The sequence below is a fragment of the Oreochromis niloticus genome, unplaced genomic scaffold (assembly GCF_001858045.2).
Source record: "Oreochromis niloticus isolate F11D_XX unplaced genomic scaffold, O_niloticus_UMD_NMBU tig00007510_pilon, whole genome shotgun sequence".
NCBI lineage: Eukaryota > Metazoa > Chordata > Actinopteri > Cichliformes > Cichlidae > Oreochromis > Oreochromis niloticus.
The window spans coordinates 156666-225854 of NW_020328614.1; the positions used below are offsets into that span (position 1 = coordinate 156666).

The window sequence follows — 69189 nt, forward strand, 5'->3', positions numbered from 1 at the left end:
AGCAGCTGTTCTCACACAAACTGCAGATAATGCAGCTGTTTCCTGTCAGTAACATCCTCTTAGATTAGAGTTCAGCTTTTTATAGGAAAACAAATGTCCCTGAATGCAACAGTGAGAAACAGTCTGCCTCTGTGGCTGTGATAGCTGCCGTTAGTAGCGTTCATGTGTTTATAGTTAGACAAGGAGATGTTACCATCATGGACATGTTAACACATTCTGCAGCATCACGTGGCACAAACACTTTGTGTTCCTGTCATGTGCAATCAACAGGAAGTTCATTAATAAAGGCGGGATCATTCTCCTTCATCCAGCTGTTACACACATCTGGGCTCACACGATGAGCCTTTGTCTAATACAGCCGCTGCTCTCTGAACACTTTTCTGAAGAGGAGCTGCACAAACCTTTGTTTGCTTTCTAGAGCAGCGTATCATCCTCACAGAGCACAGCTGGCATGCTTGTTTCTGTTAGCTTAGCCACCAGGCTAAAGTCAAACTACCCACTGCTAGCAGCTGTTTCTATCATAGTTTAGGATTCAGATGTGTGATGTATAAATTTACACCTGTGATTAAAATAAATAGTTAAAAACAGCCAATTGTGTCCAAATGTGTCTTAAAACCAGATAAAATGACAGTTACAGCTGAGCCTGTGTGTCCTTTGAGACACTGCTCTCCTTTTAGAAACCAGGAAACATAAAAATAATTTAAATCAGAGAGTTCATGTTACTAACAGCTCACCTCTGTGCAGCAGACAGAGGCTGGACTTTAAAATTTATGGGAACACCTTTAGAGTAGTCACTCTTTAAGGACACAGAGCTGGGTGGAGGTCCAGGTGGGTTCCTGTGAATAATGATGGAGCAGTGATGTGAGTGCTGAGCTGTGACATGGAGAAGAGTCATGGACAGTTAGAGATGGTCATCTCACCTCTGAGCTTTGGTCTGGCTCTCATGTTCCCCACACAGAGTGGTTTTAGAGGGAGGGACTCCCCCCTCTCTGTCCTCACACTGATCCATGCTGCTCAATTCACATCGGCTCACACACACTTTCTACCTTCACCTGCAGAGGAAACACAAATCATTCATGTGCACATCAACTGAAATCCTCCTTTCCATCATGTGTGCTGTCCAAATATCAGCTGCTTCTTTCCTGCTTCATCTCAGTGTCAGCTGAATGCAGTCAGACAGCAGTGTGAGGCAGAGGAAGCTGCCATCAGCTGCTCTACTATCAGTCCACTAGATGGAGCCATGAAGCACATGAGCTTGACAGAGGAGTGGAGAAAAGGCAGATGAGGGGGAGCGAGGGAACATGAGGGAGAGAGGAGACAAGAGACATGACGGGCTGAGAAAATATAGAATGGAACAAAAGGAGGTAAACAAGACAGAAACAGAAACCAACACAAACACACATAAACACAGACACACAGGAATCGACACTGAGGGCAAAACCACAGGCGGGAATCTAATCAAGGAACTAAACAGGAAATATAAGAAACTCAAAGCAGCATAACTGAGACTGTAAATGAATTAGAACATAAATCATAATAGAAAATTTCACCAAAACACAAACTTAAAGTGCTGGGTCAAAAAGACCCAGAACCATCACAGTTCTTTTCTTTGCTCTTCACTGTTTGGGTGCAGACAGACTCCACATTAAACTATGGCAGCATCGTCCCTGCTGCTGTCAGACATTTTATTCACTCACTGCTCCCAGATGTTTCTACTGAAGATTTTACTCATCAATGAGAGTTAAAAGCACTTACATGGTGACTACCAATACAAATGAGTGTGCTATACTGTCAGAACTACAGTGATTCATCCAGTAAGTTGAATGACTTGATAAAATAAAATATTTGTTTGATGGTTTGTATTGAGGCCCATTGTTGAATTTACAGGGAAACAATAACCTCAGATCAAAGGTGCAAACCACTAAAGAATAGAGCCATGTTATGAATGATAAAAAATAATAACAACAACAACAAATAATAATAATAATAATAATAATAATAATAATAATAATAATAATAATGTTCAATTAAGTGATTATATGTGATGTTCAGTCAAAAATAATGTAACAAGCATTCAATTCAGGTTAAGTGCATAATCAGCATTTGGAGGAGCTCCTTATCCTTGTCTTTACTGCTCATCTCTTATAAAGTGTTCACACAGTTTGCTAGCCTCTTTCAGCCTGCTAGCTACACTAACAAGTCTACTGCCTGCACTCAACTCGGTCACATGACAGACAGCAGAGATGGTGGTTGCTCTGCTAGCTGCTCTGCTAGCTAAGCTGTCTCATGTTAAAGGTCAGAGTAAAGAAATGAGGTGATGCTGCTGGGAGTTACGTCATAGACTAGCAGTATTTAGTTACTCAGCATATATTTAATCCTTATTATCTGCTCCTGTCACCTCTGTTTACCTCTGACAACAAGAACATTTAGCCAACAGTTTATTAACTTTGGTAAATTATGAACAGGCATCATCGCGGTCACCTATACTATTCTTTAGTGCTGCAGCAGCAGGAACATCAGTTAATCTGAAATCTCTTTTTCTCTCTGAAACACAATGACAGCAGACTGAGTCAAAGACAGAAACCTTATTTAAACACCAAATATTCACCAGCGTCACTTCCTGATCCAGGATCCAAAGAGGACGTTGCACTTACTCAGCTTCTTCCCATGAACGTCTTCACTCTGCAGCGCTCTGCTGTCTGGACCAGGTCTGTGTAGAAACAGAGAAAATCCTCTGCTTCTTCTCCATTATCAGTCCTCTGTGTCTGCAGGCTGCGTCACATTAAACACTTCACACCATCAAACAGTCTGAAGCTCACAGGTCACACTGTATATAACAATTCAGTTTTCAACAGTAGACAGCCTGACTGTGGGCGTCTCTGCAGTCATAAACAGTTTACACATTAAACACTAAACAATAAAAGAGTCTTAAGCTGCAGCTCACAGGTCAAAGCTCAGCTGCTGCTGCACCCAGTTATGAGTTTAAATAAATCATTAATCATCATCTTTTCCCTCTTGGCACATTTACTTGGCCTTGGGGTGTTTTGACTGAGCTACACTGTATGTGTCAAATGTTGTAAATAACCAAAGTCTTGATCTTGGAGTGATTTGGTTGTATTATTGGTTTGGTTTTTGGTTTTATATTTCCATGTAGATGAATGAAGACAGATTCATTCTTACCTTTTCAAAATGACTGTGAGGTCCACCACGTCTATGCTTTTATGCCTCTTCCTGAGATAACCCCAGTGATTTTCCTGTGGTCTGAAATCTCACCTGATCTTGTGATATTGTGAGTCATCTGCCTGGCGTCCACATATGTGGACATCACATTTTGGGTTATTTAGACCAAAATACTCAATTTTGCTCTGCAAGGGCCTGATATCCACTTACGAGGACATTATACTGCTACTGTTCTATCAAAATTTTAAACGAATACCCTCATCTGTGGCTCTCATTGTTTTTAGAAACAAAAATCAGGTAAAAAAAAAAAAAAAAATCTGGTAATTCTTGGTTTTTACATTCATCGGGACCCAATATGCCCAAATATCAAAGAGAAATTAAAAATGCACGCTGTGGAAGAGTTCTGGTCTTAGGAGGTTAAAGGAGCTAACCACTCTTACTAGATTGTATCACATCATGTCAACATGAACTGAGAAGTGTTAAGTAGTTAAATTTCATGCAGATTGTATATGATTTAATTATGTTCATGTCAGAAATATCCATCCATCCATTTGCTTCCGCTTGTCATTTTCAGGGTTGCAGGTTTTCAGGTTGTTGTTCAGGGTTACAGGGGGGCGCTGGAGCCTATCCCAGCTGTCATAGGGCGAGAGGGTGCACCCTGGACAGGTCGCCAGTCTGTCACAGGGCTAACACACAGAGACAGACAAACATTCGCACTCACATTCACTTATTAACCTATCCCCACAAAGTGCATGTCTTTGGACTGTGGGAGGAAGCCGGAGTATGCCAGAAACATGTTTTGTTCTAACTCCTGTAAATGTAATAAGCATCCAGTTTCTCTTCTTTGAGTGAATGATTAAGAAGGACAAACACAGTGTTTCTATATGGAAACAGTTTCTGATTCATCTTCAGTCCATCGTCTGATTAACCTGATGTTCATATTTCTGAGTGGAACTAAATGAAGCATTTCTGTTCTCTCTGTATTCAACTGCAACATTTGGGCTTCTGCTGTGTTTCTATTTGATAACCATGTTATAATTATTAACAAACAAACCCAGTTTACACTTGATCCCATATTTCAGTCATTTCTGATAAAGTCCAATGGTGTTCATTTATCTGTGCTTAGAGGATTAAAGGCAAACAGCTTCATCAGCAGCTGGTTCTCTAAACTCCATTTATAACTCAAATATATTTCAGATTTCTGAGCTCGGCTTTGAATCTGTGCCTGTAGCTCCTTAATTTAATCAACCTGCGGCAGGTTTCTGCTCAGACACACATATGTCCTGACCCTGCTGATTTATGCAGCTCATTTAAAGGAGAACAGCCTGTGAAACATCAGGTTTGAGTTTAAAGAAAAAGGAACTTTTAGGGTCAGATTTGCTGATGTCTGCAGCAGCACAAAGACTAAAAAGCTGCTGGATTTACTGACGAGGCTCAGAGTCAGTTTGTGACTGAAAGCTGTGGACACGAGGATTTTGTGGCCTGATGTGTTTGTAAGAGTTTCACTTTCAGGAGAAGGTTTAAATGAGGAACACAAATGTGAACTACAACGTCTGTGACACACAATTTACTGCAAACTGCATGAAATCTAACCTGAAGAAATCCAGTCTTCTGCCTGTTGTGGTTGTGACAGCTGCTAGTAGGAGAGTTTGTTTGTAGGAGGTGTAGATGTTCTCAGAACGAGTGCGTAATCGTCTCTTTGTGTCGACGCTAAAAGCTGTGAGCCAAAACTCTGAAACTCTTCACTCAGTCCTCACGCTGAGAGTTTAGAGACTGAACTTCTTGTTCCTCCATAACACTGTTTTCATGAAATAGAGCAGAAATTAGCTTCTTTTTCTCAGCAGTGCACACACAGAGAGCCACTTCTCTCTGCTCAATCTGAACAAATCCAAGTGAAATGTTTGTAAAAAACACAGCTGCTGATGAAACTGTGTCAGATTAATACCTCAATGTTTCACTGTGAGGTTAAAAAAGAAATAAAACTGATTTGAAGAAAGCAGGAGGCAGATTTTCACAATAAGAGCACTTTGTTTTTAATTCAGTTAATGTCAAAATGTCATCAACAGCTCTGTGTCATCTGTCTCTGAGCAGATTGAGGCTTTACTCAAATAATAAAGTATTTTTATTACTATTATACTTTTCTTTGAGGTCTTTTCATTGAAATCATTCAGGCTGATGATTATAAACAGAATTCTTAAAGTTTTTATCATTTCAGGCTGAAAATCAACATGAATTTGATTCTAATAGAAGCTCCTTTAATGTGTGTCATTAAAATCTTCACACAGACTTAAAAAGGCGACATTAACATTAAAATAAATGAATGAAACTTCAGCTGAGAGCTTCATGCAGTCATCATAAGCAGTTCATAGCAGTCACAGCTCTTTATTACGCAGCTTTGCAGGAATTAAAGTGAGTGAAGTGTCAGAGTTTGTGTGAGAAGCTGCTTTATGGACAGCTGTAGACACTTCTTTATTATTTCTTCATAAATCAAACACACAGGTTGGTCTGTAGATGATTTAAAGTGTGTCGTTGTGCAGTTAAAGCTGTTTGTGTGACGCCCTGACCTCCTGTGAATGAAACAGCCAATCAGATCCATCAAAGAGAGAGCAGGAAGTGTTTTGTGTTTGTGATGGACAGAACAAGGAAACAGTGATAATGATGAACATAAAGATCCTCTGATGACGTGTTTGTGTTTCCTGTTAGAGTAACGTTCATCTGTTGCTCTCCTACACTTTCTTATAAATTCAATTCAATTCAATTCAATTTTATTTATATAGCGCCAGATCACAACAAAAGTCGCCTCAAGGCGCTTTATATTGTACAGTAGATCGCACAATAATAAATACAGAGAAAAACCCAACAATCATATGACCCCCTATGAGCAAGCAGTTTGGCAACAGTGGGAAGGAAAAACTCCCTTTTAACAGGAAGAAACCTCCGGCAGAACCAGGCTCAGGGAGGGGCGGGGCCATCTGCTGCGACCGGTTGGGGTGAGAGAAGGAAAACAGGATAAAGACATGCTGTGGAAGAGAGACAGAGATTAATAACAGATATGATTCAATGCAGAGAGGTCTATTAACACATAGTGTGTGAGAAAGGTGACTGGAAAGGAAAAACTCAGTGCATCATGGGAATCCCCGGCAGCCTACGTCTATTGCAGCATAACTAAGAGAGGAATCAGGGTCACCTGGTCCAGCCCTAACTATATGCTTTAGCAAAAAGGAAAGTTTTAAGCCTAATCTTGAAAGTAGAGATAGTGTCTGTCTCCCGAATCCAAACTGAAATCTGCTCTCTCGTTCTAGTCCCTGTCAGTACTCTTGCTGCAGCATTTTGGATTAGCTGAAGACTTTTCAGTGAGTTTTTAGGACATCCTGATAATAGTGAATTACAGTAGTCCAGCCTGGAAGTAATAAATGCATTAACTAGTTTTTCAGCATCACTCTGAGACAGGATATTTCTAATTTTAGAGATGTTGCGCAAATGGAAGAAAGCAGTCTTACATATTTGTTTAATATGTGCGTTGAAGGACATGTCCTGGTCAAAAATGACTCCAAGGTTTCTCACAGCATTACTGGAGGCCAAGGTAATGCCATCCAGAGTAAGAATCTGCTTAGATACCATATTTCTAAGATTTTCAGGGCCGAGTACAATAACCTCAGTTTTATCTGAATTAAGAAGCAGAAAGTTAGCGGCCATCCAGGTCTTTATGTCTTTAAGACATTCCTGCAGTTTAACTAATTGGTGTGTGTTACCTGACTTCATGGATAGATAGAGCTGGGTGGCATCTGCATAGCAGTGAAAATTTATGCTATGTCTTCTAATGATGCTGCCTAGGGGAAGCATGTATAATGTAAATAGAATTGGTCCTAGCACTGAACCCTGTGGAACACCATAACCGACCTTAGTGAGTGAAGAGGACTCTCCATTTACATGTACAAATTGGAGTCTATTAGATAGATATGATACAAACCACTGCAGCACAGTACCTGTAATACCTACAGCATGTTCTAATCGCTCTAACAGGATATTATGGTCAACAGTATCGAACGCAGCACTGAGGTCTAGCAGGACAAGCACAGAGATGAGTCCACTGTCAGAGGCAATAAGAAGATCATTTGTAACCTTCACTAAAGCTGTTTCTGTGCTGTGATGAGCTCTGAAACCTGACTGAAACTCTTCAAATAAGCCATTCCTCTGCAGATGATCTGTTAGCTGTTTGACAATTACTCTTTCAAGGATGTTTGATATAAAAGGAAGGTTGGAGATTGGCCTATAATTAGCTAAGACAGCTGGGTCTAGAGATGGCTTTTTAAGTAAAGGTTTAACTACAGCCGCCTTGAAGGCCTGTGGTACATAGCCGATTATTAGAGATAGGTTGATCATATTTAAGATTGAAGAATTAATTAATGGCAGGACTTCTTTGAGCAGTTTTGTAGGAATGGGGTCTAAAAGACACGTTGATGGTTTGGAGGAATTAATTATTGAAGTTAACTCAGAAAGATCAATTGGAGAAAAAGAGTCTAACTTAACATCAATGGTACTAAAAGTAGCTGTAGATAATATTACATCTGTGGGATGATTATTGGTCATTTTTTCTCTAATGATAAAAATTTTATTTGTGAAGAAGTTCATGAAGTCATTACTAGTTAACGTTAAAGGGATTGTTGGCTCAGTAGAGCTCTGACTTTTTGTCAGCCTGGCTACAGTGCTGAAGAGAAACCTGGGGTTGTTCTTATTTTCTTCAATCAGTGACGAATAGTAAGATGTTCTGGCTTTGCGGAGGGCTTTCTTATAAAGCAGCAAACTATTTCTCTAGGCTAAATGATGATCCTCTAAATTTGTGACACGCCATTTCCTCTCCAGCTTACGAGTTATCTGCTTTAGGCTACGTGTTTGAGAATTATACCACGGAGTCAGGTACTTCGGATTTGAGACCTTAGTTTTCACAGGAGCTACAGTATCCAGAGTCGTACGTAGTGAGGAGGTAAAATTTTTAACAAGATAATCGACCTCTGTTGGAGTAGCGTTCAGATAGCTGCTCTGCTCTATGTTGGTACAGGGCATTGAAGATGATAACAGTGGGTGGATTATATTCTTAAACTTAGTTACAGCACTTTCAGAAAGACATCTACTTTGATAAAGTCTACTCTCCACTGCTGTGTAATCAATTATTGTAAATGTAAATGTTATCAGGAAATGATCAGACAGCAGAGGGCTTTCAGGAAACACTGTTAAATGTTCAGTTTCTATGCCATATGTTAAAACAAGATCTAGGGTGTGATTTAAGTGGTGGGCGGGTTCTTTTACATTTTGAGAGAAGCCAATTGAGTCTAATAACAGATTAAATGCGATGTTGAGGCTGTCATTTTTAGCATCTACATGGATGTTAAAATCACCCACAATAATTATTTTATCTGAGCTGAGCACTAAATCAGATAAAAAGTCTGAGAAATCAGAGAGAAACTCTGTGTAAGGCCCAGGTGGACGATAGATGATAACAAGTAAGACTGGTTTCTGAGTTTTACAGCTGGGGTGGACAAGGCTAAGCATCAGGCTTTCAAATGAATTAAAAGTCTGTCTTGGTCTTTCGTTAATTAATAGGCTGGTGTGAAAAATTGCTGCCACACCGCCCCCTCGGCCTGTGCTTCGAGGTTTCTGGTAGTTAGAATGACTCGGGGGTGTTGATTCATTTAAACTAACATAATCATCCGGCTGCAACCAGGTATCTGTAAGGCAGAGTAAATCGATTTGTTGATCAATTATTAAGTCATGTACTAACAGAGACCTAATATTTAATAATCCACATTTCATTGTTTTACTCTTTGGTTCAGATGTGGATACTGTATTGTTCTTTCTTTGTGATTGTTTATGTTTAAGTTGTTTATTGCTGGTTTTTAGTTTGTTTTTTGTCTGTTTGGGAGCTGACACAGTCTCTATGGAGATGGGTTTTTGGGGGGGTAGCAGGAGGAGAGAAGCTGCAGAGAGGCGTGTAAGACTGCAACTCTGCTTCCTGGTCCCAACTCTGGATAGTCATATTTTGGGGGGTTTAATAAATTTGTCCATATTTCTAGAAATGAGAGCTGCTCCATCCAAAGTGTGATGGATGCCATCTCTCCTAACAAGACCAGGTTTCCTCCAGAAGGTTTGCCAATTATCTATGAAGCCCACATCATTTTTTGTGGAACTAAGTGCTAAGTAATACATAAAATAAAAACAGTTTTTCATCTTTGTTCCCTGAAGCAGGTGCATTATAACCAATCTGGTTCTTTTTGGCCTTTTAAAATTGTTATATTTATTGTTATTATTGTTATATTTGTTGCAGTTTCTACTCCTCTCGGACAGACGACTCTTGAAAAGACATTTTTAAATTTCAATGTGACTTTTAACTGGATAAATATCAGATATATAAACGTCCCTCTGCAAAAAAAAAACGTCTACATGGTGATAGGAATGTTTTTGTGGCTCAAGATGACCTGATATCTTTCATGATGGATACATTTGACATATGTTTCACATATTATAGGCCAACAAGTTATTCATTGCAGTTTAAATACAGGGAGTCACTTTTGGGCACAGCAGATAAAACAGAGCCAATATTTCCTTCTTTATTTAAGTGACGTGTCTCACAGATGTGACCTAGTAAAGTGTAACTGAACATTAGTAACGTTATTAACACTCTCATGGCGTGCTTTGGAGTTAGCCTCAGCTAAAGTAATATACTAGCAAAAAACTATTTCCAGGCTCAACTTCCATCATACAGATGATGCTCGTGGCAAAAGAGTAAAGTTCAGAAGCCTTTTCATTATTAAATCTGTTTCTGTTCATGAGGAAATTACATTCAAACTGATTAAATAGACATGTATCAGTAGTGAGCTGCTCTGCGCCCGTCTCAGTGTGAAGTGAACTAGAGTCTGTCTGTACTGGATCTGGATTCATCGTCGTACCTCCAACAGCGACACAGCGATCACCAATTGGTGATAACGACCTACCGAGCCTGCTAGCAGGTGCAGAAGGGCCAATCTGAGCCACAGTTATGGGGCTGATAACTGCTAATAACGCCCATTGATGGACTGATAACTCAGACTGAGGACTTATTTTGAAAGCCAGAGTTTGTTGAAGCCGTTTCCTGGAGCAGGACCCTGAACAATTAGAAAAGCTGGTTTTAAAACACTTCATGTCATCTGTGCTCATTAAACTGAAATCATGTAGTTCATCTTCTCACCAGCAGAGGGCCACAAATCACCATCAATGAAGAGTTCAAGGAGATGTCAGTGACATCAGAGCTGTCCGTATTGATCTGATCAATATGGAAGTTCATGTTTCTGTGATTGGATCCGTTTTTAAAAGCAGCTGTTTTTATACAATGAGAGAAACATGAGAGATGCTGAATGTACTATTACTATTGGATGACCACTTATTCAGCCATGATGGAAACATCCCATTAAGAAAGAGAAATCAAACATTTGGATTCATTTTAATGAGCTCAGACTTGTTGAAAATGCAGAGGAGCTGGTTGTGAACGGAGCTTCAGAGAAACAAAACATACTGATATTCACTGTGAAGCTTTAAGTGGAAAAAGACTGAAAAACAACATGTGGATCCTGGAATAATGGGAGCTTCCATTTTTAAAGGACTGAAGAGGAAGAAGTTTACAAGGAATCATTTAGAACAGTTTAAAAAATCAACTGATTGAATCCATGAATCTGAAAACAAGTTTCTGGGTGAAAGAGACAAACATGTACAGACTGAACTCTCTGTTCAACAGTCAGAGTCTTTCTCTAACAGGAGGACACTCTTTACATTCAACTCAACACAGGAACACTGAGGCACCAGGAGAGACATAAAATCCGGGATAAAGAGTTTCAGCAAATGTGGTGTTGAATGTGTGGAGGTGGATCAGAGTGTCAGAGGAGAGTCTGTAGAAGGACAGAGTGCCAGCAGCACAGTCCACATACACTGCTACTCTGTTAGAGACAGAGGAGGAGGAGGAGATGGATGTTTCTCTGTTATTCTGCCAGACAGAATGAGGGCCATTATCAGTGCAGTACAGACTCCAGGACTGATCATTCCATCCAAACACACATTCAGCATTGTCTCCTTTCCTTCCGATTCGTCTGTAACTCACTGATATATAAACGTATCCTCTCCACTCGACCTCCCAGTAACAGCGACCAGTCAGACTATTTCTACACAGCAGCTGAGGATGAACATCAAATCTGTCTGGATGATCAGGATATGACTGAACCTCCTCCACATGTGTCACCTTCCTGTTGTTGTCAGACACTTGGAGGTTTCTGTGTACTGTGGTTGTGTTGATTGTGAGTTGACAGGAATCTGATGGAGAGAACAAACACAATCCAGCTGCAGTTATTGATCCATCATCTGTTCATTGATTGACACTTTGATGATGACTCCTGACATGATGAAGATGGCTGAATGTGTGCTGCTTTGTTTTCATGAATCACATTAAAAACACACTTACACTTCCTCAGACCTGGTCTCAACCATCGGACTCCAGCAGGCTCCACCCTGAAAGGAGGGGAGGGTCAGACCAGCACAGTCTCTTTCAGCATCGACAGCATGGACATTGCATGGCTCTCATACACATACTACTAGACACTGATAAAGGAATGGTACAACAGTTTCCCAAATACACTTCAGTCCATACGTGGATTTGAAAATGGTGAAACTGCTGATGATTTGGACTGGTCCTGGATCTGCCAGTACGCCACTATATTGAATTAAATAGGACCAATTTAAACTGTGACCTTCATTATCTTTATCTTCCTCTCCTGTTTAGCTGGAAAGGATGTTTCCTTGTCTTTGTTCTCATTCATGACCTTTAATATTTGTTTACTAATGTCATGACATGCATACCACACATTAAAGTGTCTAACAAACCTTGTACAGTTCAGCAACACTTAATGCTGATTCTCTTTCTTTTTTAGCTGAGTGAGTAGTAAATGCTAGGAAAGCCGCTTTGCTTCTGTCTAAATTTTGGTAACCATGACATAGTGTCATGGTCTGACCAGCCCTGCTGGGCAACCTGATCGTTTATGTTTGTGTTTATTTTGATGGAGCCGCGCTTCCCCGGAGGCACGTCCGCCAACACGGAAGTAGCTCCATTCTGAGTTTCTGCACACCGCCAATTAATTAACACTCACCAGCTGCCATGAATTATCCGCCATCAAACCCCAATGTATTTAACGCTGTGACCAGGCTTCAGTCAGCGCTGGATCATTAGACTAAGCTCGTTAGTAGTGTTTTGATCATGTGCTCTTTCATACTCCCCTTCGGATTGCTTCTCACTCTTTTTGTCTTTCACACCAGGAGGTGGAGAGGAGAACACAGGAGCTGAATCATGAGCGGGGAATTAACGCATGGAGTGTCGCCTGTTTTGCCATCGCCATACTCCACTTTCGGGAGCTGGGTGAATTGACCACGGGGAGCCACGGCCGAAGGATTTCACACTGGACTGTTATTATTTCACACTGTAAATAAATTCACTGTCTCATTGCAAAAGGAGATCTGCGTTCGAGTCCGCTCCTTTCACACACCACGACCCATAGTCTGACAAAATCTACATTTAATGCCAAATCCACGATAAATTATCTCTCGTACATATTTTCTCTCTTATTGATATCAAACAAGAGAATAATAACTAAACATTTATTTTAACATGGCCCAGTAAAAACTTATTTTTGTTATTGTTACATTTGCATGAAAGACTGAGGATGTGAGTTAAGGACACAGGAAATATTTCTAGCTCTTCCTCCTCTATCAGACATTCTCTCCATACCTGAGAGTGTCCAGTCTCCAGCCTGGATCCTTCAGTCCAGCCGACAGCAGCTTCATTCCGGAGTGTCCTGGATGATTGTAGCTCAGGTCCAGCTCTCTCAGATGGGAAGGGTTGGAGCTCAGAGCTGAAGCCAGATAGGTACACCCTTCCCCTGTGATCAGACAGCCTGACAGACTGCAGACACACAAAACAACCATCCATCTGTCAACAATCATTTTCTGTTTGTCAGACATAACAACAGCTAACTACTTCAGTCCAATCAAATTCATTTAACTTTATTCATAGGTAACACCTTAAAATGTTAGAGACTAACCCACAATCAGACAATCCAATGTGAGCAGGTTTTGGTGATGGTGGGAAGAAAGAAATTAATTTTACAGAAAAATACTGCCAATGAAAATAGGCTCCAGGAAGCTCAGCAAAGCCCTGACTCTTTGTTTTTTTTTCCCCCCAGACATAAATAGCCACAATAGTTGGCCATTTCTTTTATGAATAAAGCTGCTATAAAAGTTAAAATTTTCTTTTAAAAAAGCAATATAAATTAAAAAAAAAAGTCTTAGATCTCTAAACTGACCACTACATGAAATAATTCTTTTAACAGATAAACAAAAATGTGAATATGAAAAATCTTTTGTTTATATTTCCACCCAATTCAACCCAAAATTAAATAAAAGATTATTTGACAAATCTATAGAGGTGATCACAGAAAAGTCTGAATCCTGACCTTAGAGTTTCCAGTTTACAATGTGGACCTTTCACTGAAACTGAGAGAAGATTCACTTTTGAATCATGCAGATCATTGTTACTTAGGTCCAGCCCTCTCAAATTAGAGTATTGGGAGTTGAGGACTGAGAATGGAGCTTCACAGATTCTCTCTAAGGAGTTACAGTGGTCCAGTCTGAAAAATAAAAGATAAACAATTAAACTAACTCAACTTTTATTAAGGTGCGGTGAGGAGTTACAAAATTCAGTAACATTCAGTCCTGATTTTTTTTTCTTCAGAAATTTCCTAGTAAGATGTGAACACAACAGACGAATTACTGCAAAGCAAAATATTACTTTATCTGACCTCAGATTATTCAGTTTACAGTTGAGACTCTTCAGTCCAATAGACAAAAGCTTCCCTGCTGAATCATGCAGTTTATTGTTACCCAGGTCCAATTCTTTTAAACTAGAAGACTGGGAACTGAGAATTGAAGACAGAGTTTCATAGCTTCTCTCTGAGAGGTTGCAAATATTCAATCTGAAAAAACAAAACAAAACACAAACATCAAAATAAATATTGGTATCAAACTATAATCAAGTTATAGTGAAGATCTACTACTAATAGCAATATTCAATTTTGATTTGTTTTTTATGTTTGTTTTTAAGAATCCCTATCATTTTGTGTTAAAGTTAGAAAAAAAGGCTGTTTACTTTATTATGGACATGCATATTATGAAACAACAACAATTAGATACAAATGAACTTTATTAGCCAAATCCTTTAATTGGTTGATTTTCTAAATGAATGAAAAGAAATTAAGACAAGATCTGACCTGAGCGTTTCCAGTCTACAATGTGGACTCTCCAATGCAGCAGAAAAAATCTTAAATCCTGAATCCTCCAGGCTGTTAATACTCAGGTTCAGCTCTCTCAGACTGGAGTACTGGGATCTCAGAACTGAGGACACGCCTTCACACCCTGTCTCTGAGAGGTTAGGAACACTAATCCTGAAACAACAAATGCAGTTTGTAATGAAAAGAAATCTCTTTATACCTTTATGCACTGAATATATACAAGAAAAATACATATTTATGTACGCAATAGAATTCATAGTTAACACAATAATCAAATCAAATCTTGTATATTTGCTTCCCCAGATGACAACTTTAGCGCATTTGGTATTTGTTCAGTAAAACCACAATTGCATTTTATATATTTAAATGGAAACCAGTTTGGGGCTGAGAGATTTGGTCAGAGATACTTTATCTGAGACAATGTTTGAACATATAGCACTCAAAAACTAATGACATAAAAGCATTTAGTGAAATTAATTTTTGCTATGATCTAAAGAATCTGATTCTTTTCATGTAGGCATAAGGTTTTCAGTGAGAGGAACATTTTGTGTTCTCTTCTTAGATCCATTAGCACTGAGCATGGCTGTTATAGATTGCAGCTTTCTCTCATATAATCTTTCAGTACTGCTCTGTCTCCGGTCATGGTGCGGCTGTTCTCATATTGTTCCCCTGCCACTGAGAATGCACCTTGGATGGTTCTTGGATGGCCTTTCTTGCATACTGCTTCAAGTGGTACAGGCTGTGAGTGTTCGTCTGGCAGTTTCCCAAGGCCTCAGGTATGAACAGCTTGCTGTACTTCTTAGACACCTTATTAGTTGCACCTTTCTGCAACTCCAATAGTTTGCTAACTTGCCTCTGTTCGACACAAATTCATATACTGAGCAGCAGATATACCACTGACTAGATGTTCTTTGTTGTGGCAAATGTATCATATACAAATACCGCCATGGGACCTTAAGCCACATTGCTATAAATACCCTACACTCATTAGGTGGTACTCAATTGCAATGGATTACAACCAAAAATGTGTCGAGTCAAATTGCTTCAAGTCAAACCTCGTAGATACTAGTGGGAAAGGGATATTATTATAGCAAAAATGTCTTGATGCACGTTCAGTTATCCAGGTAAGTAAATCCCCAAGCGCTGATTCTGTTCATGTGGATGTAGCATTGGCAGTGGGAGAAACGTTTAATCACTCATCCAAGTGACTTCTTCAGTCTCAGCTGACTGCAGGTTTCCCCACTCTTATAAACAGTACATTTGCATAATGACTGAAATTAGCCCCATTAATGAACAATGGGTTTGTGAGGTCTGTTCCTTGATCCTTAATACGCAATTTGTCATGACCATTGATCAACAACCACTGATCAAAGACCACTGATCACTGATTATGACCATTGATCAATGGCCATGAGTACCATTCACAGAGAGTTAGAGAATGGCTGCAATCACAGCACTGTAGAATGGTGACAGATAGGCCCGCTCCTCGATACAGAGATGGTCTTTTCCTTTTCATGTAAATTGCCTCCCTGACTCCCCACTCAAACCAGCATTCCTCTCTGTCCAGGATGTGTGGATGGTGAGAGTCAGACCTTAAATTCCGATCCATATACATCGGTTTATGGTAGACATCAACTTTTAAGTGTCTGCTATTATCCCATGAACATTGATTATGTCATGTGGATACACTGGATCCACTGGTCCGTGACTAATTCTGGACATCTACATGACGTCCAAACTAGGTCCATGAATTGGCCAGCCAAATGTGACCTAACTTGGAGGTCAATGTGATGTTCAACATTTGAACTTTGTACTGAGTAATGTCTTGATGCATTCTCAATCATCCAGGAAAGTAAATCTCCAAAGTTGAATCTGTTCATCTGGACATAGCGTTTTGTGGGAGAAACGTTTCATCACTCATCCAAGTGACTTCTTCAGTCTCAGCTGACTGCAGGTTTCCCCAAACCTTATAAACAGTACATTTGCATAATGACTGAAACCAGCCCACTGAAGGAACAATGGGCTGTGAGGTCAGTTCCTTAATCATAATTATGCAAATTCCCATGACCATTGATCAACAATCACTGACCAAAACCCACTGATCAAAGAACACTGATCAATGGCCATGAGTACCATTCACAGAGAGTTGGGGAATGGCTGCAATCACAGCATTGTAAGATGGCGAAAGATGTACCCTTAGGCCCCCTCCTCGATTCAGAGATGGTCTTTCCCTTTTCACGTAAATGGCCTCCTTGACTCCGCGCTCAATCCAGCGTTCTTCCCTGTCCAGGATGTGTACATCCTCATCGTTGAAAGAGTGTCCACTGGCCTGTCCACTGACTTCACTGAGAAGGCTCGTCTAGCACAGCACAAGAAGTCTAAGACCAGGCAACAAAGGAAGTTTGACTTACTTTTTGTACGTCGGAAACCACCACAAAATACGGAGAGTGTCCTCAGTGGCCAGAAGAGACAAGGATGCGACATGGAGGATGTGGACAAGTGGGTGAAGAATTTGTCTGACAGACAGCTTAACCAAACAGAGAAAAACATCCTTGCTAAAGGGTTGAATTTTGCCGTCACACCGAGACAAATCCCTCTAGTGGAGCTGATCACAGCCACAGAAACAGCAATTCGTAACAACAATATTGCAGAAGTGGAAGCAGAGCAACTACGGACGAAAGTTTAGGCCTGTCTCAGCAATTTTTTTTGGTTACTTTTACATTTTCCTGTTTTTCTTTAGCTGGTTTATATATTTTAGTTAATCAATTTATCTGTTTGCAACCAGGTTTAAACTGTCTTTTATTAAAAGGTGGTAAAATATCAAAGTTGAAATCCATGTAAAAATGTAAAATTCTAATGGTTAAAATATTTTGAAATTCTTTTTGCTGTTTTAAACTTATGAAACAATTTGTTTCATAAGTTTAAAAGACCATCTATTGATCATTTTTACAAATATGCTGTTTTATTGTTTAAAGACTTAAAGTCTTTAAACAATAACGACTTAAAGTCTTCAAACAATAAAACAATACCTTTGTGTGCACCTTTCAGCAGCACATTTTAGCAGCATGGTGGTGCTGTGATTAAGACTGTTGCTTCACAACAACAAAGTCCTTAGTTCATTTCCACCACCATCTGACAAATGGTGGAATCCCTGGGGGCAAAGACCCTGGTTGGTTTCCATGTTCTCCCCGTGTTTGCATGGGTTCTCTCCCGGTACTTCAGCTTCCTCCCAGAGTCCAAAGATATGCAGTTAGTGGGAATAGGTTCATTAATATTTCTAAATTGCCCATAGGTGAGAATGTAAGTGTGAGTGTAACAGACTGTCGACTTGTCCAGAGTGTACCTTTTTTCTTCTGCCTTTTGGTAGCTGCGATAGGCTCCAGCTAGGAATTTAAGAACCAAGCACAATAACCTCTATCTACATTTAGAAGCAACGAGTTAAAGGTCAGAATAAAAATTTTAAATGTGCAGATATACTTACAGAGCTTTGTTGGAGGCTTTGACCACTGGCAGCAGCCTCAGAAGAGCCTCTTCTGAAGCAGAGTATTTCTTCAGGTCAAACACATCCAGATCTTTTTCTGATGACAGTAAGATGAAGACCAGAGCTGACCACTGAGCAGGAGACAGTTTATATCTAGAGAGACGTCCTGATCTCAGGTACTCTTGGATCTCCTCCACTAGAGAACGATCATTCAGTTCATTCAGACAGTGGAACAGGTTGATGGTTTTCTCTGAAGACAGAGTCTCATTGAGCTTCTCCTTGATGAACTGAACTGTTTCCTGATTGGTCTGTGAGCTACTTCCTGTCTGTGTCAGCAGGCCTCGTAGGAGAATCTGATTGGTCTGCAGTGAAAGACCCAGGAGGAAGCGGAGGAACAAGTCCAGGTGTCCATTTGGACTCTGTAAGGCCTTGTTCACAGCACTCTGGTAGAAGAGTTTCTCTGCAGATTCTCTTGTGTCAGAGTTCTTGGAGGTTGTTTGTTGTTCTTCCAGCAGATTGAGTCCAGAGTTGATGAAGGTCAGATGGACATGAAGAGCAGCCAGAAACTCCTGAACACTCAGATGGATGAAGCAGAACACCTTGTCCTGGTACAGTCCTCTCTCCTCTTTAAAGATCTGTGTGAACACTCCTGAGTACACTGAGGCTGCTCTGATACCGATGCCACACTCTGTCAGGTCTGATTCATAGAAGATCAGGTTTCCTTTCTGCAGCTGAACAAAAGCCAGTTTTCCCAGAGACTCAATCATCTTCCTGCTCTCTGGACTCCAGTGTGGATCTGTCTCAGCTCCTCCATCATACTTGACCTTCTTCACTTTGGCCTGAACCACCAGGAAGTGGATGTACATCTCAGTCAGGGTCTTGGGCAGCTGTCCTCCCTCTCTGGTTTTCAGCTCATCCTCCAGAACCGTAGCAGTGATCCAGCAGAAGACTGGGATGTGGCACATGATGTGGAGGCTTCGTGAGGTCTTGATGTGGGAGATGATCCTGCTGGCCTGCTCCTCATCTCTGAATTTTTTCTTGATGTACTCCTCCTTCTGTGGGTCAGTGAACCCTCTGATCTCTGTCACCATGTCAACACATTTAGGGGGGATTTGATTGGCTGCTGCAGGTCGTGTGGTTATCCAGAAGCGAGCAGAGGGAAGCAGTTTCCCTCTGATGAGGTTTATCAGCAGCACATCCACTGAGGTGGACTTTCTAGGGTCAGTTAGGATTGTAGTTTTGTGGAAGTCCAGAGGAAGTCGACACTCATCCAGACCATCAAAGATGAACACAACCTGGAAGTCTTCAAAGCTGCAGATTCCTGCTTCTTTGGTTTCAGTAAAGAAGTGATGAACAAGTCCCACCAAGCTGAACTTTTCCTCTTTCAGCACATTCAGCTCTCTGAAAGTGAATGGAAATATGAACTGGATAACCTGGTTGGCTTTGTCTTCAGCCCAGTCCAGGGTGTATTTCTGTGTTAAGACTGTTTTCCCAATGCCAGCCACTCCCTTTGTCAGCACTGTTCTGATTGGTTCATCCCTTCCAGGTAAGTCTTTAAAGATGTCTCCTTGTCGGATTTTTGTTTCTGGTCTGTCTGGTTTCCTGGATGCTGTTTCAATCTGTCTGACCTCATGTTCATCATTGACCTCTGCAGTCCCTCCCTCTGTGATGTAGAGCTCTGTGTAGATCTGATTGAGAAGGGTTGGGTTTCCTGCTTTAGCGATCCCCTCAAACACACACTGGAACTTCTTCCTTAGAGCAGATTTCAGTCTAGGCTGACAATTTTGAAGAGCCTCTGAATAAATAAAAATATATACAATAATAGTAAACACACTTATTTCTTCTCGCTTTTTTCTCTGAGTTTTCCTCAGACTGATGTAGATCTAAAATCATTACAACAAAGACAAAATGTCATGGATTATAACAGCACCATCCTGCTATTAAGGTAAAGAGAAAATGCTTTCAGTCACATTATGACTAAACTGAAAAGCTTCAATTTTAGGGTATCTGCCCGGAGGAAAAGGACAAAAGGTACTTTTGTTATCATTCACTGTGAACTCTTGGTTTCTTACTCTTTACATTTTGGTCGGTGGTTCTTTGCACATTTTCTATCTTGGATTTGATTTTTTTTTTTCATTCTGACTCTACTACTTTAATCTCTGCCAAGATATGCTATGAGATTAGCTGGTTATGGTACCAGATTAATGTATTTTAAATATTCTTTTATATTTTCATGTTATCATCTCTGTGTGTTTTAGTGATTGTACACAGGGCAGGAGGCATGATGATGACTGATATCTAGTAACATCATCTCCCTCACAATGTTTGTGTTTGGTTTCAAATAGGCTTCTGACATTGATGAAAGATGGGCACAAATATCACTATGTGTGCTAAAGATCACTAATGAGGTTCCTGTTTTTCAAATCCTTTGGAATTGGAACAAAAAACTGGGCTGCAGGGCAGGAGAACACCCAACCCCACTGCAGAGGCCAGGACAGGAAGCCACAGGTACAAGCCTGAGGGAGGGCAACCCCAAGGTAAGCAATAGAGAGAGTAGTGGAAGACTACTTAGGGGGGTGCCAAAGGGCAGCCTCCCTTACTCTATAAACGTGTGTGTGAGGTATGCTCCTCAGATCAGCCTTTAGCATAGGAATGCATAGGATGCAGGGTACTGATCTCCAGATGCATCTGTAAGGAAAATGGGTAATAAAACGATTGTGTAAAACTTGGAAACATCTTTGCATGATCTCTACCAAGACAAAAGAATCGGAGAGACCGGCGTTGTCTCTCAACAGCCTCTTCTCCAAATTTTGGCACTAACTATTATTAAATTGAATTGTCAAGATGTCCCTACTGCTACAACCACGTTTTCAAAAGAGCATGTGAGGAGAATTCAATAATTCACATTAAATTCCAACTCTAAATTAGAAAAGGGGAATATACACCTTGTGACTCTCAGAAGAATGGAACAATTTTTCTTCGAGGGATTCTAAAGCACTCAAGAAGTCACACAAATGATGCTTACATTTTTAAGGCAATCAATTTTAACAACTAAATAAGACTTCTCAAGTCAATACAGCTAAGAAGTTCCAGTTTGATGAACAGCTGTTTAAAACTAATCTGTGTAGTCTGTTTTAAGTCAAACACATATGTGAAATAATTTCTTCATAGTCCTGCATGACTTTTGGATTTTTTTTTATTTGTGAGCAGCACTGTATAACAAATCCAAATGCATGTTGTAGAATGAAGTTCTTGCCTTCTGTTTTTTGTTATATTGATCTCTGAGGTTTTACACTGTCACATCTCAACAAGCCCTGAAAAGAGACCATTCTTACAGAAAAAAGTGACCTTACCTTGCTGAGCAGATGGATCAGAGTATAAATGCAGTTGAGAGAAAAGAGATTGATCTTTGATCTGAAGATGTCGGATCATTATCCTGGAGGCTTTGTCCCCTTTCTTCCTTACTGTATCGATGAAGCAGCGGGCCTTATCTGCTCTGACAGGGTTCCCTTCCAGTATTGAATCTTTCTCTAATTCATTTAAGACACCATCAGTTACCAGGGCCTCAAGGAGCTGTTTAAGGATTTCTGTTGACACCCTCCAAACAAAGGCTGTTCGCACCCTGACAAGCTCCTCCTCTATAAGAAGAAGAAAGAGACATGAACATGTATCCCACTCAAACTTTGCTGTTTTAAAAGTAGAAACTCTGAATCTTAAAAATCTTCCATCATCTCATATTTAAATACTGAATTTTGAGGTCTGTTGGTTCAAAATTTTTAAAAATGCCAGTTGCTTTCTTTTCCAGGTTTCTTAGACTGGCAGTTCTCATGCAATGGAAATGTGCCAAAGAAGGATTAAGACATTTTGCAACACATTTCAACATGACCATAAAAACTGTTTGCTTTTGTTTGTTTTTTAAAGACAAGTACAGTGGTCCCTCGCTTATCACGGAAGTTGCGTTCTAAAAAATAACCTGCCATAGGTGAAATCCATGAAGTAGCCAGCTTTATTTTTTACAATTATTATAGATGCTTTAAGGCTGTAAAACCCCTCACTACACATTTTATCCACTTTTCTCAGACAGGCATGAACATTTTCACACTTTCCTCTCTTGTTTAAACATAAAGTTCAAACCTTGGTAGAAAAACAAGTCCAGTATTATAGAATTTTCAGGTCCAGAACATGAGAATAGAGCAGCCAGAGAATTCAACATTAATGAATCAGTGGTACAGAAGTGGAGGAAGCAAGAAGAATGAGTTGAGTAAAGTTTGACTGTTTTGTTTCGCTTATGGTTAGCATCTTTCTCTGCCTTTTTGGTGCTACCGCAAGTGCCTTTAACGGTGCAAAACATTTTATTGACATTGTTGTGTTTGTTAGGGAGAAAACTTACAAACAAAGATACAGAACAGTACTTCACAGTCACGCTGCTAGGGATCAAAGATTTATGTAAATTTGACAAGCTGAACGCATTCTGTACTGTACAGGAGACACGGCACCAGATTGATTGACAATGGTCTACAGCGAATCAGGACGCAGAACACAATGCACTGTAAACAAAACAAAACAAAACAAAGCATGCAAAATTGCACAAAGAAAAATATCTGCAAAACAGTGAGGCCGTGAAAGGTATTTATTATTGTGCAATCTACTGTACAATACAGGGAGTGCAGAATTATTAGGCAAATGAGTATTTTGTCCACATCATCCTCTTCATGCATGTTGTCTTACTCCAAGCTGTATAGGCTCGAAAGCCTACTACCAATTAAGCATATTAGGTGATGTGCTTCTCTGTAATGAGAAGGGGTGTGGTCTAATGACATCAACACCCTATATCAGGTGTGCATAATTATTAGGCAACTTCCTTTCCTTTGGCAAAATGGGTCAAAAGAAGGACTTGACAGGCTAAGAAAAGTCAAAAATAGTGAGATATCTTGCAGAGGGATGCAGCAGTCTTAAAATTGCAAAGCTTCTGAAGCGTGATCATCGAACAATCAAGCGTTTCATTCAAAATAGTCAACAGGGTCGCAAGAAGCGTGTGGAAAAACCAAGGCGCAAAATAACTGCCCATGAACTGAGAAAAGTCAAGCGTGCAGCTGCCAAGATGCCACTTGCCACCAGTTTGGCCATATTTCAGAGCTGCAACATCACTGGAGTGCCCAAAAGCACAAGGTGTGCAATACTCAGAGACATGGCCAAGGTAAGAAAGGCTGAAAGACGACCACCACTGAACAAGACACACAAGCTGAAACGTCAAGACTGGGCCAAGAAATATCTCAAGACTGATTTTTCTAAGGTTTTATGGACTGATGAAATGAGAGTGAGTCTTGATGGGCCAGATGGATGGGCCCGTGGCTGGATTGGTAAAGGGCAGAGAGCTCCAGTCCAACTCAGACGCCAGCAAGGTGGAGGTGGAGTACTGGTTTGGGCTGGTATCATCAAAGATGAGCTTGTGGGGCATTTTCGGGTTGAGGATGGAGTCAAGCTCAACTCCCAGTCCTACTGCCAGTTTCTGGAAGACACCTTCTTCAAGCAGTGGTACAGGAAGAAGTCTGCATCCTTCAAGAAAAACATGATTTTCATGCAGGACAATGCTCCATCACACGCGTCCAAGTACTCCACAGCGTGGCTGGCAAGAAAGGGTATAAAAGAAGAAAAACTAATGACATGGCCTCCTTGTTCACCTGATCTGAACCCCATTGAGAACCTGTGGTCCATCATCAAATGTGAGATTTACAAGGAGGGAAAACAGTACACCTCTCTGAACAGTGTCTGGGAGGCTGTGGTTGCTGCTGCATGTAATGTTGATGGTGAACAGATGAAAACACTGACAGAATCCATGGATGGCAGGCTTTTGAGTGTCCTTGCAAAGAAAGGTGGCTATATTGGTCGCTGATTTGTTTTTGTTTGTTTTTGAATGTCAGAAATGTATATTTGTGAATGTGGAGATGTTATATTGGTTTCACTGGTAAAAATAAATAATTGAAATGGGTATATATTTGTTCTTTTGTTAAGTTGCCTAATAATTATGCACAGTAATAGTCACCTGCACACACAGATATCCCCCTAAAATAGCTAAAACTAAAAACAAACTAAAAACTACTTCCAAAAACATTCAGCTTTGATATTAATGAGTTTTTTGGGTTCATTGAGAACATGGTTGTTGTTCAATAATAAAATTATTCCTCAAAAATACAACTTGCCTAATAATTCTGCACTCCCTGTATAAAGTGCTTTGAGGCAACGTTTGTTGTGATTTGGCGCTATATAAATAAAATTGAATTGAAATTGAATTGAATTTAGCAAAGGACCACTATATATACATAACGATGTGTAAATGCTTTGGCAATTTTTTCAAAAAACATTACAAAAAGGGAAAGGAATCTACCTAATATCTAGAGATCTCATCGCACAAACCACTGGTCTCCTACCTGCTGATGAAGCTGCTTTGATTAGTGGTTCTTCTACAGGTTCTTTCATCATCTTTCTATAAAAACATGAGAAGATGATTTCACCAGAAGAAACAGTGAACACAGCCTATGTGACACCGTGACACATTGCCGTGAAAAAAGTTTGAAAGACTAGTCTAAAGATAGTTAAAAGTTAAGAAACAAGGATGGTGTTTTAGAGCTACTTGGAAAGGCTGCCGTCACTCCAGTGCCATCTTGCATCTTTTAGACAGTTGTGTGGATAAACTTTATGAATATACCTGCACTCACACACACAGGCGTATAAACAGGTACTGACAGACGCACACTATCTTGGTCAGCTGCTACCTCTAAAAATGTCAAGTATCATTAATACTGTGTGTGGCTCAGTAACATTTAATAATTATTATTTAATGTCACTCATGCTTATTCTGGTTGTTGCTGTGGTTTCCCTGTTTTGATGTTATTGGGGGGGGGGGGGGGTTCTGTTGTTTGTTTTTTTCAGCGAGTGATGAAGAACATTTTCTTTTCTTCCTCTAGCCCGCTTCTTTGATATTTTTCTGTGCTCTTCTGTTAAATATCTCCCCAACTTGTCTCTCTTTTTTTTCTTTTCCGTCCCACTTTGTTGTCCATTGTGACTTTAATAACTCAAAATAAAACAATCCAAGCAAAAGCCATAATGGTTTTGGGAAAATAAATCACACTTATTTTTTTTAACCTTCAGACAAGATTTCTGATTACTACACTGCCAGACAGTAAAGGAAAAAAAAATAAAACAATAAGCATCTGAAGAATTACATGCTTTAACCAAACACATCAACAAACTGGATCGAACCATCAAGCTCACCAGATGGACATAAAAGAAAATAAGTTATTATTCCTGGACTGCACTATGCTCATTAAAGCCTGAATGCCAAAGAAAACAACACACACAGACTAGTAACTACTCTTACTAATATGTACTTATATAAACTGCACCTTCATTAAGTCAATACAGACACGGAAAAGAGACATCCCTTGTATTAGTTAGGTGATGTTAATGCTAGTTTATCCAGGGACATTTAGTTAAAACTGATTTTCTAAACCCTCTTATGATAACGATGAAAATCTGCACTTGAATCATATATTGATTATTTGATTTTAATCTACAGTGGTGATGTACAGATGCAAAACTACAAAAACTGTTTATTTGTCCAGCAAATACATGTTACCACAGACACCTGTAACAGAGTCCACAGACCCATGGCCACACATTTCAACCCCCACCCATGCCTTCACTCATGTGACCCTAATAATAAGGTCATGGGACTCAAGGTCAACGACTCTAAGTACCACCTCAAAACCAACAACCCCACTGCAGGTTAAACACCAGGGTTTTCTCGTCAGTTAGCTTTACAGATTGCTCTTTAAAAATGTAATTTAATTTCATGTTTCTAAACAACAAAGTGTATTTTAAGTTCTTTAAACAGACAGTTTAGATAGGATCAAGGGAATGACGTGTCTGCAGCTTATATAGAACAACAAATAGTTAAAACAGTCATCAAGAATTCATGTTACTAACAGCTCACCTTTCTGAAGCAGAAAACTGTTTTCCTTTAAAATTATTTAAACATTCTTCTGACCAGTCACTCTTTAAGGACACAGTCCTGGGTTCAGGTCCAGGTCTCTGATGGATCCTAAAAAAGTTCAGCTCTTCAGTAAAAACCACATCACACATAAAGTGAAAATTTTAGATACTTTAACAATGACATGAACTTACTTTTTATCCAATGTATTTTTTCGTCCTAAATCACGAAAGAAATTCTTCATCCGTTTGCTCTTAGATGAAACAGTGGGTGGAGGTCCAGGCTGGTTCCTGTGAATAATGATGGAGCAGTGATGTGAGTGCTGAGCTGTGACATGGAGAAGAGTCATGGACAGTTAGAGATGGTCATCTCACCTCTGAGCTTTGGTCTGGCTCTCATGCTCCCCACACAGAGTGCTTTTAGAGGGAGGGACTTCCTCCTCTCTGTCCTCACACTGATCCATGCTGCTCAATTCAGCTCACACACACTTTCTACCTTCACCTGCAGAGGAAACACAAATCATTCATGTGCACATCAACTGAAATCCTCCTTTCCATCATGTGTGCTGTCCAAATATCAGCTGCTTCTTTCCTGCTTCGTCTCAGTGTCAGCTGAGAGAATGACAAACCCACTATGTATCAACATTTGATGGATGATGACACAGAAATGTGAAATGATATTGACTTAAATCTGTCCTAATGATAATGAGCTTTGATGAGATTTGATGAGTTGTGACTGTGTGAGGTGTTACTATGATGTTGAAACACTGGGGCTCAGCCCAGCCCTGAAATCTTTGCTATTTTCACTTGCTAACAGCTCTTTAAAGTTTTTGAGTGAATTTAACAGGAAAGTGAATGTAAATGTGAGACACTGTGTGCTCACAGCTAAAGGCTGCAGTCGGCTGTGTTAGAGCCTCTTTCACACAATGATTCTTTAATAAACACTCAGAGCTCCATGTTGATGAAGCAGTTGCACATGATGCTAAACAATGTTCTGTGTAAAGCTCATGATCTGGATGATTGATCGATAATGGATTACTTGTACATGTGTAATGTGTAAAGTCTAATGTCTCACGAGAACACCTTTACTGTTTCTACCCATAGTAAATGCCACTGTTTTATTCAGAAAAAAACATTGCGTGTTTTTTTTAATCATAATTCTGGCCTATTAACACAATTTAAAAACTGGTATATAGTTTGAAGTCCTCACTTTCGAATGGAGACTCTGGGTTGCTGTATCTTCTTGCTTTGTCTTAAACTGGTCATGGGACTTTGACTCTGCCACTTCATTAACCCACTGGGGTCGAGGGATGCGACCCCAGTGGGTTAATGAAGTGGCAGAAGATGGTGAAGGTACTACAGCAGAAGTTAACCATGGTGATAGACTGGATGAACTGACAGACCTGGTGAAATAATTGATTCAGTCTCAAGCAACAAGAGATGGACAAAGAATCAGGAACACAGATGAAGACATAAGGACAGTTTATGAGGAGTTGCGTCAAGTGCAAACCCCTGAACTAGACCTGAGGTGCAGGGTTGATACATGCATGTTATTCTCAGGATTCATTTTTCAAAGAGCAGAGAGACAGCTTAAAGGTCAAAAAGCAGATAAAGAGAAGACGAAGAACCTTGGCCTAATTTTAGATCTGTGCTAGGCTCAACAGGTTCTTTTTCCAGACCACTGTCTCATCAATCAGGATATAGGTCTACTATCTCTAGCAGCCACTCAGTCAAAAGAATAGAGGCTGTAGCTGAAGCTGCTGCAACTCAGAAGGTCTTGGCAGCGTTGGAGGAACAAGAAAGGGAAGAAACAGAACTTCAAATGTTCGAGGCTGAGAACCTAGCCAGACAGCAAGAAATCGAACACACACATAGAAAACTTGCACGTCAGAAGAAGTAAAGAAGCTCAATGCTGCTAGAGCTCGAGTGAGGGTCTATGATGAAGCTAAAGAAAACATAGAAGCAACTGATTTGTTGTATGGTATTGAAATACCACCAGAGCTTCAAGTCACAACCCATTCTCTCAATGCATCAAATCCCCTATTCATTCCTTAATCCCTAGTGGTTACAAGTCAAGCTCCTTGTTCACAACAGTTACCTCAGTTTTAGAAGAATAGCTCAGATCTGGTTAATATGCTAGTAGAAGCTATGAGTGCAACATGGCTCCCAACATCAGGGCCTGCAGTGTTTACAGGAGAACTCTTGAAATTTAAAGACTGGCAATTATACTTTGAAACATTAACAGAAAGAAAAAACATTCCAGAGACTGAAAAACGATATTACCTAAGAAAGTACTTAGATAGCACAGCAAAGAAAGCCATGGAAGTATTTCTTCTACTGGGCAGAGAAGCAACATATGACTTAGCCTGGAAGCTTTTATAGAACGTTTCGGAGACCCATTGTTAATTGGGACAAGCTGCATGCATGGCCAAAGATATATTCTAAAGATGCTCACGAGCTATGAGAATGTGCAGACTTTCTCAAGAGCTGTGAGGCTGCGATCCCCCACGTTAAGATTCTGGAGGTCTTGAATGACTGCACTGAAAGTCAAAGGATTCTGTTTAACTTTCCATTTTGGTTGGTTTCCAGCTAGAATTGTAAAGTGATGGAAGTCAAACAAGTGAAGGCTGAGTACCCACCATTCAAGGTGTTTTGTTGACTTCCTATGAAAGGAAGCAAATCTTGTTTGTAATCCCATTTCCTCAATACAAGCACTCAAGAGTGTTGAAAGTGAGAAACCAAGGCATCCATGAATCCAAATAGTTCAAGCAAAGACTCTGACCACAAGCACAACGCAAAGCAGTATTCCATCATGTGTTTCTGCAAAAGGATAGGATACATCCTAGACAAATGCCGAACTGTTCAGGATCGTGTTACTTTTGAACACACACAGAAGCTTTGCTTTGGATGTTTGAAGACTGGTCATCACTCAAGAAAATGTGATAACAAAAGAACATGTGAGAAATGCCAAAGGAGACATCTGACATGTTTGCATGATAACAAGTTCAAAGACTGTCAAAAGCCAAAATGGAGGTAACATCTCAAAGGACAAGGCAGACACCACAGAAAGGGCTGCAACAGCAACTTCCAACAGAGTCATCCAAGAGGGTGTAAGCACACAAACATCCTCTTTCTTGCCAGTCTGAGTATCATCTACTAAGCAGTCAGATCAAGAACCGCTAGTTTATGCACTCTCAGACATGCAGAGCGATACAACCTTCATACTAGACGAAGTAGCCCAAGACTTCAAAAAAAAACCCAAAAAGAATATCAGTCTGCGGATATCCACAATGTCTGCCTAGTCAAAGGTTGTACCATGTCAGAAACTGTCAGGTCTACAATTGAGGGGATCAAACTCAAAGAAAAGGATTCCACTACCACCTGATTTTGTCACGATCTGCGGGTGCAGACCGCATGGAGGGTGTTTGGATGACCTAGGTGCGGACACAGACGAAGGAGGCAAAACTTTTACTGAACTCAAAGCAAGCCTTTATTAGGGCCGGTAAAAAGTAAAGCAAAAATAACCAAACATAAACTATGGCAATGACCTAAACAAAGATCCTAAACTGGGAAACAACTAAAGACTAAGAATTACTAAGACTGTGACTTTGAACTATAACTATGAGCTATGGACATGACATGAAAAGGCAAAGAACGGAATTCTGGACTGGTACATGAAAGACTATGTGACATGATCATGGGTCATGTTGACCCAGCATTCTTAGTTTTCGTGTGTTTTTGTATTTTGTTCTTTATCTATGCCATGGTTCCTAGATTGTTCTGTTAAGATGTTGCTTCTTTGATTTCCCCTTGTGACTTTACCCCCTGTGTGCCCCTCTGTGTATCTATGAGTCCTCGTTTCCCCTCCTTGTGTTTTATTGCATGTTTTCCCCAGCCTGCTATGTCTGTGCTCTCCCCGTGCTTTCTCTCTCCCTGTGGTCTGCCTCTGTGTGCTTCCTGTTTTACTTTGATAGTCTCCCGTCAGTGTGTGTCAGTGTTGTGTTTGCTCCTGCCGTGTCTCATTATGGTTATCAGTGTCACCTGTGTTCCCCGTGTGCTCCCACTTCCCTCATTAACCCTCTGTGTATTTATGTCCACTTCTCCCTCAGTTCAGTGTCGTGTCATCAATGTCTCTTCCCTGAACCTGTGTGCCTTTCTCTGTGTTCCCTCGGTCCTCAGTTTAGCATTCCCAGTTTAGTTCTGTTTCTTTGTAAAGCCTGCAATAAAGCAGAGATTTTGAGTTCAGCTTTTGTCTCTGTGAGTTTTGCATTTGGGTCCTCATCTGCCTGCACACAGCTAGTTCATGACACTATGAAAACATGACAGGAGCAGATAATTCTCCAGAGTCTGGAGAACTACGAATCATAACGTGTAGCTTAAGTGACAGGGATGGTAACAGATGACGCGACAGTGAACAACTGGAAACAGACTAAATACACAGGGGGAAACACATGAGGAAACAGCTTACACAAATGCATATAATGACACAACGGGAAATGTATACTAAGCACACAACATGAAACAAAACTTTCAAAATAAACAGGAAACAGGAGAGGACGCAGACTTGATATGAGCTAGGCAAACATTAACCACACAGACATGAAACATGACAGCTTAAGACATGAACTAACAAGATAAACTAAACACAGAAGGTGTTTAGTTTAGTTGGTCACAAAGTGACCAAATAAACAGAACTAAAGACTAAGCAATTTAGGAGCTTAAGATAACTAGATGAATCTAACAAAATAATGTCATGCTACAAAGAACCTCAATCCTATCCAAATAATAGAAGCCACAAGAACTAAACATATCTTCAGTAAAAACATAAGTCAACAATACAGAAAATAAACGCAAAATGCTGGTTCACAGACCCAGCCTGTGGCAGTTTTCACACAACAGTTTATCCCAGTAAACAGGCTCCACCAGACCTTCCCAAAGTGTGGGGCCCGCCCCCTAGGGGGGGCGCAGAGCCATTGCAGGGGGGACGCGGTATGAAAAAAAGAGGGGGACAAAACGCTTGGACACTGCTAGCACGGGGCGTCCACAGAAACGCAAAGCAGGAGATGAAGCATAGCCTAATATGTTTCCAAACCAACTTAATTCTAAGCCAGAGACTAGAAAATATGGTGAAGCATATGTTCCCTTTGGGTTCACCTGCAGAAGTGCTGAGGTAGGTCTCCCCTGCAGAATTGGTTTTTACCTGTGTCGGGAGCAGCGCTGGGCTGTTCAAATCACGGACAAACAGTATCCCACAGGTGTTTATGTTTTTAAACCAATTTTGCACATTTTTTGAAAAATGCATTGATAGCAATGTTGAATATTATTACACATGAAAAAAATAACTACAGTAAAATAATCACACCCCAACGCCTCTGCCTTTCTAAATGTAGGGACAGTAACTGCGTGTGTGTATGTAAGCGTGTAAAACCTGAAGATAGTCAGATTAACAGTAACAGTATTTTGTCTCTATCTGCCATTCTGCAAATTCATCTCACGTAAACAATAACGTGGCGCACAGCGTGTCGTGAAAAAAGGCACATACCTTTGACGTTGCGTGACGAACTCTGTAATCCTTGTCCACACGTAAGCGGGGAAAAAAGGACTTTTAAAAAAATCTCCTTTTTCGGTGATTCGAAACGCCGTTTAGGTGTGGACAAAACAGCTGCGTTTTCAAAAATACCCGTGTACACTGAAAAAAAGGCCATGTTGGATTTAATTGATTCAATAGTGGACATTGGTTGCACACAAATGTTTTGCTTTGGCAGAAACTTAAACAACTGAGTTAAATCAACACAACTTATTCATAGTCAATAAACCTGTGCATTTTGTGTTCATAAAACGCGATTGAAACATGTTTAGATTAAGTAAATTGAGCTCTTGGAATATTTTAATCCTTCACAATTTCGTCATTTTATTTCAACACTATTCAATAGCTTTTACCCCAGCACTACTTGATCACTTAAATACTACATGTTGTCTTCATATTACATAATTTTCAACAAAGTCTAGAGTCTGGTTAACATAAAAGTTGAATGGATCTACAACAACTAACATCCTCCTATCTTTATCCTGGTTGCAGGGGCGCTGGGTTACTAGGCAGGGTACACACTGGACAGCTCACCAGTCAATCACATAGAGACAAACAACCATTTGCATTCACAGTGAATTCCGAATCACCAATCAACCTAAGCTAAATCTAATAACTGTATGGCTTTTAACTGTGGGAGGACACCAGAATACCCAGGGAGAAACCAGTGCAAACTAGCCATATTGTGGATTTGAACTCAGGACCTTCTTACTGTGAGACAACAGTGCTAACCACCATGTCACATATCCAGGGTTGACAAAAGTAGGAAAGCTATGATTTCAAGGCTTGATGCAGAACTTTCTGTACGTTTTTGTCCTTGACAGGTTAAACCACAATAAAAAGCAATAGCATACACGTTGTGTGTGTGTAGTGATCTGCCTCTTATAACTCTAGTGATTTTCCTGCAGTTTGAAATCTCAGGTGATCTTGTAAATTTCACGAGTCCAGCAATTAACCACTCCTACAAGATTGTATCATGTCATCTCAACAAGAACAAATTAAGTTGTTGAATTCCGTACAGATCCTACATGATTTAATTACGTTCAAGATAGAAAGAAGAAAATTTAGTGTTCAATTTACAAGTTAGACTTTTTTAATGTAAAAACCACCCAATTTACTTCTTTCGGTATACCAAAAAAAGTAGAGGCGGCTGTACGACTTGACTCAAACCACGATCCAAAGCGTGCGAGACTGAAATCCCGTGTAGTGTCGCGAGATTTAACATTGCTATATCATTGACTTACTTCACTCGAACATATGTCCACTTGAATCTACCCGCTCTGCATATTATGTATTTTCTACACTATATAGTTACACTTAACTTTAAACCATGAGGCAATTGTGTTAAATACACGCAAGATGCTTACATAAATCCAAGAGCTGGCCAATCCCTTTTTTTCAGTGTAGGTGCGGATGTAGCGTGAAAGAGTTAGTAGTTTATTTTTACTACTACCTGTAATTTATTGCAGATTACTTGTATTTGCTTAATTGTTTGCTTAATTGTGTGGTTGGAGGATGTGTTTGTGCGTGTGCGTGTGCGTGCGAACATTTGTGCGAACATTTTTCTTGTAAAACAAAGGAGGGCCTAGCAAAAAAAGTTTGGGAACCACTGGATTACACATTCCAACCTCTGAAATGGCAACATCTAGAGCAACTGTCAGAAAAGATTCCACCACAATTGGATTGCGAAGTAGGCCTTTCAAGTAGGCTTGTCAACGAGCCCTTCACCCAACAGAGAACCTTTCTGGTGATGAGAATCATCCATATGCATAGCGAACTAATCTTGGCTGGACCATTGTTGGTTTCTCACATTCAGCAAGTGATGACAACGAACCAATGGTATTAAAAGGTGCCACAGTTTGAACCAGATAACCGACTGGCATGCTACATGCTATGCTACACGGTGTCTACCATCCATACAAACCCGGCAAGAGCCGTGTGGTTTTTGACTGTTCTGCACGCTACCAAGAAACCTCTCTAAATGACCATCTTTTGACAGGTCCAGACCTGACTAACACAGTAGCTTACGTGTTTTGTCAATTTAGAAACAGTTCAATGGCCTTAATGTGTGACATAAAAAAATGTTTCACCAGTTCCATGTTGCAAGGGAACATCAAGACTATCTCAGGTTCCTCTGGTGGGATGGAGGTGATTTGGAGTATTTTATACACACACACACACATAGATATATATATATATATATATATATATATATATATATATATATATATATATATATATTTGTACATAAGGTCAAAGTAAGGAAATGACGTGATGCTGCTGTGAGTGGCGTCACAGTCTAGCAGCATTTAGGCTACGTTCACACTGCAGGTCTTAATGCTCAATTCCGATTTTTTTATCAAATCCTATTTTTTTGTCTGCTTGTTCACAGTACAAATAAAATGTGACAGCAAATGCGCTCTAGTGTGAACCCTCAAAGCGGCCCGCATGCGCAAAAGAAGACGTCACACATAACGCGCGCTGTTTAGACCCAGAGCAAACAGTACTGTTTGACTGATTAATATTAATTAATATAAAGACTTGTTTCGGACTTTGTTTCCCAATTTTGCTTTAAGTTATAAAGTTATGTTGTTTTTTACATATGGCCTAATAATGATCCTTATTGCTATTTTAGAGAGGAGCAGTGCTTCATATACAGCATAAACAGAATGTTCACGTTTCTCCAATGTTGTCTTCCCAAAAGTTTCACTAACATCTACACCGGATGGCAAGGAAGCCTTTGCGATGTCTAATTGGGCGCTTCTCCGGCGCTGATAATTGGCGTCTGACTTGTGTCAGTGACGTAAAAGATGGATTTGATGTGACTTGACCATTCAAACAGCAGTTGCTTTCTGAAACATCAGATTTGAAAATATCGGATTTGTGCCGTTCACACTGTCATACCATGATCGGATATGAGTTGCATAGGGTCAAAAAAGTTGGATTTGATCCACTTTCGTCTGCAGTGTGAACGTAGCCTTAGTTACTCAGCATTACATTTAATCCTTATTATCTGCTCCTCTCACTTCACTTTACCTCTGACAACAAGAAAATTTAGCCAACAGTTTATAAACTTTGGTGAAATAAGGAAGAGGCATCAACGCGGTCACCTATACTGTCCTCCAGCAGGACAGTATAGGTGAATAGTAGACTTAAAGTACACTAAGTCAAAGACAGAAACCTTACTTAAACACCACATATTCACCAGCTGTACCTCCTGATCCAGGATTCAAAGACGATCAGCAGAGTTAACATGTTGGAGAATTGGGCTTTCCAGTTCTTTCAAACACAGCTGTACTCAGAGAAACAGATGCAGAGACAGAGAAACATCATTTGACTGAAGAAGAGTTCAGCTCTCTTCTTCAAACTCTGTAGAGACACAAGAGACAGGAGCATCAAGGGATGCTTTGAATGACCATGTTCCTGTTAAATACAGTTACAGTTTTAACAGGATGTTTTACTGAAACTGTTTGAAAACATATCTTTGTTATTGTTACTGCTACCTTATATGTACTTGTTGAATTTAAGGAATATTTTGGAAGAATCAGTTACATAGAAGCTTTTTCCGTATTGTGTGTTGTAGAATGTAACAGCTGAACTTTTTATTTGGGTCCTAACAAGTTGCACAGGAAGTCAGAATCAGGCCAATCAGATCTAAACCTACAAACCCACAGAGCCAAGAGCAAACCTTTCTCTGCATTTCTGCCTGTGTTAGAAGAGGATGTGGTTTCACCGAATATGTACACTTCCTGTGATCATAGTCCTGCAAATGTTTGTCCAACTTACGGGCCCATACAGGTGTTAAACAACAGAAAATGTGGTTGCTAAGCTGTTGCTAGTTGTGCTGATGTCACACAGACCAGGATGAGGTGGAGAATAAAACAGAGAAACCTCAGACTGTTCTCTTCTTCCTGTTCAGGTCAAAGTTTATCTTCTTGTTCATGTAACACCTGAGAGATTTGATGTTTTCACTTCTGATCTTTCAAAGATTAGCTTTTTTTGCTCGAGTGGAAGAAAACTGAAGTGGTTCCTTCTGAGCTCCTGAAATTACATCTTGTCTTCTGTTTGTGTTCTGGTACTTTCTCAGCTCCAGGGGCTCACCTAGGGGGAGGGGTGAAGGTGCCCCCATGTCTCTAACATCCTCTCGGTGTTGGGATGGTGAATGAAGGAGTTTTGTGCAGTTCCAGCAGAGACACTAAAACACAGCAGTGATTGTGTCTAAAAAGACACACATGAACTAAATACAGTGAAGCTGCTGTTTGCTGAGTGTAATCAAATGTCTGAGGGAGCTCACTGCATAGGAACATTTAAATCTTTCCTCTTTTATTTCACTGTGAAGGCTGAACCCTCTCTGAAATCAGCAGCATCATTTCAGCAAGAGGTTTACAGTCAAACATTTCTAACAGGAAGTGATCAGAAGTCTTCAAAAGTCTTTGAACCCTGAAATGCTGAGAGCAAATCTGCTGTTCCAGCTCAGCTGCTGATCATAGTTTCCAGCTGCACATTCATCACATCAGAGAAACAATCATTGTATAACTGGATTTCATTCTACATGTAGTTTAGCTGCAAAATCAACTTTTAGACAACAGAAAACCATTGGAAAGAATTTTTACATTGCATCGTTTTTAAAACTGGCATTGGGGTTGGCTGGGTCTGTTGTCTGCTTCCTTCTGGATCACTCCTAATTACGGGAGGGCACCTGTCCATCCACACTTCAGAGGGTGGGCTAGAGGTGGATGAGTATCTGTGAAGTTTCTGTAAGTGTAGCCAGGCTCAGGGGTTTGTGATGACTTTCCCCCCCATCCCAGTCTTTTTCTCAGCTTTCTGCTTATTTTTTGTTCTTTACCCCCTGTATGCTCCGGCATAGTCTCCACTACATAATGACATAAACATTTTTAAAAAGTAAATAAATCAAACAGAAACATTAGCAAGAGGATCCTATAGAGTGTCCATGGTGCTTCTCTTGGGAGAGTAAATATATCTGGCACTACAAAGCATCCTGACCATAATTCTTATTTCTAATACTGCTGAATAGCACAGGTTAAAAAAAATTGTTACCTTCAAACATTCAAACATCTGGAAAATGTCCCACATTCTGAACCACAAACTCCATAATGTACGGAAAACACCAGTGTGTGAATGTGAGAGTGAATGAATAGTGGAATTGTACGGCGCTTTGGGTGCCTAGAAAAGCACTATATAAATGCAATTCATAATTATTATTAACTAAACAGTTATTTTTCTACAGATCATCAGGAAATTATTTACATTTTTTTGCTTCAAACTACAAACACCAGGACAATAAACATTTCTATAAACAGCAGCTGAAACTTCCAGAAACTAAAGACAAAACACTCAGCTCGATGCTTCAACAATGAGATTAACTATGAACCTGCTGTTTGTAGCCATCTTTTATACACAGGCTGAAGATAGTCTAGAGTGGAAATGATCATTTACACCTGCTTAGAGAGATTTAATGTTAAAACACACATTCTCACAATCACTTAAAGGAGGAAGAGTGTTTAATGGTTTTTCCAATGCTCTGGTCATTGGTCCAGCTGTGAGTCCATTACCATGAACTATGGAGCAGCAGATTTGTGCTGTTTGTGCTGGAGCTAAGCTGCACACAGCTGATGTTAGCCAAGAAAACATTACCCACTGAAAAACATTACCTTCATATGGAGCTTCACTCAGAAATGATCATCATCAGTCACGAACACAAAGTCAAGGAAGGTGAAAGCAAACTTTGAGCAGGATGGAAAGAACACGAGAGGCATCCACAGACGAACATCACAGCAGTGGTGTGTGGTGACTTCTAGACAAAGGCAAGCAGTGAAGATACCAACCCCACCCCCAACACACACCAAACAAAAATCTACCACTACTGAGCAATTTAACAAGATAAACTGGATCCAGTTAATGCTTATGCCCTCATTTTTGTACACTTATTTCAATTTTTCTTTTTTTATTTGGTGATCATTTTGGCTGTGTTATAGCTTGTGGCATGGAATTTTGCAGAAAATCCTCTTTTCAGTCTTTTTTTAAAAAATGTAATGTTTTTTATTCTTACATGTCATCCATACTCAGTTGATGCATTTTGCATGCTTTCGACACCTTTATGGGCAAAAATGTACATACAGAAAATCTTACTCTTGAAAGAGACTCACTGAAATGTCATATTAGCTCAAGCAGCCTTTAGCTACTCTGATATGTGCTGTGTGCTTGCAAGTTTATTTCTGTTCAGTATAACTCATCAAGTGCTTCTCAAAAGGGACTCATAACTGGGCGAGCAAGGGGACGAGCCTGCCCAAATGGTGGCCGAGCTGGCAGCCACACAGCAGGAGCAGGTGGCGGTGTCACACCGCCAACAGGGAGACCCCCAGGACAAGGAGAATTTGACCTCTCTGATCCAGTCCTGACTGACACTGCTGCCACCCTCGCCAGCGTTCCTCAGTGGCGTGAGAGTGGCTGAGGTCTAGACCGCTCCAGGACCCATGTCGGGCCCTAGGTTGCGACCAGCCACGATGCAGCCTGCGACCCAACTCCTTGGGTGGTAGCAGCTGGTGCCCGGCAGGGCCTTCACCTGTTCCGGTTCCCTGGAGAAGGGCCGCGGAGCAGCCACTGTGTCCTCGACCAGAACTGGAGGTCAAGGCACCTCCCCAGCCAGAGGTGGAGATCAACAGGGTGCGCGAGGGACTTGCCAGCCTGAGCCGGATGAAGTTGAGGGATATACCCAGTCCGAAGTCGGTGTGCTGTATGGACAGGCTGTGGTTCCACCAGAGGCCAGCGTGCTGTGTGGTCCTGCGCGCCAGCTGCCTGTGAGCTCTGGCTCATGACCAGGCCTGCAGCGCTCTATGCCTAACCAGCCGCATTACACCTCGCCTGCTCAAAGTCTGTGCTCTCTCGCTGTTGTTGTGATAGCAACCATGAGTGCTAATAAACGATGCTGAAAAGCATGAGCATGAAAATACCATCAGGTCTGCTGCCGTATGTTTACAAATGTCTTTTAGAGCTTTGTTATAAAGTGCCATCAATTAAATATGGCATGTACGTTTTAAATGAGCAGTCCTCATGTTTAAATTTAAGCTCTCTTCTTCCTCTCCTATCTTTTGTGAAGTTAACCCTCTGTCCTTTCTCTCCTTGTGAAATACAGCAGATGGAACTTTAGTTGCAACTCACTTTGAGACAAACTGCAAACAAATAGTTTGTATGTTTGCTGATGTTTGTCGATAGAATAGTTGATAGAAACATTGCATTTAAAATGACCTGCCACTTAAAAACATTATTCTCTTCATGCTCGCTCCTCTTCAGCATCTCCAGTTAGAAACTGAAGCATTGCTTCACAGCATGAACCTCCTGTGACCTCCTCATACGGAGACCTTACACTGGGTTTATTCATTCTGCTTGTCAAAGGAGTTTGCAAAGAAAAGCGTCTGGACTTCTTTAAGTTGCTTGAAGACGTTTCACCTCTCATCCGAGAAGCTTCTTCAGTTCTAAGGTCAAATGGCCGAGAGTCCCAGATTTAAACCCAGTGGGAGTATCCCCCCAAAGAGGGACAAAGGACCCCCTGGTGATCCTCTAATCACATGCGCCAAGGTGTGAAAGCGGGTGTGGGACCTAATCAGCCAGGGTTTCGGGTGAGCTCATTGTGAAACCTGGCCCCACCTTGTCATGTGAATTCCTGAGGTCAGATGGCCCAGGATGTGAGTGGGCGTTAAGGCGTCTGGGGAGGGAACTCAAAACTGGATTATAGATGGCAGACAGTTGGTGTTGTAAACCACCGCCTCTGTTCAAAGATGGTCGCTCACAGTGGACATAGATGGCCTCTTTCACTCCTCTTTCAAACCATCTGTCCTCTCTGTCCAATATGTGAACATTGGCATCCTCGAAAGAGTGACCTTTGACCTTAAGGTGCAGGTGGACTGCTGAGTCTTGTCCTGTGGAGGTGGCTCTTCTATGTTGTGCCATGCGCTTGTGAAGTGGCTGTTTGGTCTCGCCAATGTAGAGGTCTGGGCATTCCTCACTGCACTGTACAGCATACACCACGTTGTTCAGTCTGTGTTTTGGAGTTTTGTCTTTCGGGTGAACCAGTTTCTGTCTGAGTGTGTTGCTGGGTCTGAAGTACACTGGGATGTCATGCTTGGAGAAAACTCTCCTGAGATTCTCTGATACACCGGCTACATAGGGGATGACAACGTTGTTGCGTCTGTCTTTCTTATCCTCCCTCGCTGGTGTCTGATCTTCTTTTCTGTGCATCTTTGCTGACTTTATGAACGCCCAGTTAGGATAACCACATGTTTTCAGTGCTTCCTTTACATGTGTGTGTTCCTTCTTTTTCCCTTCAGGCTTAGAGGGAACATGTTCTGTCCGGTGGTGTAGGGTCCTGATTACTCCAAGTTTGTGTTCCAGAGGGTGATGGGAGTCAAAGAGGAGGTACTGGTCCGTGTGTGTGGGCTTCCGGTAAACTTCAATGTTGAGGTTGCCATTCTCTTCAATGTGGACGGCGCAGTCCAGGAAAGGCAAACAGTTATCCTTTGTGTCTTCCCTGGTGAACTTGATGTTTTTATCCACGGCGTTAATGTGCGCAGTGAAGGATTCCACTTCTTGTGTCTTGATTTTGACCCAGGTGTCGTCTACATATCTGTACCAGTGGCTGGGTGCTCTCCCTTTAAAAGAGCCAAGAGCCTTTCTTTCCACTTCCTCCATGTAAAGGTTGGCTACAATAGGTGACACAGGGGAGCCCATGGCACAGCCATGTTTTTGTCTGTAGAAACCCTTGTTGTATTTGAAATACGTAGTGGTAAGGCAGAGGTCTAACAGTGTGCAAATCTGATCCGGTGTGAAGTTGGTCCTGTCTTCCAAGGAGCTGTCTTCTTGTAGTCGTTTTCTGACAGTCTCCACTGCCTCCATGGTAGGTATGCAAGTGAAGAGAGAGACTACATCAAAGGACACCATGGTTTCATCTGGATCCAGGGTAAGTTTCTGGACCTTGTCGGTGAAGTCGGTGGAGTTCTTGATGTGGTGTGGGGTGTTCCCCACGAGAGGTGCAAGGATGGTAGCAAGGTGTTTCGCAGTGTTATAAGTGGCTGAGTTTATGCTACTGACTATGGGTCTGAGTGGGACCCCTTCCTTGTGGATTTTAGGAAGTCCATAAATGCAGGGTATGGCATCCCCATTCTGCTTCCTCTACCCCCAACAAGAGCTCCAGTTTGACCCAGTTTGATCAATGTTTGAGCAATGTTTGATCAATCAATTTGATATGAATCCATGAATCTCAGTACAGTCAGTCCTATCTGGACATCGGGACGGAGATCAGGTAGTTTTAGTGATCAGTCTGTGGTGTGCAGTGGGTGCATTCTCACCTGCTCATTTGTCTGACTGTTGTGAACCAAACACAGATCAGTTCAGTGTTCTGACAGTGTGTGTTTGCACGCACAATTATTGTGTTGTTTTCACCTGCTCATCCATGTGCAGCCTTTCTCTCTTTGTTCATCTGACCCACTGTCACCTCCTCCTTTCTCCTGCCCAAAATCTGCACCTCCCCTGTCACCACCTTCACTCTCCTCTGCATCTCCTCTGTCACCACCTTCACTCTCCTCTGTGATAGGTTTGTAGCTTGAACCTATTCGCTGGAACGTTGAAGGCAATGTAATAACACAGCAAGCAAGACACGAGTAGGCAACATTCTTTATGTTTCACGTGCACGGGAGAGAACTGGACAGGCGCCGTTCCTTCGCTTGACCCCAGTTGCTCTCTCCGCTCTCCCGTAACACTGCTCTTTTATTGTGGTTCCATGAATATGCATAGGTTCATTAACATATGACCTCTTATATAGGTATACATGTGAACAAAGAATACTGTGTGTGTGTGTGTGTGTGTGTGTGTGTGTGTGTGTGTGTGTGTGTGTGTGTGTGTGTTGCTGACCAAAAGGGTCATAAAGCAGGAACAACATCCTAGGTCATAAAGAGGGTAACCTCCGCACACCCAATCTATGGTTCACCCTAGATAACACAGTGAAGCCATACAAAGGGCAGGAAGTTTTACCACATCAAAAGAAGCAGATCTTCCAGATAGGATGTATCTGCAATAAAACACTATAGCCCCTCACCCAGGACCTCGAGAATCTGGGGAGGGGAGAACAAAAGAATTCCTTTCAACACACAGTTAAAGTACAAATGGTAAGAATAAAAATGACAAACATTTAACAATTCACTCTAACACTCTGCATCTCCTCTTTCACCACCTTCACTCACCTCTAAACCTCCTCTGTCACCACCTTCACTCTCTATTCATTGATTGATCATTAATGAATAAAGCTGGTCAAATCCATCACGTGGACACATGTGATTGTGTAGTACTGATCCCAATGCTGGTATTAGTACTGGATCAATAACACTGGATGGATGCGTTCAGCATGGAGCCCCTGAGCTGTGTTACAGACAAACATGAAACTGACAGGTCTGTGTCATTCACAGTCTGTAACACTTCTAAACAACAGAGGCTGACCCAAGTGCCTCAGAGCCAGGCACGCTCACATCACAGCTCTCTAAATAAGTTTCAAAATAAGAGCTGAAAGCTGTGTTTGCTTATTATTGTGGAGACCATCAGTAAGCAACGGGTGAAGTTTCTTGCCCAAGTGTCTGTCCAAGCCGAGGCTCGAACCGGCAAACTTCTGATTACAAGGCGAACTCCCAACTCTTGAGCCACGATCCCCCCATGAATAATTATAACCAGCTAACACTGTTTTTGCTTACTCTTTATTACAAAACCTGTCAAACCGGTTTGGTTGCCCGCCAGTTTGTTTTTTCACACCTGTGTTACTACTTAAAACATAATAAGACATGAAACCAGGAAGATAAGATAAGATAACTCTTTCTTCTTCTTTGTAATTGCACATTCATACACGGTAGAATAGTACAATGAAATTTGAAAACCACGCAAGCACTTCAGACAACACGACACAACATAAGGCAACACAGTTATTTAACTTAGTAATAAAAATGTGTATTGCACACTGTTAGTATTGCACATTATGATCATTATTGCACCTTGTTGTAAAAATAAGTATTATTTTTGGTATTGTTGTTACCCCCCCAAAATGCTTTTGAAAACTGAATTTGAATTAGTCTAATTTGAAATTGAATTTATGGTTTGAAAATGATCATCACTTAATTGAAATTGAATTCTATATATTGAAAATGAATTCATTTGCTTTGAAACTGCATTTTGTCCTTTAAAAATTCAGCTCTCGAATAATTTCAGTTTCACTCTCACCATTCAATTTCAGTTCCAAAATTCAGTTTTTTGGAACTTACATCTGGTTCCGGTTCAAGAGTAAACGAGCGCAGATTAATTGAATTATCGAAAGTGTAACTGTCGGGAATCTACAGCGTCTTGAGCTGAATTAAGACTTCAGAAGTCATTCGTCATGTCGAATGACCAGCGGATAAACTCTCAGGTTGGTAATAAATGTATTACATGTATAAGAACAAGCGTCATGTTAACAAATGATAGCCGTACAGTAACTTTTATGTTTATTGTAGCTGTTAGCTAAAAACGCTAATTTAGCCTAGTTTGCCCTGGATTTAGCTTTGACAAACAAATATGATCGACTGTTTCTAGTAGAATTCCAAAGTTGTCATCTTGTACCCTCTCAGAGCCCTGTATGCTTGCAGAGACCCCTACAGTAGGGAAACATGCAAAACGCTGTCCAAACCTTTGTATTTTAGCTTTATTTATGTCTTACACAGCATCCCAACTCTTTAGCTAACTTAATAACTTTAGCTAAAGTGAATAGTTAGTCTAATTCATTAGTGCAGCATTACTGGATCACCTCTGTTTGAAGTGATATAATATGATATACAACTATCACTGAAACAGCAAACTTTGTAAATAAACAACACTTCTCATTCTCTAAACGTTTGGCCACAGCTGTAGATTACACTATCAGTGTAATCGTACAAAAGCATTTATTCAAGTTACAATTCAGATTCAATCTGAGCAATTCAAATTCAAATTTAACTTATTCAAATTCAGTTTCTGATGGCACAGATTTCTGCCCATAGAGGTAGCCAATCTGGTCAGCTGTTTGTACTGGTTAGGGCTAGCCCTGTTGTAAAAGCTGTCCTTGAGTCTGTTTGTCCGGGACTTCAGCCGTGTGTTTGAACGAGCTGACGGTTCACTCGTTAAGCTGAAAGAAAGATGCTTTAATCACAGGAGTCACACATGTGTCCACTGGACCATCTGGAACTCTTCTTGTTTAGCACTCGTAATAACACAAACACTAAATCCTCCTTCTCTGGTGCTGTTTTGTAGCAGTGTGTACACCTGAGACTGTCACCTGTCTGTCTGTCCTGCACTCTCTCTCTGTTTCTTTCTCTCTGATTGTGGAATAAAAGTATGAACATGTATTTATAAGTCACACTTGTGTTTGAATCCTGCAGCTTATCACACATTTGATTTCCATGTGTGACAACTGCAAGTGTCCAGAGTGAGGACAGACTGAGGGACCCACTGCTGCACATCATCTGTGAGCCTTTGCACCCCTGATGATCCACCAGGACAAACTCAGCAGTGTGTGAGGAAGAGGAGGAGGAAGAGCCAGCAGCAGCTGACAGATGGAGAGAATAGACAGACTGTTCCCTGTTTGTGAACGACTGCTAGAAAAGTTTAACATAACTAATTGTCTGTCCTGAATCAGTCTTATTAGGTAATGTTCAAATAATGTTATCACTCCAGTGTTTTCAGTGTGGGAGAAAGTACTCAGGGCCTTCAAGTTACACACTATGAAAGGCAGCAACAAGTTTAATATTCAGAAACCTAAAGTATGTATCAGCAGCAGAATGGAGCTAAAAATAAATGTTTGTTTCAGTTCTATGAAGCTTTGAGTATTTTGGATTAGTAGCACTGCTGTGTTTGTTGCATCATATTGCTGTAATTGTTTATATGCTTTATATATTCTGAGGTAAGTTGATCTATAGTGTTACATCATATTCTATAAGGATGTTATGTGTTTGTGTACTTTCTGCCCAGTTTGACCCATTTATATTACAGCAGTCACTGCTGTAATATATCATAATAATCTGAAAATAAATATGATATTGGCCATATTATATTTACAAAAGTGACCAAAGTGAGATGATTTTAGTCTCATGAACAACACTAGCTAATTGTTATTTACTAACTAATCTTGAAATAACTGTTCAGTACAGAAATGAAGCCCAACAATCATGTTTTAGAGTCCTGTGGTCTCAACCTCAGATACTCAACTAATCAAAGTGATGTCCTTCATTTCTGTCTAACAATGCTGTATGAAACGTTTCTCGCGGTTAGTATCATGGCTGGTAGGCAACCTGAGCAGCGCGACGATAGCCAGATTGTCCGATTTCACAAGCCTCTCACTTCCGCAGTTCTCGTACCAGTAGTACAAGACTGAACAGGATGCACATGACTATCAAAATAAAACAGGAAACAGAGACAGGAAAACATAGGCTCAGACTAAGTAGAGGGAACGGAGGGAGGAGACAGATATGCAGAGACATGATTACCATGACAGAAGGCTGACTTCCCAGTGAGACACCAATAACCAACACAAGAAACTAGACACAAGAGGGCGGGAAACTGAGGGAGGAACACGAAACAAACGAACAAGACTAAGTATACCAAAGAAATGACTAAAGAAACAGTATAAACATTAACCAACTGCAGAATTCCTAAACAACAGAAAATGAATATTAGAACCAAAAGACAAAGGACCAGGAAGCGGTTTGGAAGTTTGTGTGGTTGTGTGCCTACAGCTGATAAACATGGTATGAATTGCTCAACTGACAGCTGATTTATTCTAACAGCCCTGAAGAGTGATAAAAGCTGACAGCTGATGATAACTGGTAAGGAGTGATAATGGTTGGTAACAGCCCGCAGTGACACAAAATCTACATCAAAGCTCAAAGAAACACAGCCTTATCTTTTAGTATTATCTGTATTGGTTCACACATTTCACACATACAAGTAAAACCTGTTTTCATTTACACTTGTTTGCTTACACTAAACAACAAAACAACAGCAAATAATTATTTTTGTAAAACCCACAGACCCATTCTGCTGTTTGGCAATATACCCACAACTGTTTAATCAAACACTTTACAAAACTCTTCTCATATATCCATCACCGAGTTCTCAGTGCAAATGATAAGTGTACCCAAAAGATCCATTACACATGTAAGTACCACACAAAATAATTATGAACTGACAGTTTGAGCAAACCTACAATAAAGAGAGTTGTGGTTTTATCCCAGTGCTTGTAGTTTTAGAGCTACACTGGCATGTTTTTATTATAAGTGACTAAATATTAGTTCACATCTCTATGCAGTCTTCTAAAAACTTCAGTTTGTTGCTTGACTTACAAAACTAAAAATTCCCTTCTCAAGCAGTAAGTGGTAAACAATCCCCACAGAACTAAAAAGAACAGAGGTTGTCATTCTGTTTGAGAACATGTCCTTTTTTACAAATATAAAAGTTAGCACAGTAATAAAGTCTCTTAGAGGAATAAACATGAACTAAACCATCATCTCTGCCACTCTGTACACCCAAAAAAACAACCTTAAACCAAAACATTTAAATTTTATCAGGTAGCAATACATGCATGGTGACTGAAGAAGTTAAAATAATATCTTACTGTCAATAAGTAAATAGTTTGTTTGGAGTGGATGTAAGGTGTGGTTGTCCTACAGATGCCTGCCAATAAACACTAAGATAGAAAACCTGTTTCTCTGTAAATCTGTAAAACTGGATTACAATTTTCTGATGAGACTAAGAGATGAACTGAATCTTAAACTGGAGACGCCGTACATCAGCAAAAACACATCTTTGGGACAAAAAAAATTAAAGGAACATCTGCTCATAAAACATACCAACCCAGACTATAAACTGCAGGTGTGAACAGTGTTGTTGGTATCCCAAAGTCATTGTGCTGTTTCAGATTTCAATAATCTGACTGTTTATGGACTTTAGATGTACAAATATGATACAGCTTCCTCAGATTAATCAGAACGTGACACTGCACTGCATGACTGAACACAAAGAAAACATTTGATCTTACACACTGATTTGTTTCTGGTGTAAAGAAAACAAAGACACTCTCAGACGTCGTGCAAAAACTGTCCAGCTGGAAGAACAGGAAGAACTGTGACCGAAACCAGAACAATAAATATTCCTTTGTTTGATGTTGGTAAGCAAAACTTGATGTGTCACAGTGTGTCTGTGTTCTTGAACAGATGTTTCTTTGAGACTCAGAACTCTCATAACTGTTGGGTTTACAACACTAACAAAATATGATTTAAGAAAACACCTCTAAAACTCAAACCTTTGACACTTTCACACAACAAGTTCTGATGTTCAGTCAGTCTCACATAAACTTGTGAGATCAAATGTGTCCTGATGTTTCTGGTTGAAGACACAAGTTCTGTCAGTCAGTCTGAGGTGGAAACCACAGTTTAAACATATCTGCTCTTTTCGGACCAGTTGTTCACTCTCCTGCTGTTATGGCATCGAATACTGTAGTTCATCACAGCTCAGCAATCCACATACTCTCTTGGTGAGAGGTAGATGTAGGTATCAGGAGCATTTTGGGGATATTGTGAATGACCTTTTGATGGAGGGTTTGTGCCATCGTTCTGATCAAACTGGTCCGGCTCTAAGGAATGGTTGGCCTCTTTCTGCTCCCTCTCACATGAATCAGCTTCCTGGTTGTTTTTTTTTGCAGAGTGCTCTGCAGAGCTCAATGATGCTGACCACCAATGACACCAGTGAGACCACCAGCATGAAAATTAGGAAAATGGTCTTCTCTGTGGGACGGGACAAAAAACAGTCCACCCGGTGTGGACATGGGGCCCTCTCACAGATGTAGACTGGATTCAGAGTAAAGCCATAAATGCACCACTGAATAACCAGGAAGGCCACTTCTAACAGAAACTTGAAGAAAATACTGACTGCATAGATTTTAAACAGTTCTTTACTCATCTCCTTTTCCCTGTCTTCTTCCATAATTACATAGTGTTTATTTATGAATTCTATTATCTTTAAAGATTTTTCAATAACATTTTTATCAAATTTATTATAATAAGAATTTTCTGGAATTGGCTCGCATGCTCTCTTAAGATCTATGTTTTTCTTGTTTTTCCAAACTTTCCTCCTACTATAAACACGAGTAAGGAACAGGACTGTGGGCATTGACACAAAGACGATCTGGAGAACCCAAAGGCGCATGTGGGAGATGGGGAAGGATTTATCATAGCACACGTTCTGGCAGCCGGGCTGCTGGGTGTTACACTTGAAGGCGGACTGCTCGTCCCCCCAGGCAGATTCCACCGCAGTGCCCAGAAGCAGGATCCTGAAGATGAGGAGTGCCAGCCAGAACTTCCCCCACCTACTGGATGAGGCCTGGGCCTTTTACAGTTTGCTCCAGTCACCCATTCAGAGGGAGTTTCAGCTGGTGGGAAAAGGGGGACAAAGGTCACCTGACTGTAGGACACCAACCTTTAAAAGTTTATTGTAAAGAACTAAATGCATAAAAACTACATAAAATTCTGAATTTTACAGATCCAAACTTGATGTGTAACCCACAAACTGACGAAACACGTTGCAATTTTGTGTAAAATATTTCCTCAAAAAATAAACTAGAAATTACGTAGTGGACATGAAGCAATGATGAGTTGGTGTTGATCTTCCTAAACAAGAACAGGAACAAACTGAGATTCTGGGTTCATCTAGTTCTCAGCAGCAGGGAGAATATTATGGTTTGGTCCAGGAGTTGAAGCTCTATCGCAGCTGCTTTTGTCCATATTTCAGGATGTCGGTGGGAAGTTTAACTCTCGTTAGCAGAGTTGGAATCACATATGAGGAGGTAGAGAAATCATTCCAGAGAGACGAGTGTTCAGCTGTGTTTCTGAGGTAAAATTCTCAAAAGATGAGTTTTTACCAGCTCAGGTAGTGAAACAGTGAAACTTTCTAAAATAACAGGCCGAGCTGGAATAGGAACCAGTGTTGCCAACTTAACGACTTTGTTGCTATATTTAGTGAGTTTTCAGACCCCCTTAGCTACTTTTTTTCTAAAAAGCGACTAGCGACAAATCTGGCGACTTTTTCTGGTATAATTGGAGACTTATTTATGATGACTTTTTGACATGAAAACGCGTATCACTCTCTCAATAAGCAGCGGTGCTGCCGTGGGCACCTCACCCATGCCAAAGCGCTCACAGGACCCAGCTGCTATCAGGGCAGGAGATGTTCACACCTATGCGTCCAAACTGCAAATGAATCGCGCATGAGCGAAGCCGCTGCTCCCGCACTGACTGTAACGCAGTCAGTTCATCTTTTACTCTTATGCTGTTTTGTGGATCACAAGGTTTAAAACTACTTATAAACACACACACACAAAGTAACTCCACCAGAGTGCCAATTTCGGGTCACTTTTGCTGGTCCACACCCAGATAAAGGAGCAGGGTTGGAATTGTGACATTAAAAAACAATAATTGCTAAGAGAAATTTAATTAGTAGTTCGATATGAATTCTAACTGCATTTAGGAAGGTTTTTACTCACTTTTTTTTTTGGTCTGGTTGTTCACACTACAAATAAAATGACAGCGCTCTAGTGTGAACGGTTCACGGCCATAAAAGTGTCCCAAATGCGCAAAAGAAGAATTCACACACAACGCGCTCTGTTTACGTGAGTAAAAAAGGCGGCTACAGAGCTACAATAGTAGGTGTTGTTGCAGCAGTCTATCAATTTCTGCACAGTCATAACCAACAGAATTTTGACAAATTTATTAGAGAATGAAGGACACTGAGAAAAAAGAGAACAATGGCCTTGTCTGGAGCAGTGACTGCTACCTCCGTGCAGAGTTATACAGGGTGGGCCATTGATATGGATACACCGTAATAACATGGGAATGGTTGGTGATATTAAAGTCCTATTTGTGGCACATTAGTATATGTGAGGGGGCAAACTTCTCAAGATGGGTGGTGACCATGGTGGCCATTTAGAAGTCGGCCATCTTGGATACAACTTTTGTTTTTTCAATAGGAAGAGGGCCATGTGACACATCAAACTTATTGACACGTTCTCTGTCATATAGGCCTGGGATGATTTTGGGGAGTTTTTTTTCCTGCTTGGAATTGCATACATAGGATTCACTGCATAAATAAACATTCTGAATCCTTTATCATCCAAAACTGAAAATAGTTGGAAATCAAGTGCAATCATTTTTGCCAGGTCTTTATCAATTGAGTTCTGTCTTGCTGGCATCACAGACTTCTGCTAAAACTGTCTCATAGAGCTCTGGGTTGGTTTAGGTGGTTGTGGTGGTATACTGCAAGATGCTGTAGATGCAGCAGCAGCAGCAACAGTTGCTGTAGACACACTGGTACCTTCATTAATATCACACTCAACTGACTGTGCTTTATCTAGGTTGTTTGTGGAGCTGGCTCTATATGATATCCTTTTCTTGCAGACTCTACACTCTGCCTTTGTATTGTCAATAAAATTGAAATGGTTCCAGATTTTTTCTCTTTTCTTGGTGTCACTCATTTTCATTACTATACCTTTCTAATGTGATGATGTTGTCTCTTGCTGTTGTCCCTGGCTCTTTTTCTCTCCTTTTCCCTCCTGCTCTGTTCCTGTGCTACTGTGAGTGTAACTACCGCCTAGTGATGTGCAAATCATGAACGAATCGTTCAATACTCGAGAATCACTTTACTGACTCGTGAATCATGATTCACAAGCCCAAATGACTCACTGACTCATCCCTGTTGCTGTTAGCAAACTAATTTCATTAGTAGAAATATATCTAGCTTATAATTAAAATTGTGGAGAAAAACACAACATCCAGTATCTGAGTTATGAGTAGAAGCTCACATGAAGACAATAGAGATTGACAGACCACGTGACTTTCGCGCATTGCTTTGTGGGTACCCGTGGCAACAAAATCAAAACACTGCATCAAGCGCTAGCTTTTCTAGCACCGGTAATCATTAATTCTGTGGTTTTAATCCCTACTTGCATTTTATTTGCTCCAAAAAACAGTTATTTACAAAACGACAGAGAACACGGCAGGTCCGTACAAAGACAGTTCGACGAAAAGGCAAAAAAAGTATGAGGAAATAATCAAAGGAGTGAAAGGGTTAGACCCATACGAGCATACAGAATGGAGTAAGGACGTTAGCATGCTGCCCAACTTTCATCTCACACATATTTATTATTATATGGTCCTAAGTGTGAGTGCATACACTCACAAAATGTTTAGTAACTTCAGATCCCTGCAACAAGCCCAGGTCCAGTTTACTTTGGTGATTTGGACTATTCCATTTCACAGCTGTTGTTAATTTTTTCCCTTTATCTCCTGTACAGGCCAACGCATCTATTTGTCGTTTCAGGTTGTAGTATTACACTAAATTTTCAGATCTAATAGAAATGAAATGAGTGTTTTGTAATTCATTCAATTTATTGTCTTTATTTATAACTGGCATTATTGTTTCATTCTATTATAGAATCTTACAAGAAAGAGGCAAAATTGTATTTCATCGTGCTTTATTAGCTGCTTCAGTGAAAAACAAATCAATAATGCAACAACAACAACAACAACAAAAACATCGCAAACAACATACTGGAAAATAGTTATTCATCACTTGATTGCTTCAATACAACACTTGGGCACATATATGCGGGACTTTTCGTGGCTGTTTTGATATCACTCTCTCTCTTCACCGCTCAAATCTCGCTGTGGTAGCAGCCTTAAACTTGGTATGACCCAGGTTGATAGAGGGTGCCCAAAAGTCAGTGTGCCATATGATTGCATTAGCAATAAATTTAATAATGCTCTATATTAACAGTTACACACTATATAGAACCACATATATAGAATTATATTTGTTCACAGATGTTGGCAGCTATCAGCAAATAGTTATCAGCTATTTTGAAACAACCAAACAACAACAAAACAGCATAACAGCAAATGAACTGTACAACAGAAAATACAATTTATTTATGGTCTCCTCACAACAATGATAAGAAAAATAAACTGAGCCAATATGGCATGTTTGTTAATACAGAGACACACATGTTAATGTGATCTCTGGTCTCCCACTCAGAGACACAGGTCTCCGAGCGTCCAGCATTCAGACGGCTACCTGAGGTCACTCATGTGAGAGAAAATCTGCTCACACAGATATGTAGAGCCAAATACTGTCAATAAGGCCTCTGCAATGTTCTGAAGACAGTTAAACTTGTCAGGTAGTGATGTCCAGCAGGTGAAAACGCAAGCTCCATGAACATGCACAGCTGTAGATTCCAGCTGCTTCGATGTTGCATTAACTGGCATTAACTCAGCCAGTTAATGCGAGACAAATCTAGCTGCTCATTAAAGGTTTGTGGTTTGATCAGAAAATAAAACTTTGGTCCATACACCTGAAAGTCCCAAAAATGCATTGTGTCTCGAGTCTACGGATGTATCCGTGTATTTCCGTGGTGCTGAGCGGAAAGCTCCTGAAGCATTTGAAGTTTCGGATTGCAGAAAGTTAACAACGTCCCTCGCTAAGTTATTTTTAGCCAATTACAAGTTGAATCTGGTAGTTGGGGTTGTTAGCTAAGATACCATCATTGAGATGAGGCACAACTAATGTGACTATCCGAGCTGATTTGCGATGTGCACCACTGGTGCGGCCATTTATTTTTTAATGCACCTTCTCAGATTAATTCACTGCGTGTCGTGCCCAGGGCTGGACTGGGACAAAAAAAAACAGCCCGGGCATTTTGACTAGAGACCGGCCCACCAGGTATTAAAGCCATAAAGCCTTTGAATGAAAACAAACGCTGTTGTGACAGTGATGTACACTGTCTTGTTGGTATATGTATGATTTCTATACATTTTACATCAGATAAAAACTTTGGTTGTAAGATTCAGATAATTATTTAATAACAGACAGACATTTTAAATGACAATAAGAAAGTATTGCTTTGTGCCCCCCTTTCCCCGTTAATGCCCTACCTGGCCCCCTGGCAAAACGTTGTTAGACCCGCCCCTGCACAGTTACCAGCTGTCAGCTACTTAGAAAAGGATCCTGGTGTTATTTGTCTCTCAGAAACAGTTCATAACTTCCCTTCAACTCATCCATGTCACCTAAAAGGTAAACCTGTTTCTCCATCACCTGTTCAGCTCTGATGATTCAGTAAGGACATCTCCTGGTTTCATCTTCATGTTTCCCTTTCACCAGATATACAAACCGATATCATGACCAGCAGCTTTTACAGCTGTGGCTCCAGCAAACATCAGCTGATACTAGAAATTAATATTAAAGAAACTCTAACAACAGCTGATCAAGCTTAAACGTGCTGCTGTTGTTTAGCGCGACATCCGCTGTTTTCCTCTTTCTGGCGCAAAGTGGGAGATAAACAAACAAACAAGAGAGAAAACCCGATCAGCTGATCATTGATCAGTTTCATGATTGAAGTAGCAACAGGAGAGAGAGGGGAGAGAATGAGAGAAGAAGATGCAGCTGACAGCATAATGACAGAATAACTCCAGCTTTGTGTCTTTTTCATTCTAGCTGAAGTACGGGACAAACTGCGTCTCTTCTCAGCTCAACACGAAACACATAATATTTTCTCTCAATGCGGGACGATTCCATCTTTTTACGGGACGGTTGGCAACTCTACTAACTAACCTTATGAATAAAATAAAGTTCACTATCTGTAACATCATAGCACCCACCCAGCTGTATAGACACTCCGTCATGCTAGCTAACACGCAGTACGAGTTATTGTAACTGACTGTAAAACGTCAGCACAATGAAAATAAACTCCACTTAAACTTGGTTTATATCTGACCCAGATAGAATGCAGGTCATAACTTCTTACCTGAAGTTCAGTTCACCTGACACTCGGACCGGCGGCCGCCTCGGGTCTCTCCTCCTCCGGCCTCCCCTTTCCGTCATCCACCTGTTGGCCTCCACCACTTGTTAATTTTACTGAATCTGTGGAAGCTCCGCCATAGCCACCACCAAACAACTGAGCTATTTTTACACACTGGCCAGCATCTGACCAATCCACCACCTTTCATTGTTTATACCGTTACAAAAAAAAACAAAAAACAAAATCATCGGGCCACCGAGCAAATGCCTGGTATGCCCGATGGCCAGTCCAGCTATGTTCGTGCCTTCGGGCCTAGGGTTGCCGACCCCTGATCTATAGTGTTACATCATATTCTATAAGGATGTTATGTGTTTGTATATGTCTGTGAAGGTTCTCAGTCATCCAGGTCCTCGTAGTCAAAGGAGTTTGCAAAGAAAAGCGTCTGGACGTCTTTAAGTTGCTTGAAGACGTTTCACCTCTCATCCGAGAAGCTTCTTCAGTTCTAAGGGTCAAATGGCCGAGAGTCCCAGATTTAAACCCAGTGGGAGTATCCCCCCAAAGAGGGACAAAGGACCCCCTGATGATCCTCTAATCACATGAGCCAAGGTGTGAGAACCGGTGTGGGTCCCAATCAGCCAGGGTTTCAGGTGAGCTCATTGTGAAACCTGGCCCCACCTTATCATGCAAATTCCTGAGGTCAGATGGCCCAGGATGTGAGTGGGCGTTAAGGCGTCTGGGAAGAATCTCAAAACTGGATTATAGATGGCAGACAGTTGGTGTCGTAAACCACCGCCTCTGTTCAAAGATGGTCGCTCACAGTGGACATTCATGTGCTCATGTGATTAGAGTACTTATAGTACGCACCGTACGTAGTACACGTAGTGCGCGTACTTCAAGCGTGCGGTCTCTTAATTGGGACACAGCCTCACTCACTCACTCACCCCCTCCCTCCTGGCTCACAGCTTTTTCTTCTTCTTGGTTGGCAACCAATGTTAAGGCGCATTACCGCCCCCTGGCTCACAGCTCAGTGGACATTAAGATGAGAAAATATATATTTGACACATTCAAGGAAAATACTAATAAAATGAATAAAAATAAATAAAATAAATGTTCGCTTTAGAATCTTTTTTGCTCTATAAAATAGTTGTTTTCTTTTACAATTACTCATCTTAGCAGTAGGATATACATGAAAAGAGAAACAAATTAAGTTTGAGTAAAAATGTACATTTTTTGCACTCTCTGGTCAACTGACACAGTGACTCAAATGACTCAAAAAAACAGATTCACTTTGGTGAGTGACTCATTGAAACTCGATTCAGTAAGAAGAATCGAATTTACCATCACTACTACCGCCCCTCCCCCCTCTGCTCAGCACAAACACAAGGCTCACGTGCGGCGTGAAGGGAAAAAAAGTGAGAGGGTGAGAGAAAGAAAAAAAGAAACACGGCTCCCAATAAGGAGTCGGCTCCTGTTGTTCACTTCAAAGATCCGGCTCTAATTTCGTTCGCGACCAACACATCACTAGTATATATGGACACGGAGTCGGAACCAGGAGTGGTGGGATTGGGCGGCGCTGATAATTGGCGTCTGTCTTGTGTCAGTGACGTAAAAGATGGATTTAACCCTTGTGTGGTGTTCATATTTTTGTTACTCAGCCAGTGTTCATGGGTCTGGTGGACCCGCTAGAGTTTTGGCTTTCCAAATTAACACTATCAAACAATTTTATGTTAAATTACTCAACAGATGTTTACTTCATCCCAATTACAAGCCATGTGAACAGCAAACATGGTTAATTTTTTCCCTTTACCTTTGTTAGATCACATTTATGAATTAATGTGCTTCTTGTTATTTTTTATTTTTTATAAAATGTTATGAAAAAAATAAATCAGTTATAATCAAGTGGAGTGAGTGGAAAGACACAACACATTTACACGTGAAGCAATATGTTTCACAACTAAATGGGATCAGCTGCTCATCAATGGTGACATTAGGCCCAGGGTTGTAAAACAGGGGGAGGTGATGCACACACTTATCCCACACTGTCCTGATGGCAGCTAGCTTGTCTCTCTGCCGTCGAGCTGGTCTGTCGTCTCGGTTATCAAAACGGATAATCCTGGAAATTTTGTGGAAGTTTTCCAGAGACATTGAAGCACGGAAAGGTTCTTGCCGGTTTCTGCATCCCACAGGGTTTCTGTGGATTCCCCTTTGGACCTGAAAACTCCTGCAAGGATAAGAACCCCAAAGTAGGCCTTTGGGGTTCTTAGATCAATTTGGTCCATCTCCTTCCACCTCTCTCCAAAAACACATCTTCCTACTAGATTACTGCAATCCAGAATAATTTTCTGGATGGAATCTGGGATGAAACGCTCAAATGAAGACTTGATGTCCTGCACATGAGTAACTGTCAGCTGTGTTGGCCCTGGCTTATCACAGTAGCAGCTCTGCAGGGTGGCTCATTTCTTGGGCAAGAAGACCATTCAATTTCACCAGTTATTGACATCCATATTTCTTCACTTGCTGTCTGGTGGGCTTGTTCTGGTCCTGCAGCTGGCTGCTGATGGGGTACTCGTCTTCGTTTTGTTACTAAATGGTGCTCAACCTCATCCTCTTCTTTAAAGTCACTGTCAGACTCTGAATTTTCAGAAATGTGAAATATTCTGAAACCTCTTTGTCAACATCATCATCCAAAGCTCCTCTCTCTTCCAAAATCAATTGGATGGCCCTCGCAGGAGATAATCTTTTGCCATCTTGATCAGCTGTGATAAAGAACCACACTGGCAAAGTCTTATTTATAGTATTATGCCCCTAATTTACAGGTGGGACAGGGTAAGACAAAAAATAAAATTTGGATCCCTCAAGAAAGAGGGTAAAATGTGCGGGAATGTAAGAGCAGACGGTGTTGATAGTTGAATTTTCAACAATGTTGAAACTTTGTACAGGAGCGGGAGGGGAAGAAAACACTATCAGCAGCACCAGAAAGGAGGAAGACAGAGTATGGGAACACAGGATCTACACTTTCAACACTTTTATTAGACCTGGGTCCAGTGGACCCGAACACCTTGTATGTAATGTAAATGCGTGGGGGGAGGTACAGTATGAGGTTGTTGAAAATTAGTTCGGATTTATGTACTTCACAGAAAATAAGCCAAAGCCAATGAATTTCAGGTTGAAAAAATAATTAATTGTTTAATTTTTATTTTTTTAAAAACTGAAAACGGGTCTCACAGACCCGAACACCATACAAGGGTTAATGCGACATGACCATTCAATCAGCAGTCACTTTCTAAAACATGTATCGGATTCAGTACATACGAAAGAGATCTAGGCCTGATTTGAAAATATCAGATTTGTGCTGTTCAAACTGCCAAACTACGATCGGATATGGGTCGCATAGGGTCAAAAAAGTCAGATTTGATGCGCTTTCACCTGCAGTGTGAGCATAGCATTAAAAGATCCCTTACGTAAAAGGGATGAACATTTAAATGCATTTTAGCTTTACAAAAGTCACATTTTAAGCAGTGAATACTGCCATTTAGCCAAGGTGAGGACTTTGAAGCAGAAGCTAGTCTCATTTTAACCAGACAGATTTCATGTAAAATGGAAAAGACAATGATTATTAAAAAGATGAGTTAAGAAATCAACACCATTATAAGGAGAAAAATAAATAAAAAGCTTTAGATAATTTCTCTGCTGTGGAGGAATTCAAGATGCGAGAGCTGAACAGAGGCTCGTGAGGAGTGTAGAAAACCTCCTTCTTTCAATCATTCCAACAACAATAACAGTCCTCACCTGTTGTGTTTCACTTACTGCAATGTCAACTCAGCTATCTGAAGTTATCGTCCTTAACGACTGCGCGGACACAAAGCAACAGTGATTCGCCCGCTACTCTGGAGCTGTGGGAGCGCTGTCTCGTGCAGGGTCCCTGCCTTTACCTGCACACACCTGCAGACACCCAGAAAGCAGGAGGACAAGCTTTTTCTGACTCAATAAATCCGTTGAGACACCTGGAGCCCTCCTCCACCTGTGGAACAGAGGAGGAGACAGCGTGCTTTGTGTTTGAGGAGGCAGATGGTTCACCTCAAGTCAAGCACACGCGAGCGCACACACGCAGCGGTTCCACCTGCTGGCACTTTTCTGGTGTTGTGCCAAAAAAAGTGATTGTCTGCCAAAAAGTCATTGCGGCACAGTTGCTTAAAGCTGCAGTGCCCAGATTACTTACATAGAATCATGAGAATCGTAATGGACAGAAACTCTAAGAATGAGGTTATTTTCACAATTTGGAATGTTCTTGGAATGAGGATGCTCACAGAACATCCTCGTTTGTATCTGACATGTCATTTAGTTGGAAGAATGTCAAAGCTCTTAATAAAACTAAACACGGAGGGGAAAAGATACGATTGCAACACAAGGGCGTGACACATCCTTGATTGTCCTCACATATTAAGACATTTATCTCTTTCAAAATTTTTCAAAGTTGGATTCAACTGAATTCACTGGACAAAAAGAGAACTTACAGATTTTATCTGCCTCTGGTCACCCTCAAATGGTTGTGGCTGATGAAGCTTCCCTTGCTGTTAAAAGTGAGATTGTGCAACTTCGGCCAAGCAGTCCGGCTCCTGGATACTTGAGTGTATATTATTGGGTTGACAAAATGCAATCAAAATAATACAAGAAGTAAGACATGCACAGTAAGACTTATGTCAGTGTATGAGACTCAGAGTGAGCCATGTGAACTTGACACAGGGTCAAACCATGTGAATGGCTCACAGATTCCACATATTTATGTGCATGAAGTTTTATATCCTGGAGTGAACACAGAGGTGTTTTACAGAAGCTCTCAGAATGAGGATGTTTGCATGACTTCTTTATCCTTGTGACATTCTTTAGCGTTCAGCACCAGCTCTAACCTGAACCCTACATTAAACAATAATTACAAGTGAAACTTGGCAGAGGAAACAATGTAATTTAAAAAACACAAGTTGCGCAATCTTTCTTTGTGACTTTCTTCTATTTGTGTTCCTAATTCCAGCTTCTCGTGTCCTTGTTTGTCCTTGGTATGCTGCTGTCGGTCCGGTGGTCTTCAGGAAAAGGAAATCTACCTGCTGTGGAAAACAGAAGAACACTTATTTACTCCTTACGGGGTTTGTTAGCTTTGACAGCTGCACCTCCACCAAGCAACTGTTTTCTAGATTAAACTGGCTTTTCCTTCTCCTGCAATATAAATGACATGAATCTGTAAAATTCTTATAAATACTAAAAAGAAAAGGACCTGCAGACTTGCAAATCAGAGTACTTTAGTAATCTCAGAGGGATTTAAGTAATTATGTGAAGATATCTGTTCCCCTGTAAATATTCCATGTCACTATCCTGACCATGTCTCCATGCCTGCATCAGTAACAGACTCAAACACACATTCATATGTTTTAAATCAGATCTGTAGAGCTCTCTCTCAGCTAAATTGTGTTAAAGAACCAGTTAAATAGTACAATATATTACAAAATTAGAATGAGAAGCCGCAGCTCTCAGTCACATAGAAAATTAAACGTCTTCTTATAAAGACACTTTATGCGTTTCACTTGGTTTGTTACCTGCTGAAGTTCAGGGTCTAATTGCTGGGCTGATGTCTGCATTCACTCAGCTTTAACTCCTGACTAGCCTGTCGTTAGCATGCTATCTGTGCATATGCTTACAGCCTTGTGTTGCATAATGCAGCTGTTTCTGACCTGGATTTTACCGTCACACTCTCTTTTGTGCAATAAACAAAGTAACACAGCATGCAAAGCACATAGCACGCTGCTGCTGCTGTAAATGCCGGCAAAGCCACTTTACTTTACGCTTTTATTTTGAAGAGTACCTTAGCATTTCCTCTTTTATTGTGTCAATCTTCCTGTTCTGTTCTCAGTGAAACTACACAAAGTAGTGATGGTAAATTCGATTCATTTTACTGAATCGAATTTGAATGAGTCACTCACCACAGCGAATCAGGTTTTTTGAGTCATTTGAGTCACTGAGTCAGTTGACCAGAGAGTCCAAAAAATGTACATTTTCAGTCAAACTTAATTTGTTTCTCTTTTCATGTAGAAACTACTGCTAAGATGAGTGATTCTAAAAGAAAACAACTATTTTATAGATCAAAAAAGAGCAAAAAAATATTTCTAAAGAGAACATTTATTTTGTTTATTTTTTATTTTATTAGTATTTTCCTTAAATGTGTCAAATATATATTTTCTCATCTAAATGTCCACTGAGCTGTGCGCCAGAGGGCGGTAATGCGCCTTAACATTGGTTGCCAACCAAGAAGAAGAAGAAGCTCTTCTTTTTTGTGCTTCTTTGCTGACTTTATAAAAGACCCATGTACGGCTCACGTTTCATCTCCTGCACCTTTCCCACACATCTCCCTACATGGAGACGTCGCTTCTCACATCACCATGGCAACCATCTCTGGTCCTCTGGTCAGGCCTGTAGAGTTAGAGAAGGGGGCGTGTCCTAACAGCAGAGATTATAGGCCTGTTTTTCTCTGGGAGAGTCAGTCTCAAAGGTTTGGACCTTCTGGTCATCACGAGTCCAGGCAGACCATCTTCAGAGAAGACAGCTTCTCTTTGTTTCTGTCTTTGTCTTTGTTTGTTTCTGTTACTGCATTTCGTTGCCTTGTACCTGTGACATGTGCAATGACAATAAAGTTGAATTTTATTCTATTCTATTCTGTTAGTATCTGAGTGTAGCAGTCTAAATCCAAAACTATACTACGATGCACACCTGTGGACAACACAACACAAATATGTGACACAAACCACGAGGCAGCTGTGCAATCTAAAATAATGGGGCTACATGAGCCTTAAAGTGTTTAGTAAAGCACTGTGTTGGACTGGTGCTCATGGCCAGAGTTAAATTACATCAAGTGTAGCAGAGATTTATTATTATATTTATTTATTGCATTTCAGCTGATAATGCTTAGATTGATTCACTCAGTGTCCAGACCTCTAAAGCCATCCCAGGTAAAGTCGGTAAGTCCATTTAAAGCTTTGAATCACAGCCGTTAAAAGGAGCTTCTTTGATCTGCACCAGCACTAGCTCCTGTTGATTTTCAGAATAAAATAACAAAGCTTTTAATACAATGGTTGACAGTTACCAGTTTGATTATTTTAGTCAGAGCTGAATCTGCTCAGAAAAACAGGAAAGAAGAAGTAACACCAAGTTACTTTAATTCTGTCAGCACAAAGTTAAACAGTCACAAACCGTCAGTGTGACGTTACATTTGTGAGAGAGAGTGCTCTTATTATGCAAATCTCTCTGCGCTCAGGTGAAGCCCTTGCTTTCAGGAAGCAGCTGAACTATCAGGAAGTAAGTGGAGCTTGTTGTTGGTGTGTGTGAAGAAACTGTAAGTTTGCTTTGTTTCCTCCTTTAACAGTTTGTCTTTAGGGACTTTACTGTTTGTTCAGCTCATGTTTGATTTCTTCACACAACAAACTGTGTGTGTTTGTATTTCCGGTCTCTCCATTAAAGTCAGTGTGTAATGTTTTCCTGGCTAACATCACCTGTGTGCAGCTTAGTTCCAGCACAAAGCACAAATCTGCCGCTCCATAGTTCATGGTAACGGTCTCACAGCTGGACCAACAAGGCCGAGTGTGTCCTGTCTGAGTCTGAGCTATGTTCATGTTTGTGTACTTATAGTTTGTACTTTGTGGCTGTGTCCCAATTAAGAGACCGCACACTTGAAGTACGCACACTACGCGTACTACGTACGGTGCGTACTATAAGTACGAGAAGTGCGGAAGTGAGAGGCTTGTGAAATGGGACGGTCTAGCCTTCGCTGCGCTGTTCAGGTTGCCTAGCAACCATGATACTAACCGCAAGAAACGTTTCATACAGCTTTGTGTGACAGAAATGAAGGACATCACTTTGATTAGTTGAGTATCTGAGGTTGAGACCACAGGACTCTAAAACATGATTGTTGGGCTTCATTTCTGTACTGAACAGTTATTTCAAGATTAGTTAGTAAATAACAATTAGGTAATGTTGTTCATGAGACTAAAGTCATCTCACTTTGGTCACTTTTGTAAATATAATATGGCCAATATCATATTTATTTTCAGATTATTATGATATATTACAGCAGTGACTGCTATAATATAAATGGGCCAAACTGGGCAGAAAGTACACAAACACATAACATCCTTATAGAATATGATGTAACACTATAGATCAACTTACCTCAGAATATATAAAGCATATAAACAATTACAGCAATATGATGCAACAAACACAGCAGTGCTACTAATCCAAAATACTCAAAGCTTCATAGAACTGAAACAAACATTTATTTTTAGGTCCATTCTGCTGCTGATACATACTTTAGGTTTCTGAATATTAAACTTGTTGCTGCCTTTCATAGTGTGTAACTTGAAGGCCCTGAGTACTTTCTCCCACACTGAAAACACTGGGATGATAACATTATTTGAACATTACCTAATAAGACTGATTCAGGACAGACAATTAGTTATGTTAAACTTTCCTAGCAGTCCTTCACAAACAGGGAACAGTCTGTCTATTCTCTCCATCTGTCAGCTGCTGCTGGCTCTTCCTCCTCCTCTTCCTCACACACTGCTGAGTTTGTCCTGGTGGATCATCAGGGGTGCAAAGCCTCACAGATGATGTGCAGCAGTGGGTCCCTCAGTCTGTCCTCACTCTGGACACTTGCAGTCGTCACACATGGAAATCAAATGTGTGATAAGCTGCAGGATTCAAACACAAGTGTAACTTATAAATACATGTTCATACTTTTATTCCACAATCAGAGAGAAAGAAACAGAGAGAGAGTGCAGGACAGACAGACAGGTGACAGTCTCAGGTGTACACACTGCTACAAAACAGCACAAGAGAAGGAGGATTTAGTGTTTGTGTTATAACGAGTGCTAAACAAGAAGAGTTCCAGATGGTCCAGTGGACACATGTGTGACTCCTGTGATTAAAGCATCTTTCTTTCAGCTTAACGAGTGAACCGTCAGCTCGTTCAAACACACGTTAAAGTCCGTTTGGCTCGACACCACCGAACAGAGGCAGCAATATAACATAGCTAACATTAACAGTGCAGTGAATCCTGCTTGTGCCGTCATATTCAGGACTGCAAACCGAGCAGCATCACTGACTTTCTGCCTGTTACAAAAATCGCTAACGTCACATAACTTTGCCGACATGTGGCCAACAGTAATGTTTTAATGTTCTTAAACATTCGCACATAAATAAGTGACATAATATTCAGTACTTACTTTTGACAGTTCACTCGTCGGCCGCTCCCTTCTGCCGTCTACCGTATTTTGCGGCAAAATTATCGACACCCACCGCCGTGCTATGGATTGTGGGATATATGAGACCACGAAGCGTGCACCCGACCACGCTTGATATTTGGGGAAATCGACAGCGCATTTGAAGTACACTTCGAATTGGGACAGCCGTCGTCGCGTGGCAGTGACGTAATCGCACTTAAAATGCGTACTTCAAGCGTGCAGACCCTGGCCGTTTATCAATGCCCAAGTACGCGAGTACATACTCGCGTTCTCGGTGAGTACGTACTCGCCGAGAACGCACGGGAGTACGTACCCGCCGACAACGCGAGCATGGACTCACGATATGTACAATTGGAACACCTGCGTACGTGATGATGTCACAGGTCCGGAGTTTTTACTGCCGTCCCCTCCTAATTTAACTGTGAGTAACATGTTATGAAGCTTAACTTTAATCACAGCCAAACCGGTTTACTCAGGAACAAATAAAACACTGAAATAAACCAAACATTAACATTTAGAAGTGATCTAAGTGACTTATATATCATTTTTAACCTCAGTAGTGAAACCTCTATTAATAAAAATAGTGTACATGTACATACGTGTACATACCTTAATAAAAACAAGCAGGTGAGATGTTAGAACGCTTTTATTTCTATTCTAGTGGACACTCAATACTATAGACAGCTGCTGGGGTTTCTTTAACCTGAGTAGTGAGAAGTCCGCGAGCGGGGGGGGGGGGGTTGAAAACGATGTGCCGGGAGTCCGCTGTTGAGTTTTGGACGAAATGCATTCTGGGATATATAGCTGTCCCAAGTCCACACCGATGCATGCTCGATAAAACGGGCGGATCGAGAACACATCCGGGACTTTTTCGCGTTCTCGGCTTGATGCGTACTTCGAATTGGAACAGTACTTGGTCTCCGACTGATGACGTATCACGAGTACACAAGAACGCAAGTACGCACAAGTACACATATTGATAAACGCCCCCTGAATTGGGACACAGCCGCTGTGTGTCAGGAGGAGGGCTGGTTTACTGTTTCTACTTCCTGTTTTGTCTGTGGCTCCTCCCCCAGCTCAGGTGTGAAGTTACATCTAAAAAGGCTCAGTGGGAACTTCCTGTAGCTGCAGTCTGAGCTTAGACACGTCACATCATCTCGCACACACACACACACACACACACACACACTGCTCAGTATAATAGCATACACTGTTATACAGTACAATAGTGTACAGCCAGGGTCAGGGTGTCAAGTAGGAGACTCACAGAGCCCTGCAGGCCCGGGTTCGAGTCCTGCCTGTTAGCACCCACCCTCACTTTCTCCTGCTGTCTGTACTACACACGTTTAAATCACTGACTGTTGAAAACATGGACGACGTGACAGCGCCTCCTCCCACTGTACAAAAATGAAGCCAAAATATCCAGCTTCTGGAGGCTGCCATCTTGCAATTTTGGGACAGCCGGCGTCCCGTGGCGGTGACGTAATCGCACTCAAAATGCGTACTTCAAGCGTGTGGTCTCTTAATTGGGACACAGCCTGTGATTACTATTATCAGCTTGGTCCTGGTAGTTACCTGGTTTCATGTTTGCTGGGTTAGATTTATTTCCATGTTCCAGATGTGTCCACATAATTATTAATGTATGTGAGTTTGTGACATCATCAGGTTTAGATTAAGGTTTAGATTAAAGGCTTTACAGATAAACAGCTCTGGCTGGACTCTAAGCTGTGAGTTTCCTGTGATTTAAATCACAAGCTGACATTTTCCTTCTGATAACACCGAGCAGCTGAATGGATGTTTGAGTTTACCTGCACACCAAAACAGTGTTTACCTGTTTAATCAGAATCAGAATACTTTATTGATCCCTAGGGGAAATTCTTTTTCGTTACAGTGCTCCATTATAAACAAACATTAATATTGCCTTAAACTGTTTAAGGCAATAATTTTTTCATCATTTTGATGGTCACTGTAGTATTTATTTCTTAAAATTCTCGCTTTCTCTTATATTTAATATAACCACACTACGGACAGACAAGCGACTGTTTTTACACTTTGTCATTAGCAACAACAACGGTAAAACCATTACGTGGCTCTGCCAGCCTACTTGTTCATTTTCCACATAAACCATTCACAATTAAGCTCAAGATCCTGTTGAGACTTTTCAAAATAAACAGAATCACCTGAAACAGTATGCAGAGTGTTTACAGATGAGAAGCAAAAAAGAGCTGTCAGGTGCTAAAAAATAAACCTTAGACTCAAACGTTAGAACAGGTTTTTCCCCACAGCACACCATGTAATAAATACTCACAAAGAAAATGGTAGCTGTTACATTTTATGTCTAAAAATGTATCGTTTAAGGCATCGGTTTAAGCTGAAAACACTTCATGCAAGTCGAGCTGCCCAAGATTCACAGAATTTACAGAAAATGTTGCTGCATGTGTTCCCCTCTCTCTTCTCTGCCTTCCAATAAACATGGTTTTGTTTAAAATGAGAATAAAAAAAGTAAAAAGAGACATTGAAAAAAACCCAGGCTAAAATCTAAGGCAGGCTAAGACGGTGATCATGGGGGAAAAGCTGTTTGTGGATGGAGGAACATCTGAACTCTGTGAGAGGACATGGAAACCATGAGAAGGTCAGGTCAGACAGATATGGAGGGGTAAGGTTGTGGATAGCCTTAAATGTCAGTAGGAGAATTTTGAAGCTGATGCAGACTTTTTTTATGTCGTTTCAATTTCTTATGTTGGCATTGTGTGGTTGGAGTATTTCCTTTTAAAAGATTCATACAAATCTCGCAAATAGCCTGAATAAAATCAGGTGTGCATTCTTCTAAAATAACCTTACAAATTTTAGGGGAGCTTGTTTAAGTTTCTTCTGAATCTTACAGACATTGTTTCTCTTATTTTTTCCTGGGTAAGAAAACACACAACTGTTCTGTCTGTAGTATCCCGGATCTCAACCTGAGGTGCTCTGGACAGGTGGGGGTTAAATCTATCAATAAATATCCATGTGGCTCTCTCGTGGCTTCTTCAAAACTCTCCAAGAAGAACTGCAGATGTCCTGGGCATATTTGTTTAGCTAGTGTATTAACTTGTAATTTATCACGAGGGTTTTTAAATAACACCATATAAGTACTGTTCAGACTGATCGTCCTGCTGAGTTTATCTTGTAGAAACACATTTTGGGTCAACATCATCACACTCATATTTTTATGGTGTCTGTACTGTGTGAAAATCCAGACCACTCCTGGATGATTTGATGCTTGAAAAATAACATCATCCAGTACAATGAGATGACTCTGGTGTGAGGGAAACAAGCTCTCATCTTCAAAAGAATCAGGGAGACCTTCAATGAATTTAATGCTTTTATTTTTCTCTTGAAGCTCAGAATACAGAGGCTGAAAGGATGTATAAACCCACACAACATTGTCAGCAAGCTTGTTCACAGTTTTCCAATACAGATTTCACAAAAAAAGTTTTTCCCGAGCCACTAGGCCCTGCAACTATACAGGAAAATGGGACTTGAGGTCTGTGATCAAACTCAATTAAAGCAGGCTGAAACATTTTTTATAAACAAACAAACAAAAAAAAGTAAAAATAAAATAAAACAATCAATAATCAAAGGGTAAAGTCAGACCTCCTGGCAGCAATCTACGCTTGTCATAAACAACACAGAATATTTTGGGGAATGATGAATTTTGTAGTGAAAAGGCTGCTTTATTACGAATGCCGTGCTGAGGGGCCTTAAGTGTAGACCCTCCTTCACTGTTATCAATGTAATTGTCAACAAGGTTCTTTACAGATTCAAAGTTGACCTTCTCGCAGACATCATGTGTTTGTGTGATCCCTTTTGCTTTCAAAACAAATTTACCTTTTTTGGTCATGTAGCCATAGCTTTTAGGTCCAGCTGCAACAAACTCTGTAATGAAATCATCCTGGTCTAACTCATTTGTTAGATCGCCTAAATATCTACCTAATTCTAGTTCAGATTGATTTTGTTTGGTGAGATAAACAACACTATCAGTATCATAGTAAATAGCTCTGTCCTGCAACTGATCCAAGTAACTGTAGAGTTTCATACGCCCATATGAAGAACCCTTTTAGCAGGGTTTAATCTTTTGTTTTCAGGGTCTAAAGTGATGCCTTGTTTAGCCTGGTAGTCTTTAATGTAAAGCAGCTTAGCCTCCTCACTTGCAACATCTGATGGGTAGCCTGAAGCTTCTTGTTTTTTGCGCAGGAAATGTTGTACATATTGTCTGAAAATTGTGTTACTCTGTTTCTCAAAGTGCCATACCACAATGATTCGACTTATTTGATAGCCCTTTTCTAAGGCCAGGTTAAATTAAGGAGTGGTCCACACACCTCGGAGAGCTCTCTCCTCGTTGCTATGGTTACACGCCCCCTCTTGGTTGTTCATTTCAGCACAAGTGCGACAGAGAGTAAAGAGAAGCTTGCCTGACTTTGTTTTATAGGGTAAAATGGGAAAATGGAGTCCTCTGGGTGGGTAAACAACCGCTTTGATGAACCCAAAGTAGTTGTTTGGGTCCTGAAACTTTTGAAAAATTATTTGAGGATGACCTAAGGGGTAACGACAAGTGCTATTTACAAACGGATACAACGAGGTAACATCCACGTAACTAATTTTCTCACCAGGCGCAACACTGCAACGCAGCTGTGCTGGGCTTGTGCAGCCTCCGAAGAGGGCATGGCCAGGAATCAAAGGCTCTGTTGGATTGTAACGTTTGAGAAAGCTGATTACACTCATCAGTACATTTTAACTCTGACCATTCATGCTCCCAAATTATAACAAGGTGTACATTATGCTCACCTCTCAATTTAGTGAGCCTGTCTTGAGTGGCCATGTTAATGTCTGAAAAAGAAGTACCTAGTAGAGGGTTAACATTGGCCTGATTTGAAAAACACGTAACACAACCATGGAAGTAGCAGCCCAAAAATTCCCACACATATTTTTACTGCTAATCTCGGCATAGCTATCTACATAATAACTGCTGAGCTGTTTTTCCCCTTGATTGAGTGCATGTCTGATAAAAACACCTTGTGTGTAAGAGAGATATTCGAGCCATTGAATTGAGGATGAGGAAAATGATTTGACCTGATTACAGTAATTTGCAGGGCATGGTATTGCTAAAGAATTGGGTGGCATGAAGTTTGTTAAATAAGTTTTTAGGCATGCGCTGGCAAGCGTGTTGCGGCTGAAAGGATCTACTCCTGTCCCCTCAATAGATCCGTTTCTGAACAATGTGCATCCCCGAGCTAGAATTTCAACATCGTTTTTTACAGTATAAAAGGGCCTCTTTCATGAAATGAAGGTGCCGGAGCTGACTGAATGATACCATTTCTAGAATTCTTTCCTACCCTGTGTTGTCATGCGCTCGAGACTATAGGCAGAGGGGACCTGCCTAAGGGACCTACATAAGTCATGTTTTCTTTGAAAGAATGAGGGAAAAAGCCCTTAATGCTGTCTGAAAAACCCATTGCTTTTGGGATAGCTGACAGTGGCATCGGGAGAAAGCAAGATGAGTCGGTTTAGCGCTGATTAAATTCTGGGTCTGTAAAGCTTGTCACTTTCGATCCTTGCATGATTAAGTATGGTTTTAAACCTTGCTTAACAAATAACCCTGAGAATAATGTAAGCATCAAAACCCTTGGCATTATGAGTGATAAAGATAGAGCCCTTAAAGAGGGGTCATCTAAAATGTGCAAGAAACTTTTCAGCGCAATCCTCACCTTGTGAGCTCCAACATTTACCATTTGATGTTTTAGTACACACAAGAAAAGGAGTGTGTTCACCATGAGTGTTTACAAACTGTTCAAAATCATAGAAAATCAACTTATGTTCTGTCTCGCGTTCTAAAACCTGCATGTAGCACTGATGTGTTTGCTGATCACTAGAGGATTCCTGGAGACAGATTGGACATTTGCTCTTTTCACACTTGTGTAGTTTGCCGTTTGCTGCTAAACAATAAAGTTGCGAACACTTGGCACATTTTTTATAAAGCTGACAGTTGCTGGCGACTCTTTCACACCTCTCAACGACCTTTTTAAGGTTTTGAAAACAAAGCAGAGACCTACAGGTGCGATTACAATCAGCACAGAGATTAGGTGAAAGGAAATGCTGAATGCAGTCAGGCTGCATACAGACTGAGCAGTGAGCAGGGAAGAAATGGGATAAGATATGATTATACTCCGTGTGCCAATAATTGCATACATAGTCTGTGCCCATAAAACCTTTTAGATTTTTAATAGCATAGTAATGGTTCTCAAATAAACATAAACACAGAGTCTTTTCGCCAGTCGGTGAATTGGTGTGAAATTTACAAAGGCTGCGATTGTACTCTTTGCCATAAAATACTATAATTTTACATGCGAGTAGCCTTTCAAATGTAATTATAT

General features: G+C 40.7%; 2 protein-coding genes and 1 long non-coding RNA gene across 4 annotated transcripts; all 3 read right to left on the reverse strand.

The window, feature by feature from the left end:
- Nucleotides 1-17648: 17648 nt before the first annotated feature.
- LOC109196975 (uncharacterized) lies at nucleotides 17649-26439 on the reverse strand. Its single transcript, XM_025904909.1, has 7 exons — nucleotides 26383-26439; nucleotides 26203-26298; nucleotides 26012-26119; nucleotides 24447-24502; nucleotides 21372-21656; nucleotides 19435-19813; nucleotides 17649-17814 (listed from the first exon to the last, which is right to left on the reverse strand). The coding sequence occupies exons 2-7, from the start codon at nucleotides 26250-26252 to the stop codon at nucleotides 17649-17651; spliced, it is 1044 nt and encodes a 347-aa protein (XP_025760694.1). The 5' UTR covers nucleotides 26253-26298; nucleotides 26383-26439.
- A 15-nt stretch (nucleotides 26440-26454) lies between these two features.
- LOC106096659 (uncharacterized) lies at nucleotides 26455-37597 on the reverse strand. Of its 2 annotated transcripts, none has more exons than XR_001223049.3 (3): nucleotides 37267-37597; nucleotides 34809-34963; nucleotides 26455-26509 (listed from the first exon to the last, which is right to left on the reverse strand). It is a non-coding gene; the product is annotated as an uncharacterized LOC106096659 (long non-coding RNA). The 2 variants fall into 2 exon arrangements; XR_003218306.1 differs by lacking the exon at nucleotides 26455-26509 and adding an exon at nucleotides 31554-31696.
- A 7990-nt stretch (nucleotides 37598-45587) lies between these two features.
- LOC102081021 (gap junction alpha-1 protein-like) lies at nucleotides 45588-48064 on the reverse strand. Its single transcript, XM_013265024.3, is given in 1 exon segment — nucleotides 45588-48064. A coding segment is annotated over 1 exon segment (738 nt). The 3' UTR covers nucleotides 45588-47326.
- Between the last annotated feature and the right edge of the window lie 21125 nt (nucleotides 48065-69189).

Excerpts from the sequence above, each read along its gene's own strand:
- LOC109196975 (XM_025904909.1), bottom strand. The coding sequence starts at position 26,252 with ATGAAGAATTTCTTTCGTGATTTAGGACGAAAAAATACATTGGATAAA. Across the intron at positions 26,120-26,202 it reads AAAAATACATTGGATAAAAA|GATCCATCAGAGACCTGGAC; the intron begins GTAAGTTCATGT and ends GAACTTTTTTAG. Across the intron at positions 19,814-21,371 it reads TGATCCATCTGCTCAGCAAG|AGGCTCTTCAAAATTGTCAG; the intron begins GTAAGGTCACTT and ends TTATTTATTCAG.